This window comes from Papaver somniferum, chromosome 6 (assembly GCF_003573695.1).
Source record: "Papaver somniferum cultivar HN1 chromosome 6, ASM357369v1, whole genome shotgun sequence".
NCBI classification, from domain to species: Eukaryota; Viridiplantae; Streptophyta; class Magnoliopsida; order Ranunculales; family Papaveraceae; genus Papaver; species Papaver somniferum.
Window position 1 is genome coordinate 103,588,093 of NC_039363.1, and position 72,089 is coordinate 103,660,181.

Genomic DNA, 72,089 nt, shown 5'->3' on the forward strand with positions numbered 1-72,089 from the left:
ATGATGCTGAAGATCTTGGGTAATGGAATGTATGATAGCATTTAAGCCGTCAGAATTTTGTTTTGCAGCAAGGATTTCTTTTGGACTATATCTACCAATGTCCTTAGGTATAGATACATTTCCTTCTGTATCAACCGGAGGATCATAGACATTAACAACACGTACCCATGTTTGAAAATCATGAGCTTGAAGAAAAGCACGCATAGCGATTTTCTACCACAAGTAGTTTGAGCCATCGAAGACTGGTGGTAAGTTTATGGAGATAGAATTTATATCCATAGAGTCAGATCGCTACAAACACAAACTTACGAGGTCTTTAAAAGTGTTTGCCTGGTCTGATACCAATTGAAAAGGCGAAGGTCTAACAACCACACCCAATATTTCGCTTAGCAATATGTATGGACTAACTCCAATATAGTCTCAAGAGAATCAACTAGACAGTCAGACTTAATCTTACGAAAAGTATATCAAAGAGTTATATCTCAATCTCTCAATTGAATCCGCAATCAAACAAATGATAATTTGCAAGCCCGATTGAATATAAGAGAGATAACTTGAACGGTACCAAAGATCAATGTTCAAGGATCAATCAATTTCAATCAACAACCAAAGGTTGAATTTACCAATATATCGTTTCAACGTACAAACTTTGATATTTTAATTATATAACAAAATATAATGCAGAAAATAAATAACACAGATAACAGAAGTTTTGTTAACAAACCGAAAATGCAGAAAAACCCCGGACTGGGACCTAGTTCAGATTGAACACACACTATATTAAGTCGCTACAAACACTAGCCTACTACAAACTAACTTCGGTCTGGACTGTAGTTGAACCCAAATCAATCTCACATTGATCCAAGGTACATTTGCGCTCCTTACGTCTCTGATCCCAGCAGGATACTACACACTTGATTCCCTTAGTTGATTTCACCCACAACTAAGAGTTGCTACGACCCAAAGTCGAAGACTTTAATAAACAAATATGTCTCACACAAAAAAGTCTACAGAATAGATAAATCTTTTTCCCACAAAAATACCTACGAGTTTTGTTCCGTCTTTTGATAAATCAAAGTGAACGGGAACCAATTGATATACCGAACTTATCTTCCCGAAGAACAACCTAGAGATATCAATCACCTCGAAATAACCTTAATCGACTAGCAAACAAGATATTGTGGAATCACAAACGATGAGACGAAGGTGTTTGTGACTACTTTTCTTTCTTGCCTATCGGAGATATAAATCTCAATCCAATCTTACGATTTTACTCAATCACGATAGAAACAACAAGATCAAATCACGTAACTACAGAGAAAATAGTTGGGTCCGACTTCACAATCCCAATGAAGTCTTCAAGTCGTTAACCTACAGGGTATCGAGAGAAACCTAAGGTTAAAAGAGAATCGACTGTAGCTTACACAACTAGTATTACACAGGAGGTGTGGGTATTAGGTTTCCCAGTTGTCGGAGTTCTCCTTTATATAGTTTCCACATCAGGGTTTGCAATCTAAGTTACCTTGGTAACAAAGCATTCAATATTCATCGTTAGATGAAAACCTGATTAGATTCAAGCTAATATCTTTCAACCGTTGGATCGAACTTAGATTGTTATACACACATGAAATGTAACTTCATTTAAGTTTGAGTAACCGTACCTAAACGTGTACACTTAGTTGGTTCAACAATAGTTAACCAATAGTTAGCCATATGAGCACTTTCATATCAACCTTATTCATCTTAACCATAACTAGTTCAAATGACTCAAATGAACTAGTTAGAGAGTTTTTCAATTGCTTAGATCTCATAGAAGTATACAAGACACAATCAAAGGAAAATCGGTTTTGACTCACTCGAATCGATTCATGAACATTATAGCCACGGTTTGCAAAGATTGCATTCCTTAATATATATATAAATGTTTTAATTCATGGACAAACCGATTTTATGCGAATAGGTACACATACTTAAGTAACCGGATTGAGTTTGTTTTTCACTTCCAAACTCCAGCAGAAATTCACAGACGTGAACTTTCCGCCAGTACACGTACGGGTATGCATATTGTCCCGGATTTCCAACAACCGCCAGTACGCGTACGGGTACGCATACTTTGGGTTCCGGTTTTGGACTTTTACACAAATGTGAAAACACACTATGCTTATATCCAAAGATGGTTACATGTTCTAAACTCTCATTTTAATCATTGAAACTTTCTTAGAGGATGTTATATAGCTGTTATTCACAAACTATTTTTCAACAAAGTGATTTTCAAGTTATTGAAATAATCAACATGACTTTCGTCACGAGTAAAGATGAACTTGGCCAAAGCGAAAGCTTACCGAAACATATTTCGAGAAATAGATAAGCGAGATAAACCCAGCTCGAAATAGCAAATATGTATAATCGAAGTCTATATAGCAGTGCGACCTTTGTCTCAAGATAGGAGATAGAATAGATAAAATTTTGAGTGATAGATAAGTTCAAGTCTCCACATACGTTTTTGTCGATGAAGTTCCACCAGTTCCTTGAGTAGTTCTTCGTCTTTGCATGATGAACGCCGTGGACTATCCTAGTCCGAGACTTAGCTATAAGTAGACTACAAATCAAGACTTATAGTTTGGCAACTAAACTTGACAAACAAGCTTGAGATACCAACGCTTGCGATTTCGACCGAGCAGTGCTCTAACACAACTAAACCATCAACAAAACCAAACAAGCTGGTGTTGATCACAATCAAAGACATCTGATTTTTCCAAACAAGAAAATTAAAGCCATCAAGTTTAACAAAGGCAAAATTAGAGATATTCATAAAAGGAAGATGAAAAAAACGATAAACAAATTAATGATTATTTTTGTAAGGTTGTAATGGTGGTGATTGTTGAAAGATGAAAGGAGGATTTGGAGGTTGTGTGTTTGTCGTTCATTAAATTGTTGATGAAGTTGTTATTGATATTGTTGAGGATGTTGTTGATGAAGTTGTTCTTGAGTTTTCTTTGGGAACGAAGGTTGTGGATCTAATTGATTTTGTAACGGTGGTTGTTGTTGAAGTTATGGCGGTGGTGTTAATGGAGGAAAATTGTAAGCATTATTGAGTAGATCGTTATTGGTTATTGAATTATTAATATTGTTGTTGTGATTTGCTGATGAATTCATAGATTTTATGGTGGTTCTTGACATGTTTGATCAATAACAAGATTGTAAAATACGGGATCAAAAAGCAAAGTTGCAGATTTTAATGTCGGAAGTTGAAAATTCCTCATTTGGTATTTGATACCATGTAGAAACACTATGTTGTATTGAAACTAATCAAACATTTACATAGAGAGCATATTTGCTTATAAAGCATTATATCAAGATAAAAAAAAGGCGGTGACAGACTGTCTGATAATGACAATTAGAGAGGGACTGCTATACACATGCAATATATGAGACACACAGACTATAATTAAAACTACTAAGTACGCGCACGGAATTACTACATTTAAGCATATGAGAAGTGTGTTCTAACAATGGAGAATTAGTTTCTCTAATAGCATGAAGCATCAGTTGTTTTGACATGTATTATCAGTTCTACTTCTATATATTTCACTCCCCGACTTATTTATCCGCAACTTTATATGCAGGTTCAGGAAGAGAGTTTATATTTTTGTGTTACATCTAATATTATATGGCATATTTGATTTGGTTTTTAGTATTGCATAGTTGTGAAACACACTAGCATAACACATGCAGTGATTAAATTTGGTTTTCTTACAGTCACTCCATAATGATTCGATTTCCATCTTATACTGTTTAAAAGACTGCAATTACTTACGTTTATGTTTTTATCTTTGTAGATTGAAGTTTGTGAAAAAAACTTTTTTTCTTAATAAGAAAACAAGCATTCTACCGGAGAGGTAGAACCTCAATCGATACAAACAAACCATGCGGAGCTGTCTCCAACATCATGCAGCAGTCTTGGGTTGAAATCATGCTTAATCTCATTTACAGAGCTAATATAATGTAGTAGTTTTGTTAAGTTTGGAAATTTACAATTAAAATTGCCTAAATGACTAGTGCAAGAAAATAAGCTAGCTAATTTGGTCATTGTACTGTTCTTATCCTTGGTGATTTCGATCAGCTTTCCCAGGACAAAAGAAACTGCTTCAAAATTTCCATCATTCATTTGATGGCACCCCAGGTTGAATCTTCCTTGGACCTCAACTTTATACTCCTCTCCTATCACCTTCAAAGTTGCCTCATCTTCAGCGTGGAAGTCTATGTTAGCTCTCTGCAACTATTTTGCCCATCTCACAACTAGTTCAATTCCTCTTCTAGATATGTTGTCTTCTGAGCTGGAATCTTTGATTCGTCTTGCTCCCACAAAGATATTTGTATGAGACTTGGAAATGAAAGCATAGTTAGTATAAGGGTTAGGCTCATCTTGCCCTTCCCTGATGTGGGGAACTCATGGAACTTAAGTTGATGGTAGTACCAAACTTCACCATATGGGCATTTGTAATTCTGTTTACATTTTGCTGATCACAACTCTGGTAAAATGAGTTTTTCAGGATATGGTTTTGATTATGTTTTACTCTACTATAGGAGCATAAGTGCTGCCTAATTTTTGTAACAATATTTTTTTTCTTACGGAGGTTTGATTTTATGGAAAAATAGGTCACATCTAGCCTTTCTGATAAACCGACAAATGGTAACAAATATGACTACCCAGTTTTCAAACTGGTAGTGCTGCATGAACCATAAATTTATCCAATCATTAAAGTTGGCAGCATCACCAAAGCATTGGTGTTGGGGGCCAAAGAGATTTATCCAAACGTCAGAGACCAAAGGGCAAAACATTAAGCAATATGTCGAGTATTTTTTTAAAGTAGTGCTGCATGAACCAGAGATTTAGCCAATCATTAAAGTTGGCAGCATCACCAAAGCATTGGTGTTACGGGCCAAAGCGATTTATCCAAACTTCAGAGGCCAAAGGACAAAACAGTTAAAAGTCTCCAAGCTCGTCAGAACCTTAATTTCATTAATAAAAGCAGTAAGTATGGTTAAATAAATTAAAGTTTCATGAAAAAACTCTTGAAGGACTAGTGTTTCTTCTAAACCGGCCACATAGTTCAATGGGTCTCACACAACCAATATGGTACCACTAATTTGTACAACAAAGACGCTAAAAGTGGGATACATGTGGGAAAATGAGTTTATACCCTATATCTAAAAATCGGTCACACGAAAGTAGTTGTCACTCCCCAACCCAGCCCGTATCATGAATTTGTTTGTCTTTTCCTCTAAACGCGCCTGCTAGAGCAGAGATGTCAAAGAGAGAATTACTAATATGATTGTTTTCTTTTATGAAATACATTACCAAATTCTTTTATTTCTTTAAAACATTACCAATTTATTTTCTCTCTTTAAAATCAGTAAGAAACATAGTTCAATGGGTCACACTAACCAATATGGTGCCACTAATTTGTACAACGAAGACGCTAAAAGTGGGGTAAATGTGGGATAATGAGTCTAGAACCTATATCTAAAAACCAATCACATGAAAGTAGTTGTCATTCCCCAACCTATTCCGTATCACGATTTTTTTTGTCCTTTCCTCTAAACACGCCTGCTAGAGCAGAGATGTTAGAGAGAGAATTACTAATAGTATTTTTTTCTTTTATGAAATACATTACCAAATTCTTTTCTCTCTTTAAAATATTACCAATTTATTTTGTCTCTTTTAGAATCAGTAAGAAGATAGAAAAATAAAATAGTAATAGCAGGATTTCGAGAAAAAGAGAGGGTGAGAAAGCATATAGAGAAGAAACCGTGGCCGTTGCTGGTGTTCTGGAGTTAAGTTTAGTTAAACGTTGTGAAAAGTGTGATGGAGAGTGGAAATTCTTAGGGAAGGCATTCCTTCAACTTGATTTGTCTGCGAAAGTAAGTTTTTACTTTATTAGGTTTTAAGCTTCATTATGCTTCTTATTTCTAGTTTAAGTTTCTGTATAGAAGATCATGATGTTTGCTTCAAAAAAAATGATGTTTTTTTTTGGAAGAGAGACTGGGTTTAAGCTTCTGAGTTCTTCTATATAGAACAATGATTTTTGACTTATTCTTTTACAGAGAGAGCGGAGTAAGGGCGTGTTTGGTTTCACATGTTTCGAGAAAACATTTTTTTCCTTGTAAAAAATAAAATAATAAAAACGACAAATTAGCGTTTTCTAAGATTTTTATCTTTTTTCTGTTCTTCTTTCAAAGCGAAAGTGAATATCTTATATAGATTTTGTTTTTTTGTCTTTTGAAGCATCTTATATAGAGTTAATTCAAGAGAAAATTCTCTCTATTTTTTATTTATTTTTTTGTTCTTCAAACTACTCTGTGTTTTATTATGAAGTTGAGGTGTTTGTAGAAATTCTGAGCAGCACAATTTTTATTTATCCCTAGATGTTGAAAATATATAGAAATGCATAAATTTATATAAGGAGAGAAAATTAGCTTATATAAGAAAGAATAATACTAATTAATATCAGTTGACCCGCAGGCACATAATAACTCGTTAAGATATATTCTTTTTTTAATGCAAAGAGATGAAATCTGTTAATGAATCAAATTAAATTTATTTTGTTTATCCTGCTCAATTGGTTTTCCAATGAAGCTTGTAGGAACAAAGTTAAAATACTTTGAAACTTTAAATAATCCAGTATGCTTGGCCAAATTATCTATCGGCTTACTAAATTTCTTATAATAAATTAAAAAAAAAAACTAGTTTGGATACGGATTGGATATAGTCTTAATATCTGAAAATATTGGTTCTACTGATGATATCCTTTTATTTTGAAAGTTGATCATATTTTATTTACAACATGCATGAGTGACACGAATGTATGTATTTTATAGCAGAGGTATACAAGTAAAATACGCGCAAAAGATAATGTTAAAAGAAAAGAAAACATAAAAACATCAACACTCAAAAGTTCTTTAATGTTTGAGTTAATTAAACAAGTGGGAAACTTGCTGATTTGTGTTTGATATTGTTTGCTTGTTTTTATAGTTCATGCCTTTAGTTATCTCACAACGTACATATATTTTCATAAACACGAGCCCTCTATGTATTCCTTATTCTATCTTGCACACTATTTTCTGATTTTATATTGTTTTTCCTTATGATTGTCTATTTGAGGAAGTAGAGATAGTGCCACTAATTAAAGTACATGTGTAACCCAAAATGAAACTTCACAATATAAACAATTAGTATTGACGAAATATGATGTATTTGGTGCTTACGCTAAGAACTTTTCAAATATGTATTTACCACATTCTCAAGTATTAGTGTAGTTATTATTAAATAAGATTTTATCAACCAAATTACGTTTTATTTTTTCCCTGCCATTGATATTTTTTTCTTATTCAATATATCTTTATATTAATTAACATTACTCCATGGTATTTATTTTATACAATTGATTCAAAATAATAATATATACTAATACACATGCCGGGTGATTGAATTAATCATTTCTCAAAATTTATTGTCGAAAAATAGATACAAAATCATTACCTATCTTAAAAGTAAAATCTAATAAAACAATATTCTTTAAGATTTGAAAGTAGAAAAAACCGTAGATATATACACACAAACTTACGCACTTTTAAATCTTAAATGGTGAGTTATTCAAAATTGTGTTAAGTACTAATTTTAAATAAAAAAAAAAGTTGCTTGTAAAATTTAATCCCAGCTATTCCACATACATGTCTTGCAAACACCCTGACAAGGTAATATTTTTGGTATGAAGTTCGGCGATCAAACAAGTTGATATGGTGATCTTAACTGCCGATTATGGTCAGATAGTCGACCAAGTTAAGATTGTTGTTACCATTAAGGAAAACAGGAAAGGAATTTGTCTGAACTATACTCATGGTCACATCACAAAATACTGGAGATTGATATAGTTTTCCTGATATCAAATAATTTATAGATTTACTCCTTCGGAATTTGGAAGTGATGTGGATCTTCCTGAGCAGTAGATTCAACTAAGAATGCATACGCAAAAAAGGTTTGTGTTCGTCGAGTAATTTAAGCCGAAGGGATTCCCTACCTACACCTCATTTCCAATTGCTTCATTGGTTAGTTTTTCCCAAATTTCACATAGGCTGGAGCAATGACTTCTCCAAGAGAGAAAGTCATTATCTTGGGTGATAAAAATCAATGAAAATTATCCTTTTATGTTGATAGAATTCTATCTATGGTTTCCTAAAGAATGTTTCTCGGGAGTCAATTTGACAATATATATAATTAATAGTCCAAACTCCGACGAGTTGTTCAAACTTCTGTCTGTGTAGATGGTAGGCTCGGAAACCTACAATAAAATACTGCAAGTGCACAGTGTCTAACTAGCAGAACAATGGCAAGTACAGGTCGTTCCCACGAGGAGTGTGAAATACTACTACTAATTAATATCAAAACTAACTAATCGACAAACGATTTTCAGAAATTTGGAACAAAATGAAATAATAATAATTCTAACAGTAAACAAAATGAGAGCGGGTTATTAGGATTTTCGGTTTCCACCAATTAATTATGAAAATTATACTAGTCATTAAAAATATATTCCATGTATTTTCAAATATTGTTTCTCCGCTGTAATTTTCTTCGCTTCATGGGTAGTGATTCTAAATCATTACCTATCAATCCTAAAGCATATCACGTCAAAGAACTTAACCAAAGCACGCCATATCAATTGAAAAGCATAAATAATCAAGAAAATCACATGAATAATAAACTACCAAGTCATATGAAGAAAAACTACCAGTCATTCAAATCATTATTGAGCATACAAATTTAGAGTTTACACAGTTAAATTGGTTTATACCTAAACCCTAACATGACTCTAGCTAGACATGGCTTTATCAAAATCCATAAACATATTAAAATCAAACTCCAACTAATGAAAAATGAAGAATCGAAAACAAAACTTCAAAACCCTTCTCTACTTACGGCCCTGTGGCCGGGCTCTCCTCTCAAATAGTCGACCCCCTTCTTATAACCTTCCCTTTCTTTTATTTCATTAATCAAAGAATCAAAATAAATTATTCTATAAAAATATCTTGCATGCAAGTTGATGTCGTCATCGGTATCTTTCTCCAAATAGTATTGCCACCTCGTTCTTCCAATGAAATAATAATCTCTCCTTATTTCCAAAATCTCCCAAATGAAGAAAGAGTTACTTTATTTCCAAAATAATCTCACGTGTAAATATTCCTCAATTAATTCTTCACATGGCAAATAAATTATCTTTCCCGGTGGAATATATTTGTAATAAAGTAAGAAAGATAAAATACTCTCATTTTCAGTTTGCATGTGCCAACCCCACTTTGATTTCAATTCATTTTCTGTGTTTGAGCCTCGCCTATGAAACAATTTTATGCTGCTGATATATATGGAGATACCAGACCAACTACATTTTGTCATTTTTTTCATTGTGGTTGCTGATATATGGAAATACCAGACCAACCTCATTTTTTCATTGTGGTTGCTGATGTATGGAAATACCAGGCCAACCTCATTTCATCATTGTGGTTACTGATACATGGAAATATCAGGCCAACCCGGCTGCTGATACATGGAAATACCAGGCCAACATAATAAGTGCTGCTGATATATAGAAATACCAGGCCAGCATAATCGATCATTGTGGTTGCTGATACATGGAAATACCAGGCAAACCACATTTCATCATTGTGGTTGCTGATATATGGAAGTACCAGGCCAACCACATTTTTCCATTTTCGTTGCAAACACCATTAAGTATCAAATTTTGTTATTTATTCGCTGGATGATCGAATTCACTTGTACTTTCTACAAAAGTACTAAAATAGTATCAGTAACTAAAATATTGTATGATAGCTAATATAAATATGGGTATAAAATGTAGCATATACATGCTTATCAACACTCCCACACTTATATTTTGCTAGTCCTCGAGCAAAACAGAGATATTATGCAATTGATTTTTATTTTTTTTAATTCTAAGAAAAGTGAAAACCTGCAAAAATATGGATAATTACCCACTCCCCCACACTTAAACATTACATTTTTCTCAATGTAATTGAGTCATCCAACGTAGAAATTAAGATGGGAAATACAAAAATAAACAATAAAAATAAGATATAGAGTAGAGGGAACAAATCTGATGGGTTGACTCCCATGAAGCGAAATGTATTTGTTTCCCAACTTGCCAATAGAATGTAGTCTCAAACAAGGTGAGGTTGGTACCCCAAAGTAGACATCCAATCATATATATAGAGTCTAAAAAGTTGAGGATCATCCCAACTAATCCGGTCAGCTGAAGATATGTCCCTGTGAACACTATAAACCTCCAAAACGGTATGTAAATTCATTCTCAATCGAAAACTGTAAGTGATATTCAAATAATGCATAAATGGGATAAGTAAATCATTCCCATAAGCAACAAATTCAGATTGTTTGACAGTTTTTATTGGCGGAACACACTCTAAATCAGGTTCTAAATCAGCTGAAATAATTTCCGCGGAACAAGAGCTCAATGGAGTAATAATATCACGACTCATTGACCCATTATCATCTAAAACGGTTTCATTATTAATATCATCAAAACGAAAAAATTCAGAACTTAATGGCTTAAGGGTCAAGGTTGACTCGGACAAAACTAGAGGTTCTAATTTGGGGTTCCATTTATTAGTGTCTAGCGACGGTGCGGAGTCTAACAAGGCGTTGACTTCAAAAATAACACTATCATCATTAAAACCAAACCCAAAATGAGTTAAGCAAACCTCTAATGGATCGTCCAAGTGGCTCTTGCAAAAGCTTGCCGAGTACATACTTGTTTTTTGCCCGCAGCACTTCGGACTAAGATACCTAAAACAAAAATCAAACAAACTGCGTAAAAAGAAACTAAGGAAAATCTAAAAGAAAAATAAAAATAAATTATGTACAAAAACTAGAAATAAACTATATACAATGATATCAACTAGAGAGTATTTTGCAACCACTCCCAGGCAGCGGCGCCAAAAACTTGGTAGGCTCGGAAACCTACAATAAAATACTGCAAGTGCACAGTGTCTAACTAGCAGAACAATGGCAAGTACAGGTCGTTCCCACGAGGAGTGTGAAATACTACTACTAATTAATATCAAAATTAACTAATCGACAAGATGATGTTTGAACGATTTTCAGAAATTTGGAACAAAATGAAATAATAATAATTCTGACAGTAAACAAAATGAGAGCGGGTTATTAGGATTTTCGGTTTCCACCAATTAATTATGAAAATTCTACTAGTCATTAAAAATATATTCCATGCATTTTCAAATATTATTTCTCCGCTGTAATTTTCTTCGCTTCATGGGTAGTGATTCTAAAGCATTACCTATCAATCCTAAAGCATATCACGTCAAAGAACTTAACCAAAGCACGCCATATCAATTGAAAAGCATAAATAATCAAGAAAATCACATGAATAATAAACTACCAAGACATATGAAGAAAAACTACCAGTCATTCAAATCATTATTGAGCATACAAATGTAGAGTTTACATAATTAAATTGGTTTATACCTAAACCCTAACATGACTCTAGCTAGACATGGTTTTCTCAAAGGCCATAAACATATTAAAATCAAACTCCAACTAATGAAAAATAAAGAATCGAAAACAAAACTTCAAAACCCTTCTCTACTTACGGCCATGTGGCCGGGCTCTCCTCTCAAATAGTCGACCCCCTTCTTATAACCTCCCCTTTCTTTTATTTCATTAATCAAATAATCAAAATAAATTATTCTATAAAAATATCTTGCATGCAAGTTGATGTCGTCATCACTATCTTTCCCCAAATAGTATTGCCAACTCGTTCTTCCAATGAAATAATAATCTCTCCTTATTTCCAAAATCTCCCAAATGAAGAAAGAGTTACTCTATTTCCAAAATAATCTCACGTGTAAATATTCCTCAATTAATTCTTCACATGACAAATAAATTATCTTTCCCGGTGGAATATATTTGTAATAAAGTAAGAAAGATAAAATACTCCCATTTTCAGTTTGCATGTGCCAACCCCACTTTGATTTCAATTTATTTTCTGCGTTTATGCCTCGCCTATGAAACAATTTTATGCTGCTGATATATATGGAGATACCAGGCCAGCTACATTTTGTCATTTTTTTTATTGTGGTTGCTGATATATGGAAATACCAGGCCAACCTCATTTTTTTCATTGTGGTTGCTGATATATGGAAATACCAGGCCAACCTCATTTCATCATTGTGGTTGCTGATACATGGAAATACCAGACCAACCCGGATGCTGATACATGGAAATACCAGGCCAGCATAATAAGTGCTGCTGATATATGGAAATACTAGGACAATATAATTGATCATTGTGGTTGCTGATACATGGAAATACCAGGTCAACCACATTTCATCATTGTGGTTGCTGATATATGGAAGTACCAGGCCAACCACATTTTTCCATTTTCGTCGCAAACACCATTAAGTATCACATTTTGCTGTTTATTCGTTGGATGATCGAATTCACTTGTATTTTCTACAAAAGAACTAAAATAGTATTAGTAATTAAAATATTTTATGATAGCTAATATAAATATGGGTATAAAATGTAGCATATACATGCTTATCAGTAGATGTTATTCTATAAATCAGTTTTGCAGGCCAGAAACAATGTTTGATGATAATGATTATTCTTATAACTTGTTGTGGCAGACTATTTATGTATTTTTACTCTTTCAGTTGTTTCAACAAGGAAAAATACATTAACAACTAATACGATTAAAGCTGGGAATGATTTCAGAACCCTGAGAAAAATTTCATACATCAAATCACCAACTAACACTCTTCCATTCAATGGATTATTGTTTTATGAGAGAAGAAAACTGATAAAACCCTTGAAGAGGAATATGTACCAGATGAGAAAGTTCTGGAGAACATCCAAGGTCCGCAATTGTAGAGTGGTTTTTAAAGCTAATATTTCAAGTCCACTTAGATACCAATTTTGGCACTATCCAACTTCAATACATATTGTTAGAGCACTGTTCGGTCGAACTTTCCAAGTTTAGTTGATCAAAACTATATACTTGATTTCTAGTCTACTTATAGCTATGTCTCGGATTAGGATAAAAGTGTGTAGTTGAGATTTAGACTTCACGACGTTCACCAATTGAAGAGGAAGATCTACTGAAGAGCTTGGAGTAACTTCACCAACAAAAGGTATATGGACACTAAAACTTATCTATCACTCAGAAGTTTATTATATTCTATCTTCTAATGAGACTAAGTCGTATATATATATAGACTTTTACATTGTGCACAATTGAAATTTCGAGTCGAGTTTACCTCGTTTATGTATTTCTCAAAATACGTGTTAGAAGATTTTAGCTTTAGCTTAAAAATCATCATCTACTTGACGAGTTTAGTCGGAGACAATTTATTTGTTGGAAACTAAATATTAAGCCAAGATGATCATGTGAAAATTACCTTGAACATCTTACATGATTTGTTTTAGACAATCATTTGATGTTAACTTGGGAAGTTTCGTATTGATCGATTAATCACTTGAAAATTACTTGAAGCTAGTGGTATGTGTAAGATTACCATTCTTCTAAGGATGTTTCAATGATTAAATGAGAGTTTAGGACGACTACCAATGCCTGGATATAACACAGTATGTACACTTTGTATGTGCACTGTGAAGTTCTAGTTCAGGTCCGAAACTCTTGTTTGCGAACGGGTTTACCTGTGAAAAGGTCCGGAGCTGTTGTTCGCATACTCTATTTGCGAACGGCTAGACAAGGCTAAGTCTGGAATTGTTGTCCGCGTACTTTTTTTGCGAAACGACATGACTAGGCCAAAGTCTGAAACTGTGGTTCGCGTACTCTGTTTGCGAACACAGTGGTTAGGTTCTAAAATCGGTAAATATCAAATACATACTCATGAAATCCAGTTCGTTTGTGAATTAAAGTCCCTGGAGCTTTAATGAAATAAGGTATGCGAACTTGTTTTGAAAATCGTGGCATTATGTTCATGAATTGGTTCTTGTATAGTATTTTGTACAACTACAAACCAAACCGATTATGTTTCAAATGGTTCATATATATTTCTATCAGATGATGAACATTTGAATGACTATATTGAAACACATTTAGATTCATTTGATTATCTACCGTGATTTATTGATCATCATATTTGATCTAGAAGTGTTAAATGAATGTGGCTAAACTATAAGTGTTCATGTGGCTAACTTCGGTTAACTATTATTGAGCCAACAAGGTATACACATTTGGGTAAGGTTCATCCATATATAAATATAGGTATATTTCATTTGTGTGTATCAAGCTAATATCATCTAGCGCTGGAGATTGATTGCTTAGTTTCTAAGAAGACTTAGCTTGAATCTTAAATCATTTGTTCATCTAACGGTGAATATCAATTGCTTTGTTACTAAGATATCTTAGCTTTGATTGTAAGCAACCCTGATTTGAAAGACTATACAAGAGAAAACTTTAGCACCTGGGAAACCTAATCCCGACAGCCTCGTGTGTCCTAGTTGCAAACTAGATTCGATTCTTCTTTGACCTAGGTTTTCTAAAATCATTATTAGGTTAACGACTTGAAGACTTCGTAGTGAAGCCATATATCAACTATTTTCTTTGTAGTTGCGTATTCTGATCTTACCTTTTCTATCTTATTGAGTTTTATCTTCTCTAAGATTTACTCGATATTCGCCTCCGATAGGTAAGATATAAAAAGTAATCACAATAGTTCTTCGTCTCAGACTCTTGTGATTCCGCAATAACTTCTTCTGTTAATCAGTTAGGTCATTGTGAGGCAACTAATATTTCTAGGATGCTCTTCGGGAGTATAAGACCGGATTATTTGTTGAGTTTCATGTTCACGTTGATTTATCTAAAGACGGAAATAAAACCAGAATAAACATATTTGTGGGAGACATATTTGTTTATAAGTCTTAGACTTTGGGTCGGTTGTGACTGAGATCAGCTAAGGGAATCACGTGCGTAGAGTCTTGCTGTGATTCAAGAGGCGTAAGGAACACGACTTTACCTTAATCGGTGTGAGACTTGGTTAGGGCTCAACTATATTCCAGTCTGAAGTTAACTTGTAGTAGGCTAGAGTCTGTTGCGGCTTAATACAGTGTGGTGTTCAAATGTGGACTAGGTCCCGGGGTTTTTCTACATTTGCAGTTTTCTCGTTAACAAAATTTCTGGTGTCTGTGTTTTATTTTCCACATTATATTTGTTTATATAATTTAACTATCGCAGGTTGTGCGTAGTTCAATCATAGTTGATAAATCTGACCTTGTTCGTTGGATATAACTTGATTGGCTCTCGGACATTGGTCTTTGGTACCATTCGAGTTATTCTCATATCAATCAGTCTCATAGATTTCTATCTAGTTGATTTACTGATTGTATTGAGAAAGAAATAAAGCTCTTTGATATCTTTCTTGATTGATTCTTACTTTTAAGTTTGTGATCTTGGAATTATATTGGAGTTTAGTCCATGTAGATTGCATAACGAAATGGGTGTGGTTGTTATACCCCCGCGTTTTCACATATTATCAATTGCATACTCGGTTTATGTGGAAGAAGACCAATCTATTTTTTGAAATTGAACCTTTATTCAGAATAGAAGCTTCAGATATTTATCCCGATGTTAAGTAAATCATTGTGGATGAATATCTTGATCATTTTGTCTGAAAGAGTGCATTACCCGTATCTATGAACCATAATCATATTTGTGCATGGGATGTCTTGAAGGTGAACCAGATTTGCTTTATTTCTGAGTGTATATCAAGAAAATCTTTGTGGTACAGTCTGAAATTTTAAAGTTTATCAGAATAGTTTTTCTAAGAGAGTGCAGTACCTTCATCCCCGAATCATGTTTGTGCACATGATGCCGTCAGGGTGAACTATAGATTCGCTTTGTTTCTGGGTGTACACCAATAATTTTTTTTGTGGTATAGTCTGAATTTCCAATGCGTATTAGAAGCTTTTTAGTACAAGGTTACTGCAAATTGATCACATTTTTATTATTATTTATTTTATGATTGGTTGAGGTAATGAAATAATGTAACATGTGCTGTCAAGAACCAAACTAAACAACATATTCAGCAGAATTACATCAGATAAAACATTCACCTCTATGATAAGGTTTTCTAAGGACAAAACAATATATAAAAAAGAAATAAAAAAATCTGATACACATAACATACACGCCCTTTTATCATTCTTCATCCACCAATCGACTAGAACCTATCCTTTCGCAGAGGCTTTAACTTAAACTCCCACCTTTACAACAAAATATTCCTTGACTTACAATTTACTTGTCAACCATCATGTGTCTCGTATTATCAATATGGTGAAGTATATTCTTTACTTTCGAGTTTTAATTTTTGAAGACACCGCTGATATGTCTTACAAGCAAGTGATTATAGGAGGACTTGTGTTTCAAGCCTACACGAGCTTTTAGGTTTCAGTCTTCCTTTTTTTTTTACAGTTTTTCTTTTTATTTCGTACAATCTTTTCCTTTCGCATATTCCACCTTGGGTTCGAGCCCCTCCTTTTATGATCAAACTTAGATTTTCTCGTTTGTGGTGGCAAACATGGACCAAAGCTCCACCGGTCATTAGTAGGGATGTTCATAGTCGGTTTCGGCTTGGTTTCCAGTCAAACCAAAACCGAAATCATTACTATCGGTTTCCAAAAATCTTACCACCACCGAACCATTAACCATCGGATCCGTTCGGTCCCGTTCCAGCGGAAAACCAAAATCATGTCCAGCCCTAGTCATTAATAACTCTCTAGTAGCCGTGTCAAAAAAAAAAAAAAAAAAAACTCTCTGGTAGTGAAACAATCCAATGTAACGGTATGTGTAATCTGACCACCGAATATTACAGTATCTTATAACTTTGGCTTTACCGCTACTGTGCGAATGAAAATTTGTTTCGGAAATGCAGAACTAACTTCTTTCGGACACCAAAGAAAAAACGTTAACTCGGATATCTGAAGCATTTATAGGTCTATATCGGGTTAACTCGGCAAAGTCTTTACTCATAACAGTGAAGAAGAAGAATAAGCGAAAGGAACAAATCACAAATACCTTCAGGTGGAAGAAGAAGAAGAAGAAGAAGAAGAAGAAGAAGAAGATGGGAACCTTGGGGAAAGCCGTTTACACCGTCGGATTTTGGATCCGTGAAACTGGTCAAGCCATTGATCGTCTTGGTTCTCGCCTGCAAGGGAAATATCATTTCCATGAACAATGTATGCTTTACTCAATCCTTCACTTCTAACTCTTTCTCCTTTTGTTTCTTTTCAATATCCTAATGAACCCTAGTTTCCCTTCACAGTTCTGATTCTAATGATATTAACGGAATTATTATCTGATTATTTTGAATGTGATTTAAGCAAGCTCATTTTTTTTTGACATTTCCCCCTTAACTAGATGTCCATTTGGTTGTGAGGGTCGAACTAAAGTTAGGGTTTCCATGATTTTTTTTCTTTAGATTTTGCAATTTAGTTTTGATTAGGACTCGGAATTTGCATTTGTGCTTGAGCGATTTGTATGTTAAAATGACCTTTGACCTTGTTTCAATAATTTTTCTGAAGACACATAGTTGTTATTGGTACCATCACATATTTGGTAATGTTGAACTTGAGTCAAAATATTCAGTATTCAGAACTTGGATCAGAATAGCAGTTTCAGCCATTGAAGTAGTATTTGGTTAGTCAGTTGCAAAATTGGTAGTGTGATAACTGATTGTATCACTGATAAGACTTCGCGGTTATTTTTCAGCTCAGCATTTTTTTCTTTTCTTTTTCCCTTCTGATATTTAGGGATTGTGGTTTAGTTACTTTTCAAGGTATATGTCAAGCTTTTGTGCGTCATAGTTTGAACTTGAAGAACATCCTTAAACCAATAATCCGAGTGCCTCGTGCCTCGTGCATATCATATTGGGTCAGTAGGTCCGTGAACAGTGAGTGTTATTTTACGAGCACCTGGACAAGGACTTTAGGCAGCCATCAAGGTTCCATGGAATTGTCAATGTCTGGAATTGGCAACCAAATAATAATTCATGTTATTGATTCCCCAAGGTCCCAAAGGGCATAAGCCTCTGATTAAAGAAGGACATTTATTTTGAAATTTTCAGATTCCATGTTTCTGTTGATACACAGTCTTTTACTTTCACGACTTTTAACTATTTAGTGTGTCTTCTGCCATGTATGTTTGCAATGTCATTTTCATTTTGTGTTTTTATGTTGTAACGTTTCCTTTTTGAGTTCTCTAATCTTTACTTCATCAGTAGATTGAAAACTGTTGGTTGTTTGTCATGGCATTCTGTGTATGCAATGTAAACACGCGCGTTCGTTTTTCTTTCATCTAATGCTTTTGATACATATCGTCTAAATTCTTTATTATCATGTCATCCAGTATCGAGGCATAGAACACTCATGAACATATTTGACAAAGCTCCGAGCGTTCATAGAGATGCATTTGTTGCCCCCAGTGCATCTATCACTGGAGATGTCCATGTGGGGCGAGGATCCTCTATCTGGTATGGATGTGTTATACGAGGTAAGTTTGTCGTGAGTGGAAGTTAAGGATTTTTTCTTTAGATCGTTTATATCCACATTTACATCTTTAAGTTTAACATATTACTCTTTTTCCAAAGAGACTGTTTTACATTCTTCTCGACCCCTAGTCAATTAAGATGCTTAAAGTTTCTTTGTCTATTAAATGAATGGACATTAGGATTTAGGTGTTCAGAAGATTGTTTATTCCTTTATCAGTTTATCTCCAAGTTAAACATAGTTATAGAATAAATATCGTCAAGAACATTATCTGGTATGTTTAATGTGAGCTTATTAGTGGACACTTGGATTTATCGAACTACTGAAGTGGGGATATCCTCTGAATGCAGATTAGTGGATACTGCGCGATGCCAAACCTATATATAGATTCGTACAGATGGTTGACTATCCTCATACATGGCCTAATCCCATGGACAATGTTGTATCTTGTAGCTGTCCTTGTCCAACTTCACAGGGCCATGTTAAGGCTGATATTGGATAGACATTCTGGTTATGGCTGCATCTCTCAGAACCAAATACTTAGAGCATGAAACTCATTTACATCAAGCATAGAAGACTCTAAACCACTTAAACCACTTTGAACAATTTCTTCGCTAGCCTTAGCTTTAGCTAATCATTCTTATATTTTTTTTGGGGAAACGATCTTCCCTTGTTTCTCGTAGAGTTTCAGCTTAACTGTAACCAACCACTTGAACAATTTATTCGCTAGCCTTAACTTTAGCTAATCATCCTTATATTTTTTTAGGCAGAACGATCTTCCCTTGTTCCTCGTAGAGTTTCAGCTTAACCGCTGGTCGAGTTCATAAATGGCCTCTCTTGTCTGACATATTTTTGTATTTGGCAATGCTTACAAGTTGTTTATGGAAAACAATGATTTTCTATGTGCAGGTGATGCGAACAACATCAGTATTGGTTCTGGAACTAATATACAGGACAACTCTATTGTACATGTAGCAAAATCTAATCTACAAGGGAAAGTCTTACCAACTACCATTGGAGACAATGTTACTGTAGGTAAGAGGACGCTACCACTTCTGGTCATATTAGTGTTTATACATCCATCTCTCATTTTGAAGAGCTAGTTTGATTAAGCATGTATGATAATTAATTATGAATAAACTCGTGTTATAATTTAGAACTTCACACTGAGCAGGTCACAGTGCCATCTTACATGGTTGCACCGTGGAGGATGAGGCTGTTGTTGGTACAGGGGCAACTCTGCTTGATGGGGTAGTTGTCGAGAAACACGCAATGGTTGCTGCTGGGTCTCTAGTGAGACAGGATACTAGGATCCCATATGGAGAGGTTTGTCTGCAAACACAACAGCTTTTTAATATTTTTTGTGTTTAAAACTTTAAAACAACCAAAATGTCACTGTGGCTATACTTTTTTTTTCCCCAATACTCATTGACAAAATCTTCCATCTGCCCATCACATGTATGATGGTTGAACAGCATTCCCCTCAGGTCTCTCAGATTAGTGTGTTTCTCAATAAGTCTCGCCCCTAATCCGTATTCCCTTTACTGTATACCATATTCCATCCTATGGCTATCAAAACCTTACTTTCTTGTGGCATAAAGCACTTGTTGATTGAGCCATCATTGTAGTCAAAGTGTCAACCAGGCTAGAGATATCATGTATACCATGCTCAAAACTTGGCTAACCTTGTAAGCAATTTTCAGATTATTCTTCTCCGATCAACAGTTTCCAGACATTGTCTTTTGTTTTCCTTAACGAAACTGGGTTTACCAAGTTGACTAATGTATCCCAGTGCTCACTTACGTGACAGGTTTGGGGAGGTAATCCAGCGAAGTTCCTGAGGAAACTTACAGAAGAGGAAATATCTTTCAACTCTCAGTCAGCGATCAACTACACCAGCATAGCACAGGCCCATGCAGCTGAGAATGCAAAGTCTTTTGAAGAGACCGAATTCTTAAAGGCACTGAAACTGAAGTTTGCTCATCAAGACGAGGAGCATGATTCAACATCGGTTGCTCTTCATGACAATGCCCTGCCTGACCAATCACCAAAGGTTGCTGCTTAAGTTAAATGTTCTCTAATCTTTAAAGGTTTGTTATCAACACAATTTTATATATGTGAGGGTGTTATGGTGAATTGGGTTTCACTTCAAATAATTTTTGGTACTAAGCCGTGTTGCGGCAATACCAGGCCTCCCCAGGTCTATCAGGAGCACTGTTTTCAGGTTTCTTAGACAGAATTTATGCCACAGATTAGCAGATTTGGATGTTTTCCACCACTGTAAGATGTGATCTTGGTTTAAATTTACTATGAATGTACGTACTTTTGAGGTTCCAGATTGGACAGAATAAGTAATCTTTATGATTTTTTTTATCACAATTCCTGTCTCTACTTGGTGTCTCTTCACAATCAAACAACAAGCATTATGGTTATAAGACTGGTAAACTAGTATTACTAGTGGTGTGGACGTGGTTCCCACGATTAGACTTGTAAAGTCAAGCATGGAAACAAGAGACTTAGAATTAGTTGACTATGTATATAAAATACTATAATATGGTTCAGGACTTTTCAGGTCTTTGGAATTTTGCTACAGAAGTTAGTGATATATAGATGTATTACTTTTCCTTCCATTTTTTAACTTAATTTTGACCTAATCCAAATTTCTGTTGGTAACTATTAGACTGTGATGATTTCACTTGCAACCAAAGCTTTCTCCTTCTTTAATGGCCGCAATGATTTAGGACTTGAGAAGACATTATTATTGTCTGTAACATGCCCATGTGATGGCTTTGTAATTTTAATCCTAGTGTAGTTTTGTACACCTACATTGGAAAATGCTGCTTATTTCGAACATCTTGGACCCTCAGCAAGTCAGCAGTGACTAGAGGTAAGTAAGTGGACTCAGACAATTCGAGAACCAAAGTTAAAGGGAATGTCTTTAGTTTTAGTACATTAATTTATGTTTTAGTTCAGAACCTACATATTCCAAAGAAAGCCAAAGGAAAACATACGTCTAATGATTAAAGTAAATAAAAAGAAGTTGAAATTTACTGTTATCATCAAAATCATCATTTTCATGGGTCCAAAACTAATATTTCCAAGAGCAAAAATTCATAAAAGAGCTATTATAAACGAAATGCAAGACACTTGATTTGACTGAAAGTAAACGAAGTGACTTTAATGGCCATTGGTTTTGGAAGATTTTATCTAGAATCTTTTGCTAGATTTTGATGCCCACATGCATAATGTACATTTACTTTCGGCACAACCATGGTAGAGTTGACTACATCATTAAGGAAACTAATTGGGGAGGATTAGTAGTCTTTTTAATCAGAGAGGAGCAACAGGGAGAGAATTAAAGAGACATATTTCACTTTTGTACTTGTCATTCAAACTTCACAGACCAAACATGTAAAAAACAGCTACTGGTGCATGATGTACAGTACTACGGTGCATGCAGCAGCAACAAGGAGTACTATTTCCCCACGATGAGCACATGTTGAGCAAAAACTTCTGTTCTCTTGTTGCCAAGACTGGTAAAATGCGTCACCCATCTAAACCCTATAACCTTTCGAGACCCATAATAAGTTTTGGCTGAATAATTACGGACCAGTATCCTTGCGGCAGCTTGGAGGAAAAAAATGGAAACAATCAGATATTAACCGCGTTTTGCACGGTGGGATGCAATTGTGGTGCAAAGCTGTGAATGAGAGTTACCAAATTTTGGGAGTAATAGGTAGGGCTGCACATGGTTCGGTTTTTATCGGTTTTTGGCAAAACCTAAACCGAAACCAATGTACTCGGTTTTCCAATAATTAAAACGAATGAAACCGTATAGCCTATTCGGTTTATTTGGTTTCGGTTTCTACTCGGTTTTGTTAAAAACTAGACGGTTTTTGGTTAACCGAATGATTTGTAAACAATAATGTGTCAGTGCTTTAACTCGAATAATCCTCCTAAGAGTCCTAACCATTCATTAACTACAATTCATCAGTGTGAAAAGATTCATTCTGCTATGAGAAATTGAAAAATAATAGAGGTTCGCAGTATCGAGCTAAGAAAAACCCCAAACATATTTTAATTACATATTAATTGAAACAAAACTAGTGCAGTTGCTGGCTCCCAAGCTACCTCTCCTCCTTCCACGGGAACTCCTGCGAATGATAAACAAACAGAGATGAGCATACAAATGGTGGATTCACAAATCATTTTCAACATTCCCAAGCAATAACAACAATAACAAATAACAACATTCCCAAGCAAAATAAACAAGATCAGCAGCATATGGTCGACATATTTCCAATCATTTTCAGTCGATAAGCTAAGTCTTTCGCAGCAAGGACTGATCACTTCTCTGCACTCTTTTAATTGATCTACCAAACCCAAACCATACTCAGAGTACATAATACGGCCTACCCAGAATCAAAACTTCCAACCTAGTTGAACTACCAGGTGTAAGTCATTCTCATTGGCATAATGGGGATTTCGCAGGAAAACAATGTCAAGAGTCTACTACCTAGTCTAAGCTATGAATAAGCAATTAACAACTACTGATTAGTCAAACTGAGGTAACGAACAACTATAACCTGATGCTAACCAACATTTATAGGCAAGTATTTCTCAACTTAATATAAAAAATCAAAGACATATCTATTCACAATATATTAGGGCACTACGAAGTTCAGAGGATATAAAGTTTAAGGTTCATTAAAAGGAATATGCATATGGAAAACAAGTCAGTACACAAGCCCAACATAAAGTGGTGTTTTGGATGATCATACTGTTGTGTGTCATAGTGCTACTAGAAAAACTTACCGCTAACCCGTTAAATCATTTATAATCAACTTCACGATAACAAAGTTGAATCTTCTTCTTCATCATCATCTATGTCAATGCGGATGAACTTAGAAGTTGCAATAGAACCTAAAAATTCTGCAAGAAATTACATCAATAAGTGACAAACAATGAGTAGAGAAAATAACAAATCAGAATTTTACAAAAGTGAGTAGAGAAAATACCTGAAACATCTTCGGCATCATCAGTTCCTAAGGTGTTTGGATCAAGATCAACCGGTGTCCGTAACCAGCTTTGCGTGCAAGTCAACGCCTCAACTGTCTTAGGCAGCAGTGAACTTCGATATGAATCAATAACTCGCCTTCCAGTACTAAAGGCAGATTCCGAGGCAACATAAGAGACTGGTATGGCTAGTATATCTCTCGCCATGTGTGATAATACAGGATACCTTGTACTATTAGTCCTCCACCAACCTAAAATTTCAAACTAAACACAGATAGGGCTAATTCTCGGTTCACGTTTCTCCTCTAAATATAACTCCAACTCAGTTTTCCCCTCAACATTGTCATCCTCCTCATCTTTTCTTGCTCTCTCTGCTATTAGACTAGCATACGCGGAATCTTCATCATCAGTAACCCCAAAAGATTGAGTAACATTGTTACAATCACTTGTGGCACTAGACATGTTTTCATCATTTGCATAGAGACACTTGTACTCTTCGAAAATTTCTTGAAAATCAGTTCTCACATAAGTCGATAAGTGTTTACCTAATGACGGACCCGTGATATCTAAAGTATCAAGAATAAAATTTAAACCTTTCATTTTCTCACGTGGATCAAGCAAAACAGCAATGAACATGAGAGTGTTCATTTTCTCATATTCTCCCCAATACTTATTAAACTTGTCTAGCATTTTAGTGCCCATACCAGAGAGAAATGGATCTGAACTTTTTACCCATGTGTTCATTGTTCTATGAATGACACTTACGTTAAACAAGAACTCATGTGAAGTAACACGAGTACAGTAAGAAAACTTGACAGTCAAATCATAGAATACCTTTAAAATTTTTCCAAATAATCTTGCATTGGCCCAATCTTCCATATATGGAGCATGTATAGGAGGCGGAGCAGGGGCCTTCTTCTTGCCTTTGTTATGAGCAAGAGTACAAGCTTCTTCCATGTCAACATCATCACTAGCACCGGTAGAAGTAGAAAATACAGGAGGGATGGATCTTTCGTTGAAACAAAACTTCTTTTTGAAAGCCTTATCTTCCCGTGCTAGCCTTTCAAAAGCTTTCTGATATCTACAAGCAGCTTCCAACATCATGTAAGTGGAATTCCATCTTGTATCCACATCTAAAACTAAACCTTTTCTGCAATCTATCTTTTCTTGTTTAACACAATCCATAAACTTACTCAACCTAGCAGGAGAACTCATCACATGCTTCACCACTGCCCTTACTCTCTTAATAGCCATGTGATACTCTCCCAAGCCAGCATTCACAACAAGTGCAAGCACATGAGCAGCACATCTAACTTGCATAAACTTAGTATTCGGTACACCATTTGAACTAATGACTTGCTCCTTTAAATGACCATCCTCCCTTAGATAATCAATAGCTAAATCATTAGCACTAACATTGTCAAGCGTGATAGTAAAAACCCCAGGAAGTTCCCAATCTAACAAACATTCCTCTAACATCTTCCCAATTACCTCACCTGAATGACCTAAAATTTGGAAAAAAGTTGATTACCAGTTTGTGCAGCTTCCAATCTTTATCAATAAAATGCGCAGTTATAACCATGTAGCTTTTATTTTGGGCATTTGAGGTCCATGTGTCAGTGGTGAGACAAACTCTCACATTGTTTTCCTTGAAGTAGTTCTTCATCTTCTCCTTTTCAACTTCGTACAAATATAATACACCCCGCGAAATGGTCATACGAGAAGGGATCTTGAATCTGGATTCAAGTACCCTACAAAGTTCCTTGAACCCTTCTCCTTCAACCACTCTAAACGGCTGCTCATCTAAAATCACAAATAAAATCACTGCCTTTGTACATGCATCTTGATTAAAAGTTGCCGCAACCAATTTTCCTTCTTCTCCTAGCCTAGCCGGTTGAAAATCAAGAGTTTGCTGTCCTTTTTCCTCCTTGGGCTTCTTTTTACATATCTTCAAATGATTATTCATACCACCTGTCCCATACTTGGTACCCTGAGCTGCAATCTTTGTCTTACAGTGGCGACATTTTGCATATTTCGAAGGTGATGGTGGGACTTTGATGGACTGGGAGACTCAGTCGTGACTCGTGAGGAAGAACGAAAGAAGAAAAGAACGAAAGAAGAGAAGACTCAGTCGAGTGAAGTAAGTTATTAGGGTTAAATATCCCCATCCACGGCCTAAAATCATTTAATCCTATGGTCACTATTAATCGGTTAACCAATTGGTTTTTGGTTCGGTTTTGAGATAAAACCTAAACCGAAACCGATACCGATACTGTCGGTTATCTGAAACTGGCAACCATTAATAAACCATAGGAATATGATTATGATTCGGTTCGGTTAAAAATCTTCGATTTCGGTTTCGGTTTTCGGTTATGGTTGGATTTTGTGCAGCCCTAATAATAGGTACCTAAGCCAAAACATCCGTCAAACCATACGACGTTTCCGTAATCACTGTAGCAGCCCTGGGGGGTTGTGGTCTGATGAGAAACAAAAACGAAAGAAAGAGAAAAGGAGTATCAGGGTTAGAAACTGGTAGGACCAGCATATGAAAGCGCGCCGGTTTTGATCTTTTAAAACTCGGTGCTAAATTATTGCAGAGGAACCCAAGGAATATCAATTAACTTTTGTCTCTTTTTCTCCCCGATTAATCGCCGCGTTATTATTCTATTATATCCACAAATTCAACCATAAATTTCGCTAAGCTGCGGTTTGACCATGTCCCGTATAACCACGCGTCAAATTTTGTTTAAGACCCGAGATGAACCGTTGGATAGGAATATATTTACACATATGCCCTCGTGGCGGTATATTGAGTTTTGATGTTAGTGAGCACTGTATGTTATCCTCCTTTGATGGGGTTCACAGGAAAACCGGTTCTGTCCCAGTATGGTTCTTGGAATATATTAAATCTTATTAAAAACATTTTTTTTTCAAAAAATATTCCAAAGAAACATGATGTATGCCATTGGCAAAAGTAGTTTGTGTGTTAACGACGTTTTCATAATAAACCAAAAAACATGATGATCATATTTCTATCATTAGCAATGGTGGGATCTTATTCGGATAAATTCTACAAATTTAGTATTGGATTCATGCAGACTATTAGTTAAACTTATCAGTCTAATCCAACATATTTATGTAGCACAAACTGGTCCAGAGTCCAGACTGCCTTCCATAGTCAGCTACACGCTCACTGTTCAAATCAAAAGAAAACACAAAGGACAAATCAGGTGTTATCAACTTATCATGGAAGTGAACTCAATATCGAAAAAACTTTCGCAAGCCCAGGCAAAGTATATAAACAAAAAATATAACTCTGCGGCGGACCACATAGTAAAAGAAGCTTGAGTAAATCATCTTCGGCACAGGTTCTCTCATATTCAACACAAGGTTTTAAAATCTAGTATTATTTCCGATGTTTTTGATAAAGATGAGATCTTAAACATGTTGTACTATAATTCTTGATTAATATAAATCGTGTTTACATAAAGAAAAAAATGTTTATCATGGAAAGTTTGGAATTGATTCAAGCAATTTATAAAATAGGGTCTTGCTTTTTGAGTATAAAAAATTTGAATGGAGACAATTAAACATGCAAACAAACTATCAAAGGCGTGAAAGAAACAAGTAGAAAATAGAAAAAGATAGGGACAGTTTGATGTGGAGAGGTCCGAAACAAAAACCGAAAGTACTCCATCCGACTTATCTATCAAATAATTGAGCCTTGCTACGAAAAGACTATATAGCTAAAACCAGTGCTCAAGAGCAAACATAATTTGGCATTTTTATGATGCCTACTACTCATATTAACAATTCGCTGACTGAGAGGCACTAATATTTACAACTAAGAAGGGGTTGGGTTCCCTTTTTTTATGTTTAGTCAACATAATCACATAGATTTTCATAACCATTTTTGTAATAATATTAGGTACGTAGCTAACGCTAACTAGAGTGGTCCTCATATACCATCACCATTATTAACATCCCTTTTTGTGTTTAATCAACCAAACAGAGATTCAAAAGCTATCATTTGGTGCCTCTAAGAGCGTCCACAGTGGTGCGACTAAAACCAAAGATCAAATACCATAAAAATGATCAAAATTTTGGTTTAGTCGGCGATGTGACGCTAGGGTGAAAGATCAAATTTGGTCGAGCGTAAATTTAATCACCGCATGAAAACGGACGGACATTTAAATTACGTTTGATTACAGGGGCGGATATTTATATTACGTTTGGGACGGGCGGATGTTAAATTAACGCCTCACGACATGCGTAATTATAAATTACGTTCCATATGAGACGGGTTTTTAATCTCCGCCTGATTAACAGGCGTAAACTCAAAGCTACCCCCGATGGAACGTACGTCAAAATTCCGCCCGTAAGAGGCGTAAATATAAATTACGTTTAGATGTGAGTATAATAAATCTCCGCCTGTTGGTTTTGACGGGCGTATAATATGTTTCCGCCTGTCGGTTGGTGGACAGAACCAAATCCGCTTGCTATGGTTTTCTCGTAGAGTGTCCTATTAACAAGAAGCTGCAATATGAGATTTCTAGTAATACGTTAATGAATTATAAAGGTTCGGCAATGAGAGAGAAAGACTCAAGTTCAATCTCTAGGATGTGAGTTACACTAGTTTCCACATTGAGGGTGGATAACTCACTTGATATCGATCCCATGTTTGTTTGTAACCCAGTACTACACGTGACACATATAGCACAAGGGCACTGCGGGCAATGGCATCTAGCAGGAATGCTGATCTGCATAAATATCATCATATGTTTGTTTACGTTTGGGACGGGCGGAATTTTGTTCTACGCATGGAAGGGGCGTAAAATTATTTTACGCCTGAGTCAGGCGTGCTTTAAGACTCCGCCTATTGAGAAGCGGATTATAGGTTTACGCCCGGTGAAGCGTAAATTTTAGTTACGCCCGTCTCAAACGTAAACTTGTATTCCGCCCCAGCAACGAACGGATAAATAATTTACGCCCGTTAACAAACGTACTTCTTGTTTACGCCCAGAAACAAGCGGACTTTAAATTTCCGCCTGACTATATTAGGATTTGGTATTTGATCGCGATCAAATATGGTATGAGATTTGATCTTTGGATGGGATTTGATCTTTACTCCGTCCCACTGCGTTACGATTTCATCCCAAATTTTTGGTTATACTCGCCCATTGTGGATGCTCTAAGGCCCAAATTAGTCTTTATTTAGGAGTGTGCACTTTTCACTCAAACACAGCAAAATAGAAAAAATCCACGATTATAGAAACTCAAAAATTAAGCAAAATTTCCCATTTCACCTCTAAATTTGATTTAATACTTTTTCAAGTTTGAGTCCTATTTTTCATGAACAAATCCACCTAAATAGATTTTTTCTTTTTTTCCTTTTATATGTTTAATGAGATTTCTAAACTCATAAGCGAAAACTCGGATCCGCTAACTTCCTATTCGAGAATCAGGTTCCTGGACAACTAACCAGGCAAATCCCCGATGGTTAGCTAGCTAGAACCATTGCCATTTCTCATAAACAGATCCAAGTTAGCTAGACCAGTCTCACTTACCATCCAACATCCATCCCAAATTATGCACAACTTTTAAAATGGATTTTTACAGGAATTTGGAAAAATGACAGTGAATACCCACTTTCTACATTATTACCGGAATAACCGGTTAAATTGTATAAATCGGCGATTTAGTTAAATAAAGAAAAGAAAATGGTACAGCACTACAGCCAGTAATGTTCTCTACAGTAAAGTACAGATAGTCATAGTCATAGAGAGAGTCACCTCCTCCTTTCTCTCTCCCCTGAGTTTCCGTTTTCACATCGTTTCCCTTTTTCCTCCTTTCCCTTTCATCTTCTTCTTGATTCTGATTCTCAACTCAGATTTTTTTCTGAGTTGAGAGAAGAAAGAAATTTCAGAAACCCTAGAAAAAAGTGTGATTGGTCTCTGTCTGTCTAATGGCGGATTTTGCAGTGAAGAAAAGTTCAGCTAAGAAAGTATCTAATAAAGGGAATGGAAATGGATATACTGGCGGCGGCGGTGGTGGTAGTAAGACTGTGTATGATGATGTATTTGGAGGTCCACCGAAATTTGGAGTTCCGAGTATTGGTTCTTCTGGAATGATTGATGATTATAGTGAGATTTTTGGGAGTTTTAATTCATCTCGTGTTTCTTCTATACCTATTTTGGATCTTCCTGTTGTTGATGAAAAAGATGTTTCGATTGATGTAAGGAGTTCGAAATTTGATTATTCTGAAGTTTTTGGTGGTTTTAATGGGTTGGATTTTGCTGTCTCGTATGAAGAATTGTTGGCTGCGGAATCTAAAGGAGGTGGAGGCGAAAGTTCTTCTGATGACGCCTGGTAAACACTTTGCTTCAATTTCATTTTCTTTTTTTTTTTTTTTTTTTTTTTTTTTTTTTTTTTTTTTTTTTTTTTTTTTTTTTTTTTTTTTTTTTTTTTTTTTGTTGTTGCTTTTTTGTTAAGAGCAATATGTTAGTGTCGAACTGGGGAATATTTGTGGAAAATTGATTAAACAGCAAAAAAAATTAGATTTTGGCTCTTAATGAAGATGATTGGAGAAGGGTTTTGATTGTGATGAGCTGAAATGAAGAAAGGGAAGTTTAACAATTGACCAAGAAAAAATTGTACAGCATTCCTAGGTCATGGAGTTGGTAGGAAAGAATCATTTTGCAAGGCATTTGAGTCCATAGCTGGCGGAGTAATTCAATTTCTTGGTTCTTTAATGGGGGTTAAGACCTACTGTGAAATGGAGGGACAAGAATTTTGTGAGATAGGATATTTGAGACTAGAAAGAGTTTTTTTGAAGATTTTCTTCTTGCCCTTTTTGGTTGGGGGCTGGAAGTGTCACGTTGTCGAATTGGGTAACAAGCAGAGAAATTAGATACCAATGGTTTAGATAGTCGGTTCACAATATTATATATAATGAAGAATAGAATCTTATAGTTGTAAGAACCTGTTGCATACAATTTGTTGTAATTTTATTTACTTGTCTGATCCCTGATGTTATCCGGAAGAAACAAACATCTCTGAAATTGATAGGCTGAACATATAAAGTTAAGGACCTTACATGTTTGTTATCTAAATATGGTTTGGTGAATGTGCAGGACCTCGGCGGAAACAGGTTCTCCCTCAGAGGGGTCAAACGAAGATCCTGCTTGTTCAGAAACCAATCAAACCTTCTCAAATGAAGAGTCTTATGAGTCTGATGGTATAAAGCAGTTCAACGTGTCGTATCAAAAGTCTAATCAGATAAGCAGAGATGGCGAGATTACTGCAACCACCCACATAGCTCAACTTAATTCTGTTCCAGCATTTACATTTTTAGTGGATGAAAGCATTCCTTCTCAAAAAGCAGAGGACAACACGTTGGACCAGGTAACCAAATTCCATAGTCTTGATTTGGATTTTGGTGATCACGTAAATGAAGAAAAAGATCTCGAGGAAACCATATCAGACCAGTCCGTCTATCATGGCATTGCACAAATATCTGAATGTGATGCAAAACATCAAACAAACCATCTCAAGGAGACCATTTCCTACGAACCTTTCTTTCCGGCTGTCAGAGAGCTTTCTGAAAGTGATTCGGTACATCAAAGAAACCATCTCAAGGAAACTATCTCATTCCAACCTATCTCTCATGCTGTGAGGCAGATTTCTGAAGGTGATTCAATACATCCTAAAAACCATCTCAAGGATACTAGTTTAGGCCAGTCTGTTACTGTAACTCATATTCCCGAGAGAGCTCTGGAACCTCATGGAAAGCCTGGCGGAAACGGAACTCATCCCAGTAAGGGGTATCTAACAGTCTCAGAAATTAATCTTAAGACAAATCCCTGTCATGTAACTCATATTCCAGAGAGAGCTCTGGAACCTCCAGCAAAGCCTGGTGGAAATGGAACTCATCCCAGTAAGGGGTTTGTAACAGTCTCAGAAATTAATCTCAGGACAAATCCCTGTCATGTACCGCCTCCATCAAGACCACCACCAAAAGTATCTATCTGGCGAGGAGATTCCAAGATATATACAGCTTCACACCCAAGGGCTTCTGACAATTCTGTCCTTCAAAGGGCTGTTAGTGATAGTTCAGCACAATTCTTTGACGTGGAAGTAGATGCAAGTTCATCCGCTGAAGCCTCTGCAGCTGCAATGAAAGAAGCAATGGACTTTGCCCAAGCAAGACTTAAAAGTGCAAAAGAATTAATGGAAAGAAAGAAGGATGGCCTTCAAAATCGTAAGAAGTTGGGTTTGAAGGACGAGTCTAAATCTATGAAAAAAAGGGAGTTGGAAGCTGCACCTCAAGCTCAATGTTCGAATGAGAAGCCTAATGACATACCTGAGCATGCTGACAAGGAAATAAAAGGTATCAATGTGGAGGATAGGGCCTCGAGGGTAGTAGAGGTTGATGAAGATTCGGGGGTGACTGGAAAGAAAATTGTCAATGCATCTGAAGAGATGGCTGAACAAAATTATAGGGAGGAGACTGGATCAATGCGAGCATCTCATGGGGAAGAAGAAGATGGAGAATGGAAGGTAGAGGAGCAATATTATGAGTTAGTGCAAACAGTTATTCCGAGAGCAGTTACGGAGACCTCCAAACATGAAAGTGTAGAAGACATGAAATCCACTCCAAGAGAATCAGAAGTAGCTCATGATGAAAACACAAAACCAGCTCACGAGCTTAATATGCGAGGAGAGTACGATAAGGAATTGGATGTTGCTCAAGAGGTCTGCAATCATGAAAGAAATGACAATCATTGTAATGTGGAACTTGAGAAGGAAGACGATGAAAAGAAGCTAAAGGAACCTAGCGATGAATCTGTATCTAAACTTGAACAGACCCATGTACAGGAGGAGATTCAGCAGTTTCAGGAAGAGAAATGCAAACGCGAGGAATTCGAGGAGAGAGAAAAAATGGCACGTGAAAGGCAGGAACATGAGAAGAGACTTGAAGAGGCTCGTGAACAAGAAGAAAATGAGAGGAGGCATGTTGAAGAAATTGAGAGGAGGCAAATAGAAGAAAATGAGCGTGAAGAAAGCAAGAAGAGGCTTAAAGAGTCTCGAGAGAGAGAAGAAGAAGATGCAAAGCTTTTAAAGGAAGCCCAGGAGCTAGAAGAGAAGCGACGAGAGGAAGCTCATGAACATGAGAGAAGACTTAAAGAGGAACTTGAAAGGGAAGAAAATGAGAAGAAACTAAAAGCAGCTCATGAAAGGGAGGTAAACGAGAAGAGACTAAAAGAAACTCGTGAAAAGGAAGATAATGAAAGGAGAGAAAGAGAAGCTCTCGAGAAGGAGGAAAATGAAAGGAGATTAAGAGAAGCTCTCGAGAGGGAGGAAAATGAAAGCAGACTAAGAGAGAGTCTCGAGAGGGAGGAAAATGAAAGGAGACTAAGAGAAGCTCTCGAGAGGGAGGAAACTGAAAGGAGACTAAGAGAAGAGAAGGAGGAATTTGAAAAGAGGCAAACAGAGACTCGTGAGAGGAAAGAAAAAGAGGCTCGTGAGCAGGAAGAGAACGTGAGGAGACAACAAGAGCTCAAGAAGGAGGAGAATGAGAAGAATGCGAAAGCAGCTCAAGAGGCACTTGTGCATAGTCAGGGTGAGGAGAATCTGAAAGCGTCAGCTGGATGCCTAGAGAATGCTGATAGTGGGAATACAAAGAAGGCAGCCGAAGAAGCATGTAGGCAGGATGAAGATAAAGTTTTAGCTCAAATGTCGAGCGAACCTGATCTCGAGAAAATGAAGGAAGTTGATCATGGGACTAAGTTACAGGACGGTGAAAAGAATTTTGCAGAAGTTCAAGCCGTTGTTTTGCAAGAAAAAATTGAGAGGAGTAAGAAAATGTCCCAAGGTACTCTTGACAACAATAGTGCAGCCCAGAGAAAGAAGCAGTTGGTTGAAAATGGGAGGAAACTGGAAGCAGCTCATCCCACTAACGTTATGGATGCGAATGGTCTTAATGTAAGTAAAAATATCGAGAAAAAAGATAAGGCTGAATCACTTTCGCTGGAAGAGAGGGAGAAGGAGAAAAGGATGCAAAGAGAAAGGGACCGCGAGGTAGAGCGCTTGAGAAAGGTCGAAGAGGATAGAGAAAGGGAAAGGGAAAGAGAAAAAGATAGGATGGCAGTTGAAAGAGCAACTAGAGAAGCACGTGAAAGGGCACTTGCTGATGCCCGCGAACGAGCGGAAAGGGCAGCAGTTGAGAGAGCAACTGCTGAAGCTAGGCAAAGAGCTGTTGCTGAGGCCCGAGAAAGATTAGATAGGGCTTCTGCTGTGGCACGGGAGAAATCAGTAGCTGAGAAGTCTTTTACTGAAGGCAAAATAAGGGCAGAGCGTGATGCCAGACTTAAATTAGAGCGTGCTGCTGTGGAGAGAGCAACTGCAGAGGCTAGGGAGCGTGCTGCAGAAAAACTGAAGTCTGATAAGGCTGCTTTTGGTGCAAGAGATCGGACAGAAAGAACTTACTCCGAGAAGTATTCATCTACTTCCAGGGATAGTGGAATAAGGCACAGTTCATCTTTCTCTGTGAGTTACAATCATCTTAAACTGTATGGTATTACATCTACTATTCCTTCATGAATATTTCTTTGATGTCATTCATTCTTATGGTAACTAAATAATCAATTACAGGATTTACGGGATACTCAACACCAAAGCTCAGGCGCTTCCAATAGTTTCCAGAGATACTCTAACTCTTCCAACCATGGTGTGTGGTTCTATTAAGCTGCCTCAGATTTGGTTACATGATTCAGCATTTATTTTTATCGCGTTTCATTTATGTTTCGGCTACGGCTCCCAATATCTTTTGTCAATATCATTTTGCAGCATCCAACGTTGGTGAGCGATATCAAGGAGCTGAAACTGAATCAGCTCAGAGGTGTAAAGCTAGATTAGAGAGGCATCAACGAACAGTTGAGCGTGCAGTAAGTCTAATCTTTTCCTTTCAAGGTGGATGGGTTGGTTTTCCGAAGCCAAAATGTTCTCATGCTTTCTGTTCACTTTCCAGGCAAAGGCTTTAGCAGAAAAGAACATGCGGGATCTTCTTGCTCAGAGAGAGCAAGCAGAGAGAAATGTACATAGTCTTTTCACGCTCTTAAGAATTTCTGTAGACCATTGACTTTGAATAAGTATTCAAGATCTAACTTTGAATTTTGATTTTAGAGATTCTCAGATACTCTGGATGCAGAGGTCAGAAGGTGGTCGAATGGGAAAGAAGGAAACTTGCGAGCATTGCTGTCAACGTTGCAATATGTATGTGGTGTGGTTTTATATTGGTATTGAGTATTCTTATTCTGCTTACTTATTGCTCTTTTGGCAGATACTTGGTCCGGACAGTGGTTGGCATCCAGTCCCATTGACAGAAGTAATAACAGCTGTTGCCGTAAAGAAAGCCTACAGGAAAGCCACTCTTAGTGTCCATCCCGATAAATTGCAGCAACGAGGTGCTACCATTCAGCAGAAGTATATATGCGAGAAGGTTTTCGATCTTTTAAAGGTGCATTTTTTGGCCCTTTCATATAATCAATTGGAGAATGCATCATACAAATCTCATCTGGTTCCTGTCAATGGTTTGCTCAACTTTCTACTGGTCTTTAAAGCCCTATGCCCCTAGTACTTACAGCCTCAGTATACTTTTTGATCTATCTTGTTGCTTAGGGACCCCAACAGGCTCTTCTTGTTAGGGCCGCGACAATCCCCTCTTTACACATGAACAAACAATTTTAGGTGTTCAACACAATTAGCGTGTAAGCCTTACGGTAATATGTTAGTTCTCGCATGCCTTGACAAAGAAATTAAAAAGAAATCATTGGTCACACTTAGATTGGTATGTACACCTCCATAAATTAAAAAGAAAGTTCTCAAGGCTAGAGGGTCGATCAGAACTTTTAGGGATCTACTGACGAATTTTGATGAACTAATTTGCCAGTAAGTTCATCAGAATTTCATAAAAAGGAAAGAAATACCCCTCCATTATTAGCTTTATAGAAAAACAAAGCGCCAAAAAGAAGAAAGAAGGCTCCTCTTTTTTGTTTTCTGGCTGTGTTGCATCTTTTCTTGTCTGGATACATAATCATCTTGTTATCATGCACTACAAATTGTATTTCATCATCTTTACTTTTACTTTTTTCCCCCACCTTGTCAAAGTTTGTTTCCTTCGAAATGTTATTCAAATCCTAATTTGTTTTGTATTTTCTAATGCCACAGGAGGCTTGGAACAAATTCAACTCAGAGGAGCGCTAATAGTGAAGGCCTCGTAGGAAGTGCAATTAGTGTTGGCTTCTGCATTTCTTTTTTGCTGGTGCATGCCGATAGTTTTTGGGTTTGGGGGGTCACATTCTTGTAATTTTAAAATCTTAATTAGTAGTGAAGTAAATATTTATTTTGTTTAGAGCTTTTTGCAGGCATTCTTTCTTGTATATGGCCACAGCTCTAGTATAGTCAGTCACCTGTAGCTCTAGAAAACTGTCTAATCAGTTTATCTCGGAAATCTAATTATAATTTCTTCAATTAGTGTTCCTTCCAAATGGCAAATCTGAGATCTCAGAAGTTACTCTTTCAACTGTGCTGTAATTTTTGTTTGAACAGGGTAAGCCCATAAATCCGAATCATTTCGTCTGTCCATAAATGAAAAAGACACTAAGAACACCCACTGTACAATTCAGTTGTTTGTTCACTTCAAAATACATACATACTGCAACAACTCTTGCAATTTGAAGAATGGGTATTGCAGAAATTGTTCTGCCTTGCACAATTCTGTATAATTCGTCAGTTTTGAGTAGTTCCGGCACCAGAAAACCATTACCAACAAAAGTTCGTTCAAAGATTTCTGTGAAAAATGTAGAAACATCTAAGAACCCATTTACATGGAACTCTAATATCAGAACTCGAATTGAAAATAATCAACATGAAGAAGCTCTGAACCTGTACTTCTCTATGCTGAAAGAAAATATTCCTCCTGATGAATACACATTTCCTTTAGTTGTTAAAGCTTGTTCTCTTCTTAAGGTGATTAAAGAAGGGAAGCAAATTCATAGTCATGTTTTAAAGTATGGATTTCATGATGTCTTTGTTCAGAATGCTCTCCTCTCTATGTATGCTAAATGTGGGCGTATAGGGATTGCTCGAAAGGTGTTCAACGAAATGATTGATAGAAATATTGTTTCATGGAATTCAATTATTGCTGGATACGCAAAGTGTGCTCCGGGTTTGGAGTTAGAAGCTGTTGCGCTTTATATTCTTATGCTGAATAGAGGAGTTTGGCCAGATGCGTCTTCTTTTACTGTTCTGTTTAGTGCTTGCGGGTCGGCTTTAGCCGTTAAAGAAGCTGCCCAGATTCATTCTCATGTTATTAAGCTTGGGTTTGAGTGCAATACATTGATTAACAATGGTATGATTGATGCGTACGTGAAGTGTGGGTTAGTAGATGCTGCATTTGTGTTATACAATAAAACGAATGAACCGGAAGTGGTTTCTGGCAATGCTTTAATGACCGGTTTAATTAGGAAGGGTGACCTTGATTCTGCTAAAACATTGTTTAACAAAATGGATGTCAGGAATGTGGTCTCGTGGAATGTGATGATCTCTGGTTATGTGCTGAATGGGTTGTGTAACGAAGCATTGGATGCATTTCGCAGGATGAAGCTTGAGGGGATTAGTCCAAATTCCAGAACTATTGTCAGTTTACTTTCTGCTTGTTCACTAGCTGGATCACTAACTTTGGGACAATGGGTTCATTCGTACGGTGACAGTAGAGGTTTGGTTGGTTCTAATCAACTTGTTAAGTCAGCTTTGGTTAACATGTATTCAAAATGTGGGGATATTGAAAGTGCTCGACAGGTTTTTAAGAGCATGGTGAAGAAAGATGTTGTTGCTTGGGGTGTTATGATCGAGGGGCTTGCATTACATGGGCAAGGAGAAGAGGCTTTGGAACTATTTCATGAAATGCTTAAAGAAGGGGTTAAACCAGACGAGCTCACCTTCATTGGCTTGTTGAATGCTTGTAGACATGGAGGCTTGGTAGAAGAAGGTTTGAAACAATTCAGAAGAATGAGTGTGGAGTTCGGGATTGAGCCGCAATTGGAACATTATACATGTGTTGTGGATATCCTTGGTCGGTCTGGGCAGTTAAATGATGCACTGAATATTATAAAGGAGATGCACATAGCTCCAGACGCCGTTGTGTGTAGTGCATTGCTTGCAGCATGCAGAATGCACAATGACATGCTTCTAGCAGAATCTGTGGTGGACAAAATCATGGCGTTGGATCCAAAATGCTCCTCAAATTATGTTATCATGTCAAACATTTACGCTGATCGAAACAAATGGGAAGAAGTTACAAGAGTGAGAAGGAAGATGAAGAGTATGGATACCGAGAAAGAACCAGGTTGTAGTTTAATCGAGGTTGGGGGTGCAGTGAATGAATTCTTTGCAGGTGCTTCTTCTGATCACCCTCGTTGTAAAGAGGTACTTGAGAAGTTGGAGGAGTTAATGAAACGGATCAAAGATAATGGCTATGTTCCTGATACAGATCTTGTTTTGCGTAATATCCCGCATGAAGAGAAGGCGAGAGATCTTTATTTCCACAGCGAAAAGTTGGCTCTTGCCTTTGGGATCATGGAAACTCCTCCAAAAACCCAGATAAGAATAGTGAAGAACCTGAGGATATGCAAAGATTGTCATTCAGCAATGAAGTTGATTGCCAAGGTTGAAAGAAGAGAGATTATTATAAGAGACCGTAGTCGGTTTCATCATTTCAAGGACGGTCATTGTTCATGTCGTGACTTCTGGTAATTGAAGTGATCATCACGAGGTTTAGTTTATCGGCTCATTTTTTGGTTTTAAGCTGTTGGAACAACTACAGCTCTTCCATGTATAAGTTGTGCAACAGATGAACCCAATGTTAAAATCTTATTTATTCTGTTAATGACACTGGAGACTTGGAACAAATTCAGTCATAAGAGTTGTTAGTTGAAGAGAAGAAACCAGTTTGACACTGTTTGATCTGGAAATTATGTTCTCAACTCAAATACCTATGCGCAGCCTACAAGTCTTGTGATCAGATCACCTTAACACTCTGTCAGACTGCACCCCATCTGCAGATTCTGAAACTTATTCTGTGCTAATCCAGAACTCGAAAGCTGCTAAAACATTAATGGAAGGAATAGTTGGAATTGCTCAAGGAGAATTGAATCAGCCTGCATACAAGGTTTCCAGTATTCTTAAAAATTCTATAGCGATTTGAGAACAGTTTTAAAACGAAACACATCAAGGATATATACTTAGTACCGTAGCCAAAGTGCAGATCAGACTATAAGTAAATACAACAAAAACTTGTTATGGATCAACACTTGGAGTAAATGTTAGCAAAAGTTGGTATGAATTTGGTTTATGTCACAGCAAGGCAGAGATTGTGTTGTTCTTTTAGCTCCCAATTTGACCCTTATAGAACTGCAACACTTTAGGGTGTGTTTTGATTTTTGATGAACTGAAACCAGACATGTAAAGACCATCCAAACTCCTAACCCTGGAAAGTGCAACATAAACCATCCCACAACCAAAAGCTCTTGAGAGATCAGTTTGTAAACGGTCGAGAGTCATTCCTTGACACTTATGAATACTAACTGCCCACACCAATATCAACGGAATCTGTGCACGTTGCACTTGAACTTCATTTCCTTCCGTCACTTCCCAAGTATCAGGTTCAATCACCATTTCCAAGCCAGAGTCGAATCGAACCTTGGGCCGTATACGTTCCGCACACCTTTTTTTAAGCACTTTACTTGCATAGTCCCTATCAAATCCAATTACAGTTCCAACTGCACCATTCACCAGACCAGCCTCAACATCTTTGTTCTTGATCAACATTACCCTTGCACCTAAACAAATTTCCAACACATCTGGCGCAATCCCTTGTTGAAGCTGATTCCTCCAAGGATTAACCCCTCTATCCACAGCTCTATAGCTAACAATTTCCTGACCCAAATTCTTCAACCTCTCATTGTTCAATCTCTTAACATCTTCATTTCTCGGAAACAAACGAGGCACGTCCGAAGGGACATTCACCAATTCATTCAAACAACATTTATCTAAAAGTTTAAGCATGTTAGCATCTCTATAGCCTTTCCTAATCCGTTGCAACAACTCAATAAACTGTGAATCCGATTGTCGAAACACCCGGGTAAGTTCAATCTGCAAATCAAAACTCTCATTCCAACATTCAGCTTCAAATGCAAACTCTTTTACCTCACCATTACTGTACTTAATAATCGGAGGAAGCTGAAAGAAATCACCACTTACAATCAATTGAATTCCACCCCAAATTTCCCCCCTTCTTTTAGGTTTACACATCTGAGCAATGTACTCAATCTTATCAAAAAGTTCACCACTTATCATACTAATCTCATCAATAACTAAAGCTTTCACCTGTTTCCATCTTTGAGAAGCTAATTTATTTTTACAAACCCTACCAAGCAACTCATCTTCATCATCTTCTCCTAAACCGATACCAGCAAATGAATGAAGGGTTTGTCCATTTAAAGCACAAGCAGCAACACCAGTTGAAGCTGTAACAAAAACTTCATCAGGTTTATGGACTTCTTGTTTCAAAAGATTTACAATTTGTTTGAGCAAAAATGTCTTCCCTGTACCTCCAGATCCTGTAATGAATACTGATTTTCCTTTAGAAACTTCTTCCAGAACTTGTTTTTGTTGTTTTGTTAGCTTTGCAGTTTCCAATTGTTCTGATGAAGATTTACTACTGAAGTATCTAGGGCTAGAACTGCAATTTCTGTAATTGTGATTTTTCTTGATGACATGAGAATGAGATGTTGAGAGTTTATTGAAACCCAGAAATCTATTGAGAATGAGAAGTCTTGAAGGTAGAACTAATCTCAGAAATCTCATCATCATTCCTTCAATTCTAAAACCCTAAAAATTTGTCTTCCAAAATATGGTTTTGGATGGGGGGTTTATGACTTTAGATGTTGCAAAAAAGAGAACCAACATGTCAGTCCTCTATCGAGATGCAAAACCAATCGTACTATTGAAAACACTTTTGTTATAGGGAGGGAGTGGGGAAATCGGACTCGACTCAGCAAAAGGAACCGAGTCCAAGTTATCTACCGAAACGGACAAATTAACCCTCGACTACCCCAATTCGAGTCTACATGATTCCTTCTTTACTCGTCAATTTATGGAAGTCTTCTGAAAATTGTAACCAGTTCTTCTTCTGACCGTGAAGAACAAATCCTAAAAATATTTACGGAAGTCTTCTGAAAATTTTAACCAATTTATCTTTAGGTATTGTTCAAGACTTATCTTGCAATGTGATCGGCGAGACCCTTGATTCGAACCGTGAAGAACAAACATTAGAAATATTTACCAAAATCTTCAGTAATATTTCAAACAAATCGAGGTTGTTCAAGAGTTGTCTTGTCATCCAGCATAACCTGCAATTTTGTTATCATACCTCACAAGGATATACATTTAACAATTCCTTAAGGTATAGTAATATGCATGGAAGAATTTCATGAGAGCTTTTGAAGAATATTTATCAAGCAAAAACATTGTTCACGTAATTTAGGAGTGAAAGAGTTTCAACAATCTGTATGAACTCAGGGGATTACGTTTACTTTGGAAAAAGAGAATCCAAAAAATCCATGGAAGTAAACCTTTCTCATTCACTCTTATGAGCGTGAAAATTAAATGCCTCTTTTTCCCGAGTGAACGAGAACCAGTTGTAGGGTGCAACAAAGAAGAGTTATTGTTTCTTAGCTCTTGGCAAGGCTTATATAAATTTCTTTTTCGTTCTTCTTTGTTGTTGGACTTGTTTTTGGCTTTTGTTATAGATTCTTGTTGCGTTGTTACTGTTAGTGGCTTTTAGGTTTGCATAGTGAACTGAAACCAAGTGCATCGACCATATGCATGATTCAATACTTCTCTCAGAACACAGTTGTAACTAGGATCCTTTACGTACTGCCCATATGAATACATGGTCAATAAATGTGGTATCTATCAATTCGGTGAGTACTTTACTTAAGTATTACCCTTGTTTAGTGGATGCAGAGAAAAAAATTCTGTAATCCGGTGGAAGAGTTGAGCGTTTTAAGAGAGAATGATCATATGTTCGTTCTACAGGTGAGAGATGGATTATTTTGCTTCATTTCATCCACATGTATAAATTCGCTTGATGATTCAAAAAATGTAAACTGACAATGTAAACAATACCATGATATGCATCAAGCTAAAAGTTCACTCCAATAAAATGAAGTCTAGCTTCTCCAAACAAATAGAGTCTATTGATTGATACAAGTAATGTACCTTTTTGAAGCTTAATCATTGCTACTTTATATAAAATGACAAAATTTTGCGCTTTATCAACACCCATACACCAGGTTTGTATCCCTTGTCACAGACCCAAAACACCCTCCGGTTTTAGAAAATGTTCCTTAAACTCGGGATGGCCGGAGGACACTGAATATATGAGAATATGATAAGTTTCTTCATCACTAGATTGAGCAACAGATGGAACAACCTAACATCAAATATGGACATTATATTTCACTATCATTAATATGGCAGCGAATGTTCTATTTCACTATCATCAAGTGGTAGTGAAATGTTGCATTTCACCATCACCTGCGTAGTAGAGAAATCTGGTATTCATTTCTCGTACTGTGAACGTGAATACTCTATTTCTCTTCTCCTGGTACGAAAGAACCAAGGTTTTATAGACTGGATTTTTCTTTTCATAAACGTACATAGAATATAGAGAGAATCATGATTAATTATTCGGGTACCAGAGATTTTTCATTTCCAACAAACCCCGGTATATTTGAAGACATAGTATCACAAAATGTTTCATTCTCTTGGGTTGGAAGATGGTTCCCAACCTTCAAAATATAGATATCCATCCTCCATTATCGTCTTATACCTCCGTCCAAGATATACTTTTGGTGGTGAATTGTTCAAAATTTTGATGGTTGTATCGTGGGTTTAGGGTTTATGATTATCTTTTGTTAATGGGAAGAAGAAGTAAAGAAGAAAGGTTACTCTTTTGTTTTGAAACCTGTAGGAGTTGTGTACCGGGGTATTTTTATCCGACTCATAAGAAAGTACTAAACAGGTTTTACTAGGTGAGTCAAATATGAGCTCTCCACTCCCTTTGATCCAGAAACCTCCTTTGTATAACAAAAGTGATTGAAAACGTGGTTTTGTCTATTCATACGTCAGAGGTTTCAAGACTCAGCTCTGAAGGACCGGGTTCTCTTCCAGGTTCCCACTCAGAAACCTTATGCAACATGTTTGGCAACCAGAAATAGAAAATAGAAGTAGTTTTCAGAAATCAGAATGATGAATACCTTTATCGACCTATTTGTACAAGTTCTGTAGTTTAGGACTCGATGGGGGTTGGCAGAGGCTAGCGTTTCCAGGGTGGTGGTCAAAGTTGTGGTAAACCTTTTTTGTTTTTTTTTCATCGGGATTCATTATGATATGGTATTTCAAGTGGGGATTTAGACCCGAAAACAAATGGTTCAGTAACTTCTTAGCCGATGGATGTGTCCCCAAGTTCAAAATCAATGAATGATGGATTAACATCACAACCACTGAATATTTCTAATTCAAAATATTATCCTCCAACGGCTAATTTCACTACAAAACAGAAGGCCTCTTGGGACGGCCAAAAAACGTCCCAAGAGGACAAAAAACCGTCCCAAGAGGTATTAGGGATGGCTAATACTATTTGGCCATGTTTTCTTTTTAGGACGGACATATTTTATCCTTGATTTAAATATTTTATGACTATTAGGGACGGTCAGGCCATCACCGTCCCAAATATCCTTCTTTAGGGACGGTTTTTTCAAAACTGGCCGTCCCTAGAAGCCTTCTTTTTTGTAGTGTTTATTGGTAACTAAACCAAAATCTTCAATCAATCAAAATGACAAAATCGATGCTAAGACTTGGTAAATCAGATTGAAGACAATCATAATGATGGTTTGGAAAAATCTGATGTTGTTTCTGGAGATAAGGATTGGGTTGAGGAATAAGCTAGAGAGTGATACGTATGATCTCTGTACCTTGGTGACTATTATTATAAAGGCGGAATTCAGATTAATGATATACGAAAACTAGAAAATATAACACACTAGAAACCTGATTCGAAGAAAAATATCTTCTCTAGATTATGAACAAGAAAACTATTACAATTCTCTCTTTGTTACGCTGACAATCTCTTTAGGTAAATAACCTTAAACTATTTGCTAAGCTTGTTTTTGTAATAATTAATTGTCTCACAAACTTATCTCTAGGTGATTTGTCTCACAAACTTATCTCTAAGTGATTTGTCTCACAAACCTCCTTCTCTAGGTATGTTTAGTTATGAACTAAACATCCATATTTATAGGCTTGGTTTGGTTTCCCAAACCTCTTAGGAATCTATTTCTTTTATTAAGAATAATTCCTTATCAAGGAATATTACCTTGTCTAGGAAGTATTTCCTTTTCTAGCTATATTTCCTTAATTATCTAGGTTACTGCCTAAAATCAGTGTTTCTTTCGAAAGTATAATTCTACTCACAATCTAATTTGAGGATTACTAAGTTCCTAAAAGAAGAAAGATATACCTGTATCATGGGCCCTCTTTAAGAACTTGAACTTCTGTGAAAGTTAGAACTCAGGGTTAGGGAACTCGAGAGTTCCTTTCACCCTACTGGACCATCTTTCCTTTCTAGGAACTTGACTTTGATTTCCAATTAGAAAAGCGTCTTTATCTTCTTGTGTTGTCTTAGTCACTCTTCACTCCATAATGCAATCCTCTTTGATTGGTTCTTCTCTATCAAACCACAAGTCTTCCACATGTGGCAAGATCATCTTGTCATCTCCATCATCATCTAGTAATGGTGGTTCAAACATCTCCAACCTTCCTAGGTCATCTTCTTGTTGTTTGGTTAGGGTTTCCAAACAAACTCTACTCGGTTTCTCGTCAAGAGAACGGGTTACAAGGAGAATGAACTTCGTACTATCATTCACCAACCATTTATCCTGAGTAATCAAGATCTCTCCCTCAATAGGAGAGTCTATAGCTCGTATTACAAATGCTTCCCCATCTTTGGTAAAGGTACACTTATGCTCCATCCTGTGTAAAATCGCATCTCGATCCCATAAGTAAGGACAAGCAAGTACAACCTGACAAACATCTAATGGAACCACGTCGTATGTAACCTCATTAATGTATGACTCATCAAAACAAAATTTGAACGTACACTGCTCTACAACTTGTAGCCCACCTTCCTTTTGAATCCACCCTAAAGGATAGGGTTTCAGATGTTTGAAGGTCTTCAAACCCAACTTCTATACCAAAGAATGTGAAAGTAAATTCTTCTGACTTCCCGGGTCAATGACACCATCTATAAGTGTTGTTTTAACCTGCATCTTAACTGTGAAGAGTCGTTCTCTAGGATCATATTTTGTTAGTAATTCTATGCCTCCTGCCATTAGAAAGAGATTTTGATTAGGTTCCGTTAGTCCTTGGATTTCTTTCGGAGATTGTGCGACTAATGTTTCCATCATGGATTCTTTTTTCTTCAACCCTTTTGGTTTTATATTAGGATACTTCATCCAACACTTGTCAACAATGTCATGTTTGTTTGCAATGAGTGCAAATCAAACCTTCTTTGTCTTTAGACTTCCTATCCTCTTTGCTCCTTTCATCTCCTTTAACGACGAAAGTCACGAAACCTCCAGACTTCCCCTTGGTGTTTACCTCAACATCAAATTTCTTAAGCCTGCCTTCGATGGCATTAGCTTTTACGCTTGGTTCGAAAATAGTATCCACCAAAAACATCTTCAACTCCTTCCGTATATACTCATGTAACCCGGAAATATACTTCATATATATAGCATAATATTCCAAGTCTAAATCCAAAACCATAGTTATTCTTGCACGGTTTGGTTGTATGAATGATTCATGTTGTACCACTTGAACCATCTCTCTTTAAGGTAGCCAACCGGATAAAACTGTTTCCTTAAAACTGCCTTGAATATTTTCCACGAAAATACTCCATTACATAGGTTTTTTTCTTTGATAAGCTTTTCACTAGGTTAGAGCATAATTTTGTAGCTTCAATGCCGCGAAAGAAATCTTTTCCTTTGAACCATATTCAAAAAAAAAAAAATACGTCTCTAGACGTTCTATTGAATCATCCAATTTTTCTACATCGACACTCTCATCATAAATGGGAATATCAACACGAAAATCAATTTTCAGATTCTTAGCATGAAGTTTGGTTGATGTAGGACTTTTAAGAAACTCGTTTTTCTTATTTTCTTCGTCCTCTTCCTCTTCTTCTTCCTCATCATCTTCTTCCGAATCTTCAGGTAAAGGTGTAATCTTTTTATTTGTCTTCGGTTTGGGTGTATGAGAACGAATACATTCACTCAATTATTTAAGGGTGGTGTGAACCGACTTCATGCCTGTTTGTAGCGGAGCCACCTTTTCTTTCATAGTTTGTGGATCTCCATTCTTAGGATCATCATATGACTTCGTCATCCTTGATCCCCTTGTTCTCCTAACATCTTCTAGCTTCTCATGTACCTCACCAAGATTTTTGTAGAGAGATCTAGTGAAGACCATAAACCACTGGAATCTTCCCTAAAAGAAACGAACCTTGCTCTGATACCAACTTGATACGTATGATCTTTGTACCTTGGTAACTATTGTTATAGGTGCGGAATTCAGAATAATAATAGACGATAACTAGAAAACAAAACACACTAGAAACCTAATTCGAAGAAAAATACCTTCTCTAGGTTATGAACAAGAAAACTATTACAATTCTCTCTTTGTTACGCTCACAATCTTACTAGGTAAATAAACTTAAACTATTTGCTAGGCTTGGTTTGGTTTCACAAACCTCTTAGGAATCTATTTCCTTTATTAAGAATAATTCCATACCTAGGAATAATTCCTTATCAAGGAATATTACCTTTTCTAGGAAGTATTTCCTTTTTCAGGTATATTTCCTTATCTAGGTTACTGCTTAAAATCAGTATTCCTTTTTAAAGTACAATTCTGCCCTTAATCTAATTTGAGGATTACTAAATTCTTAAAAGAAGAAAGATACACCCCTATCATAGAGGTACTGTCAGTCCAGCTACTGATGGTAATTATGGTTTGGAAGGTACTGTTCAATCAATTTGTAAAGAGGTAGTTTCAAGGGAACCTGATGTGGTTTATGGATCATAAAATCTTGTCATGGAACATTAACAGTTTAGAGAGGATTTTAAGATTTTTGCAATACTTAATTCTATAAAAAAAGAATCGTGCTACAATTGCTTCAATTCAGGAAACAACCAAAAAAGAATCGATTGATGATGCTTTGGTTAGAAAATGTTGGAGTAATAATGGTTGTGACTACCTTTTCTTTTTCTTCGGAAGGTAGGTCTGTTGGAATTCTGGTGATGTGGAATAAAGCAGTTGTGGTTATGGAGGATAATCTCATTGGTGCCTTTTTGGTTTCTATAAAATTTAAAACATTTCCGAAAACTTTTGTTGGATTTTCAAGGCTTTTTTTGGGATACAGAAACCAATGATTATGAGCAGTTTTGGCAAGAATTAAGAGACATTCGATTACTCTTGTCAGATCCCTGGTTAATTGGTGGAGACTGGAACGTAGTCTTATATCAATTTGAGAAAAATAATGCTGGTGGTTGTGTGACTAACAGGAAAATTTTTAGAAAATTTGCTAATCATTTCAAGTTGATATTTCTATGTCTGGTGGTTGCTTCACATGAACGAATTCTCATAATCAACCCATTCTGGTGAGGCTAAATAGATTTATTTTCTCAGCAGATTGGGAGGATAAGTGCATTCTAAGTTTCAATATAGGTTAAAAAGACCAATATCTGACCACTCTAGATCAAAGGGGCAGTGGTTACAAGATGGTGAAAGGAATTCCAAAATTTTCCATAAAATGCTTCGTACAATTAAAAGGTCAATTCTATAAACTCTCTGGTGATAAATGGTGCAATAAGTTATTATAAGAAGGTCATAAATGAGGAGGCTAAGAAGTTTTATGAAAATATTTTCACTAAGAATGTACATATCAAGGTAGGTTGTATCGGTCGATATTATAGGTTTTTATCGTGTATCGGGAAAAAACTTTATGATATCTAAAATATCGACGATACAAGGATTAAACGAAAAAAACGCTCGTATCGTCCGGTACAAACCGGTATATCTGGTTCACTGGTACGCTGATAATATCGGTAAAGGTAATTTGGTAGAATAAATTATTTAGATCTGAAAATTTGTAAAAAGATTCCTTCCTCCTAATCATCTTCTTCTTTTCTACCCTTTAATTTGTACTGCGAAGCTTTTAATCTTGAGAATTAATGCATCATATGAAACTAAATTATTTTTATAAATATTTAATATTTTATTCTTAATGATGTATCACCGATAAAAACCGATATTATCTTTTGTATAGGTGTATCGGACCCGGCCGATACGATTCCGATACATGATATTAACTACTTTGGTATATACAAGACCTACTTTTGATGGCCTTGGAACGCCAAGTATCAGTGTTATTCAGAGCATTAGATTGGAGAAATCAACATGTTAGAGCATTTCTCAGTCGAACTCACAAGTGTTTCTATATCAAGCTTGTTGTCAAAACTATATCTTGATTTCAAGTCTACAATTTACGTTCTACCGTTTGAAGAGGAAGATCAACCGAAGATTCTGGAGAACTTCCTTAACAAAAGGTAAGTGAAGACTGAACCACCTATTTCTCAAGTTATATTCATCTTTCTATCCTGGAGACGTTTGTTGCATAACTAATTAGACTAGCTTACATAAACAAGAATTTCGAGTAGAGAACTAATTATTTAGTTTACGTCTTCTTAATTTCTCGAAATATAATGACTAACCTTAATGAACATTTGTTCATACTTGATCAAATTCGGTGGAGAACAATTTATTTTTCGTAACCATTTCTTGATTCAACTTTATCATTCAAAAATAGCCTGAAACAGTGATATGTGTCATTGATGTTAATTGGTGTGTTGGAACATGACGATTTGTTTGTGGATGTTAAGCAAATTGTTGTGTTCGAGAAAGAGCTTTTAGTAGCTACACGATAACACAACTCTCATTTGGATGATATTGCAAAACTTGTAAATTAATTTTGTTCTTGAGATTTTACCGACCTTCATTTTTGTACAAAATTCCTCCCTTTCAATATATCCTTTTTATTAATTTTTTTTATTGAAGCATAAATAAATAATCATATTATTGGGGCTTATATCCTTTGGTATTTGGGGGCTTTACATGATATCTAACATCCTTAGAGTGGATAAGGAGATCTAATTCATATGAAAAGTCAAATTTACCTTTTGATCATTATTATACCTAACATCAAAATTAAATCAAATTTCAAAACCAAAATTAATTCACTAACCCATTTTATTCTTCTTCTTTTCAAAATCAAACAACAAAACTTATGATATGATAAAAAAATTCAATTTTTTTTTATCATTTCTTCATCGATTTTCACAAATGTTGTACTAAGGTTTGGATTCAATCCATCATTAACTTGCACAAATTTTAATGTTTATAAAGGTTTTGAACAACAAATTTAAGATTTGGTGAATGAATCTGTCCAACTGAATGTGTTCAAACACCAGAATTTGTTAAGAATCGAAAAACCCACCATTTATTTAACATTAGATTGTTTTAACAAGTAAGATTGACGAATTTAAGGTTTAAGAAATCTGTTTCTGGGATTATTACGGCTAGGAGTTCTAGTCGACTAAGCCAAAAATGGGATGATACGGCTGGGACACGAAGAACTTCCAGCCGTGAAGTACCTTCAACAGTTGGGTCTTTCCTTGCCGTAAATTGTTCTGTATCTGCAAAAAAAACTTAAAAAATTTCTTGACTTCGGCTAGGAATTCCTCACCGTAACTTTAGAGTCCCAGCCGTTTTCAGGCCGTAACTTTCATTTACGACATGGTTGTACAATTATTTTAGCCGTAAATGCTGTTGCGGCTGGGTTGGGAAGCACATCCCAGCCGTTAACATAAAAATAGTTGTATTTTTTTGTATCGTTTCCTAACCGTGAGTGTCAGAATGAAAGTAAATTGTTTCTCTATTCTTATATAATTGTACAACTTTAGGGACTAAGGAAAGGGAAAAGGCATATATATTTCATAGCATTTCATTGAAACCGAAACGGAATACATATTTAATAGCACAAACTTTAAATAAAAGATCATTACATTATGGGTATTACTAATTTTGGTTGAAATCAACGTAAGTACTTTCTTCCAAGACACTATAGGAACCATGAAGGTCAAACTTCTTGCCGTGGAATCCTCACAATTGGTTTCGGCCATCTCCCACTGGAAAAAAAATCAACTAAAAATTCATGTTATGAAGAAAATACTTGATGAACGAATTATTGCATGGCAATGTCGACTTTTTTCAATTTTTAAGGTGGGCTACAACTCCCCCTTACCTCCATCACTTCCGACGGCAGTCCATTATGACGGTTAATGTTATGAGAAACAGATTGAATGTCCAACCGGAAAAGTCACTGGGTTAGACCAACTAGGTTTAACAAGTGGTCCAATTAGCAGGTTAATTACTTATATTTAGAATTGTTAACGAGTAAAAGTTTAAAAAAGAAACCAATAAACAACTAAAAAATTTGACTACATAATTATGTTTTTGATGTATCGTTTGATTTGTTTTTCCGTTGAACTATACTATTTTTGAAAATTTGCTATACGGTTGTTGTGGCTTTTTCCTTTTTTCCTCTCTTGTTACATAGAGCATTAACTGAAGAAAAAAAGTTGTGGCTTATTCTTGTTTTCCTCTCTTGTTACATAGTATAAAGAGCATCAACTGAAGAAAAAAAATTATAATCTATCTCGAGGATTTGGCATCTGTATTTCTATATCGTCAAGTTATTATTTGCTAAATAGTTTGATTATTTTGTTTATGAATTATAACCATTTAATGATCTTTCGTAAGTATTTTAATTATATAGTAATATTTATTGGATTTTCTTTCATAAATCTAAGTTATTCTTATTTTTAAAGAAAATTTTTAGACCTATGATAGTGGCGCAACTGGATTTAAGGCTTGGCATAGTCCAGCATTTGCAGGGTGTCACATACAACCTGACAGAGCTTTATAACTTCAGATTATCCACCAAAAAACAAAATAAAGAAAAGGAATTCATTCTAGTTTCAGATTTATATTTTAGAATTTGCAAATACATATGCTTTACCATTTTTCTAATGTTTAGAAGAAAAAAATTGGTTAAGTATATTTTCCCGATTTATTTTACATTTTCTTCACAAAGAAAAAGTTATTAATGACAAATTCTGATATATTTAGGGTATTGAAAATAAAAAAATTGTATTTTTTAATTGATCCGATATAAAAACAATAAAAGAGATATTATTTGTTGTAATCTTGGTCCTTAATGAAAAGTTGAAAACTACGAAGGTTGTACAATAAGTTATTCAATATATTTATCAGGTTTACTATGTACATTATTATTTCAACACAACCTATTTTATTTCCTGAAATAATAATAGATTGATCAAGTATGAATAGATTTGCATGCCTACTTGATTGAAATACCATTTCTACTCGAATAAAGTATTATTGAGAGAAAGATGAGCAAGATTTTCAAGAATTGTTTCCATAGAGCCGTACATCGGTGCTTTCATTGATCCCAAAGGATGACATCCATGGGATGGAAAAGTTATATTACGGTGAGTTTGTAAATTGGGAGCCTGTCACAGACACGTCAAGGAGAGTAAATTGAACACATGTCATCAATGATGCTTCTGAAGCTTAGGATTTTACGGTGGCCAAGTTGATAAAGGGAGGAGACTAGCTGGACTCTAACATTATGAATTACACTCTAGGTATTTTCAATAAAAGACAATAAGTTTGATTTATATTTGATAACATTATGTGAGTAAAATAAAAGTTCATATTCAATTTCTTGAGCATCTGCTTCCAAATGTTTTTTTTTACCAAATTAAAAATGTTCATATCAAAAACTAAATCGGATGTTAGCTTTGTTTAGAAATCTACGTATAGTTACTAATTATATTTAGTATGAATAAGTTTACAGTTGATTGTATCATCTGTGTTCCATGTGAAGTACCAGTGCATACGATTTTTTAAACACAAATTTTCGGCAACTTTTAAGTTCATAAATTGAAAGTTCCTACCATATATTTTTTGATAATCGCAATATGTAATTGTACTTTATGGAATAAATATGAACCATAACTTTTTTGATAATGTCAGTATATAATTTCACTTCATAAAACAAAAAGGAAAACTCAGTTTCTTTGTGAGATTTGTGATAATACAATATAAGCAAATCTTGTAAATGCATTATATTTAATTTATCAAAATTGGTCAGTAGTTTAATAAAAATACTTCATTGTTTGCCATTATTAATAATTATATCACAAAGTTACTTGGTTAAAAAAAAGAAAAGAAATAAGGCATAGAAAGAAAGAAACATCATGCACCCATATTATATCACCAAGTTACTTCATTTTGTATGTATCCCGTAGAATTACGACTAAATTGATATTGTTTATGGTTGTAATATCATCGTATGCAATTTTCATATAACTTGATACATGATGCAAAAACCAAAAAAATATAAATATGATAGTATTTGTTATATTTGATACTTATCTGCAAGTTAACATTAAACCAAAATATTAGGGAATATCTTGTACTTTTTACCTATAACAACAAAAGAGTATTCAGATTAATTACCCTTTGGTTTTATAAAAAGGTAAAACTTTTAAGATTAAATACACTAAAAATCATGAAACCCTTAAATTTATTTTGAGTACAATATATCACCTATGAAAGTGGAGAAACAAACATTTAAAAAGGAAAACATGTGTAAATACTAATTAGGAATAATGTGATGCGTATAAATGTCCATTTTTTATGTTAACTCGACTAGTTAATGCACATGCCATGATGAATCTTGATCCTGACAGGATTGGCAGCTTTCCATTCATCGTTGTTATCATCGGGGTACTTCTTTACTACACAATACTTCTTTATTATTTTATTACTCCCTCCGTACCACATATATAGGCGGGGGGACACGATTCTCTTGGATTAAGAAAAGAACATTGGATTCATAATTTTTCATGTTTGTTCATGTTTTACCCCTTGTCCTATTAATAACACAATTATCTATGCACCATAAACGTGGGTATATGTAGAAATATTCATCTAGGAAATAGTAGCCCGCCTATCTAACGGGACAAGCAAAAAGCAAAATTCCGCCTATATAATAGGTACGGAGGGAGTATTATGTAATTAAATTTATGAATTATTAGCTTAGAGAACAATTTTTAGTTTTGGATAATTCTAGCAACTTGATATAATACACCCGAAACGCTCAACCAGTAATATATCATAGTATAATGATATGACTCCGGATCTTTTGGGTGCATTATAAATTATTATGACATCTTGAGTAGTGATGACTTGATCATTATAGTATGATCAAAGTGTCAAGGAAAGATATAAAAGTTATAGTACAACTTTGGTATATTGGAATACGAGGTATAAGGTTTATCTTTTGAACTTCGTGTGTGCAACATAACACTATCCTTGTAATTCTTTACTAGATTGTATGTAGAACTTTGGGTTGATTCCATACTTAGAAAACTATGTTTAATTACATGAGTTTAAGGAAGTAGACTTGCGAAACTTTTTTTGTAGTTCAAAGGGATCAAAGGGTTTAATTGGTGGTCCGATTCCTATTGGGGATCTGTAGCATGAACGATCCCTACTTGGGGATCTATAGTAGGACCAATCCCAACCTTGGGGATCACTTGCAGAACTGATCCCTAATATAATTGTATTTCCGATTTCTGTATACACTTTAGGGTTTACATAGATATTGGAATATGAGTTGTTATTTAGGAAAGTTCTCAATGTCATCATTATGAGTATTTGAACGCATGCTAAAATCTTATGTATTTATTGTTCAAATATGTTCCTTGATACTCAAGATGAGCTCCGAACCGAAATATTTGAGAATCTTTTTTAGGTTTTCGAATTTAGATGTCTTTAATTTTCCAATAATTCAAGCATATCTCCGAAGAATATATTAGTAAAGTATACTTGTATGCTAGCTAATGTTGAGTTGACGAGTAAATGAATAACAATCACTAAGTGTATTAAACCACCGCAAAATGCAAATAACTTCATAACCAAATTATGCTATGAGTCAGTGTACTACGGTTCGTGAACCGAGTTCGCCAACCCTACTAGGACCGAACTCAGTTGACCTCGGTTCGTGGACCGGGTTCGCCAACTACTAGCCAATTAATCCAACTTATAAAAATCAGTTCACCACAGTTCGCCAACCTTCCTGTATTACTGTATCTCAAATATCTATGGTTTGCAAACTAAGTTCGCCAACTTACCCTGGGTAAAATTTTCAGTAAGTTCATGTTTCTCTCTTTTGATGTTTGAAACATCCCCAAGTGATATAATCATTTGCATAGGCAGTTTTCAATTTATCCATAAATTAATTCATAAAACTAATATTGTTAAGGACCTCTGAACATCTAATTGCTAAATTATATTTTGAGATTTTTCACAAGACAAGCTTGACTCGAAACATCTTCTTTTTGAATCCACTAAAAGTCATGTGACATAGTTTCAATAGATATAATGATGGTATAGTGAGTAAAATAGAATGGTTCATTCTTCGCATACCTGATACAAAATTTCTCCAAATGTCTTCGTCGATCTTTAGTCTTCAAGGGTGATCTCTGATACTCAACTACAATTCTAACCTATCTTAAACTTAACTTATTAGACTAGAAATCGAGATATAGTTTTGATCTCTTAACGTTGACAAAAATCTTGAGATAACAAAACTTGTGGGTTCAACCGAGCAATTCTCTGGCACTATCACACTTGAATAAAGAGATCATATCGCAAGTATATAGTTTCTTGTTAAATATGTTTAGTGAAAAAATTGGTAGATGCATGTGACAAGTTACATAAATGACCAGAGAAGAGTCTCACAAATATGCTGACACTTAGATCAAGGATGATGCAGGTTGCAGGTTTTGACATGATTGGAGGCTAGACAAGAAGTCCTTGTCTGACGAATACCCAATACGAGATATGTTTGCAAAAGAATGGAGAAGTTGGATAATTCATAAGAAATAATTGGTCTTTCTCCTTCAAAGGGGTGTTGGCCCCGCTGAGAATATGTTTACTTGAATTTGAAGCTTGATATGAGAAACGTCCATAGCTCTTCATGAGCATGAGGATGACATAGTATTTGGTGGTTTTACTTCTAAGAAGTTGTATGACAGAATGATGGAAGAAAATGAGGATTGTAACTTTGTGGGTTAGGTGATAGGAATGAGCTTCCTAAGATATCCTTTATAATGTGAGCAACTATTTATAATTCCATTCCGACAAGAAACATGTTACAACATTGGGGTATGACACTGCAATCTAATTTGTGCTCACTTATTCGTACGTTATGAATGGACTAAGTTTTTCAGAAATTCTTTCTTCAATGCATGACATATTAATTAGTTTTATTAGAAAGATTTTGTGTTCTTTCGAATGGACGGAGGGTCTCTAATTTTAGCATAGCTAGGATTAGTATTTGGAATGCATTACCGGACCATATGTTATCATCTGGGAGTTATAGAAAGATAAAAATACAAGTATCAATAATAATCATGCTAAGAAACGCAATGATTTGGTTGTGGATGTTAAGCAAAATTTATGCTTGTGTTATGTTCGTGAAAGTGTTTTTAGTAGATAACTTTTATAATGCTTGTAGTAATCATTACGACAACACAACTCTTTTTTCATTTGGATGATATTGCAAAACTTGTAAATTAATTTTGTTCTTGATATTTTACCGACCTTCATTTTTGTAAAGAATTCCTCCCTTTCAATATATCCTTTTTATTAATGTTGATCATTGAATTTTATAATGCTTTCAACATGGTGACCAAATCTCAGCTCATCAAGGAAGTTCGTCTTCATTGTCCAGGTGTTGATGGTGGTTTTCAGTTAAGGGTTAAAATTGTAAAACCTAGAATTTAATATGCCGTCACTCTGCAAAGAAACGAAGCCATGTAAAAGTGGTGAGTGATTTAATCTCTCCACTGGCGCATTTATTGAGCAACTCAATATATATTCTCATGAAATTTATCCAGACTGGTGCATGTAGCAACAATCCCAGACATTCTGTAAATTTCGGCACCTTGCCTGTGCTATTCAATTAATATAAGTTTCTTTGAATGCTTTCTGTGCTATGTTCCCCGCCGAACCCTTAATATTGATATGACATGACAATTTGTGTTCACTCGCAGTAGAGTAACACGAATTTCCAAGTATAAAGGTTAAGGTCCTTCCATAAAGTATTCAATCGGAAAGCATACTGCTCTCTGGCAATAAAGTTAAAGAACTCTGTGTCAACACACAAAATTCAATCAATTTTGTGAAAATTCACAAAATTCAAATATTAACCTAATTTACAAAATTAGGGTTTTGCTCCCTGCACCATATATTAGACCTAGTTGGTCGAAACCAAGCCTAGGAAATTAATCCGCCGTGGATTAGTAGGTGCATAGTCCCACATAAAATAAGAAAGCAGGGAATAAAGGAGCCGCAGAGAAGGAGCAACAATAAAAGAAGGTGTGACCACGACATAGGACGGTCGGCGCCACTTACAAGTGGCCACACCCCATGTTACCCAACCGACCCTTATAACCTGTCGACCAATCAGGTCGCTTTTGACCTGCCATACTCCCATGAGTTTTGGCTGGGCCCATACTTGTCGGCCCTATTCCCCATCGACCAATCAGGTCGCGTTAAATCTACCACGCGCACCAGAAGTGTGGCGACGCCCATGCTTGCCCGACCCTCTCTTTTATTGACCAATCAGGTTGCTCTAAACCTGCCACAACATTAAGAGAGGTGGTATTGCGTCAAGTGGCCGCCATGCCAAATTGGCTTCACAAAGCCGGCGCCCGCGCCAACATGCCAATGTCATGCAAAATGAGCATGCCAAACAAGCATTCCAAACGTGCCACTTTATAATAGTAGCACGCCAAACGCGCCAACGCGCCATGAATAGCGCACCTACGTGCCAACCCACCTTCTGTTCGTGGCCAACGCCATAACAGACTTCAACGTGGTTCCCCTAGCAAGTAGCACGACCTTGCTCTAGTGGCGATGGATGAAACCCTAATTTCCATTCGTGGTGTATATTATGCCACTTAGGGCCCTACAACATGCCACGAGTCGTGCGTACTTAGGAAACCCTAATAAAGGCGCCATACCATAGCCACTTGTGGCAATACTTGCTCATATGGCCATTTACACGTGATGGCCTGGCTATGGTTCCTTTGGCGTGGCTCTGGCATCACTTGCACAAAACGCCATTATGCCACAATCACATGCCGCATGCCGCATTTTCTAATTAGGGTTTCGGCATGCCAAACCCTAATTTAGGCAAAGTTGCTACGCCAACCAAGCCAAATAATGTTCCACAGAACATTGGGATTGATGTGGCTAATGAAACTGATGTTGCCACACCACATTTGAGTCTAACACCAATGTGCCAAAATCTGGCGGCCATGGCTACGCCAGGCGCCACTTGCACCATTGTGCTACTGGCATGCGCTGACCATGCCAACCATGCCACCGTTCCACTGGCATGCGCTAAAAGCGCCACTGCGCCATTAACATGTATCATTGGCGCCACTGTGCTATTGACAGGCGCCAACAGGCTATGGCCATAATAAATGGCCACCCTTTTTCATGAGATACAATCTTAGCCGTCCAAATTCGCCATGGAATTGACAGGCATGTGGCAAGTTTCTGGCGACCAGCCAAGACAAGCCTAATAGCATCACGTGTTGTTTTCCTGTGGTAAGTCTCTTGACTTTGACTTGACACATGTAGCAGACTGCTACACGTTTTCCACGAAAACACTCGAGGTCACAAACTGGGGGATACTCATCAGGGTATTGGTCTGGCGGTTTACAGCGTGTGGCGTGCAACACGCCCATTATAAGAAAGTGTCAGGAAACAGGGCAGTTAGTGGTGGCAAGAAGTAATTGGCGTAAACAAATCCGTTTCCTTCATCGTGGAAGCATGGTTTCTGGAGGTTACACATTACTCCACTGTTCCATCACTCAATCACTCCCACTTCCTACGAGACCAGGGTGCGTTCAATTATGACTTGTATAAATAGGTTTCACCTATTTCCACCAAACGAAAAGTTTTGGTCAGAACAACAACACAGTATCTAGAAATTACCAAAGAACTGATAGTTTACATTCCGCAAGCCAGTTCCATATTCTGATACAAGTCATAAAACATCCACACCTTCAGAATTAACCATTCTGGTTTCAACACCTTCTTCGCTTCCCTCCCTAAAACCCACCCTTCTTCTTCACTTTGTGACCGAAGCAAGCCTGGAACAACCATTTCCTGGTTTAGGCCAGGATTGTACAGATTGATCTCTCGAATCTAAAGTACTCCCGTGCAGTGTATTTGTTTAGGGTTTAGATTCATTTCTCATCCACACACCCAAATTTACCAAAACCAGCAGAAACAGTTTTCACCCATAAACGCCAGGTATTTCTCGCTGGCTAGAATTTTGCTACTTGCAACTTGATAAACTTTATTACGACCAATATATTTTGTCTTTTGCACTTAGAGTTCAACAAGGTGACCCTCTCGATCCCTTGTTGTTTGCATTGACGCTTCACCCCTGGTGAATATTATTGATTCTCGATGCAAACTCGATTTACATGCCTGGTACCTTGATGATGGTACAATTATTGGTGACACATTGAAGGTAGCCAAGGCCTTGAGCATAATAGAAACCTAAGGACCAAGTAGGGGTTTACATCTCAATATCAAGAAAACAAAAGTCTTTTAGCCTTCTATTGATCCCAGAAGCACAGCTGATGGTGTTTCCCCCCTTGATATTGGTATACCTGCTAATGGTGTTAAACTTTTGGGCGGACCTGTGAGTTTGGATTTGAACTTTATTAGTGATATGATGTTAAACATGGTGAACAAGAATGTTCAACTAATGAATGCAATCAAAAAACTCAAAGACCCTCAAAAAGCGAGATGCTATTACTTCGCAATTGCACTGGTATGTCTAGATTATATTTTGCAATGCGAACTACCAACCCCACAGCTCTGCAACCAGCCACTGATCTTTTCGATGACCATTTACTTAAGTACTTGAGACTACTAATCACTGGTGAAGGAGCGGGTTTTGGTCCTTTACAACAGAGATTAGCTACCTTTCCTATCAAATATAGTGGACTTGGCATTTATACCATGGCTGACATCAGTACCTACTGTTATCTCGCCTCTCAAAGTCAGACAACTTCGTGCAAAAGGAGATCCCTGGTAATTTATTCTCAACGAACACAGTTTATCCTTATCATTTGGCTCTTAAGAACTTTATCCAGGTATGTGGGTTACCTTATACTTACTATATCGATGACACTGCCCCCCTTTTAATGAACTCCATGGCAGTCACTTATTTTGATGCAGTTAAGAAGCAAATCCCAGACCAATTTTCTATGTCTGTGAGAGATTCCATTTTGTGGCAGTGTAACCGTGTCAAGCATGAACAAGATTATTTATTAGCTATACCTATTAGTCGTCTTAATCAGTGCCTCAGGCCTAGACAGTTTAGAGCCGTGCTTTGCTATCGCCTGGGAATCCCACAGTTTGTTGAGGGTGGTCTATGCACAAGTTGTAACAGATCCATGGACATCTTTGGGGACCACACTCTTCATTGTTCTAAAGATGTTGTACTTAAGTTTCAACATGATCTTCTTCATGATATTATTGCTGACATTTGTTACAAATTAAGTTGGTGTGCTGCATGCAAGGAAGTTTCTCTTGGTTTTCTGTCGGATGATGACAAAGACTTGAGGCCTGCTGATATTCTTGTTCTCAACTGGGAAAATGGACAAGATGTTTGTATGGATGTGACAAGTGTCTCACCCTTCACTGGTGAAGGTATTCGCTCTTTCGTCCTAGGAAAAGCTATTTCTAGTGCGGTTCAGGTAAACGTACTAAATACTTGGACAAGTGTGTTTCACATGGCTACGGTCTGGGTGTCCTAGCTTTTTCTTGTCGCTAGGCTACCAATCAAATGTTTTGTATGATTTCATTAAATTTTTAATCATTTATGAATTATAGTTAATAAAAAATAGAATAAAAAAATATTTTTTTTGAAGCATAAATAAATAATCTTATTATTGGGGATTAAATGATTTGGTATTTAGGGGCTTTACGTGATATCTAACATCCTTATGGTGGATAAGGGGATCTAATTCATATGAAAAGTCAAATTTACCTTTTGATCATTATTATACCTAACATCAAAATCAAATCAAATTTCAAAACCAAAATTAATTCACCAACCCATTTTCTGTTTTTTCTTCTCAAAATCAAACAATAAAACTTATGATATGATAAAAAAAATCTATTTTTTTTTAATCAAATCTTCATCGATTTTCACAAATGTTTAACCAAGGTTGATTCTCCATATGACAAGATCAGGACGAATTGGATTGAATCCATCATTGAATTGCACAAATTCTAATGTTTATAAAGGTTTTTGACCACAAATTTAAAATTTGGTGACTGAATCTGTCCAAGTGAATGTGTTCAAACACCAGAATTTGTTAAGAATCGAAAAATCCACCATTTATTTAACATTAGATTGTTTTAACAGGTAATATTGATGAATTTAGGGTTTAAGAAATCTTCTTATGGGCTTATTACGGCTAGGAGTTCTAGTCGACCAAGTCGAAAATGGGATGCTACGGCTGGGACACGAAGAACTCCCAGCCGTGAAGTACCTTCAACAGTTGGGTCTTTCCTAGCCGTAAATTGTTTTGTATCTGTAAAAAAACTTAAAAAATTTCTTGACTTCGGCTAGGAATTCCTCACCGTAACTTTAGGGTCCCAGCCGTGACAACCGTTTTCAGGCTGTAATTTCCATATACGGCCTGGTTGTACAATTATTTTAGTCGTAAATGTTATTAATGCTGGGATGGGAAGCACTTCCCAGCCATTAACATAAAAAACTGCTGTTTTTTTTAATCAATTCCTAACAGTGATGTCCGAATGAAAGTAAATTATTTCTCTATTCTTATATGATTATGCAACTTAAGGGACCAAGGAAAGGGAAAAGGCATACATATTTCATAGAATTTCATTGAAACTGACAGGGAATACATATTTCATAGCATAAAATTTGAATAAAAGATCATTACATTATGGGTATTAGTAATAGTGATCAAAATCAACATAAGTACTTTCTTCCAAGATACTATAGGAACTATCAAGGTCAAACTTCTTGCCGTGAACAACCTCATAATTGGCTTCGGCCATCTCTCACTGAAAAACAAATCAATTAAAATTTTATGTTATGAAAAAAAATACTTGATGGACGAATTATTGACAAACTTACTCTTTGAGAACGTGTCATATTGTTTGTGGGTGCAAATGGTTTCTGCTGATTTTGGTAAATTCGTGTGTGTGGATGAGAAACGATTCTAAACCCCAAATAATGTACTGCAGGGAGTACTTTTGATTCGAGAGATCAATCTGTACAAATCTGGCCTAAACTCAGAAACGGCCGTTCCAGACTTGCTGCGGTCACAAAGTGAAGGAGAAGGGTTGGTCTTTGGGAGAGAAGCGAAGAAAGTGTTGAGACCAGAATCGTCGTTATGGAAGTGTGGGTATTTTGTGACTTGTATCAGAAAATTGGACTGCCTAGCTGAATGAAAAGGTGTCAAATGATTTCTGGATGTTGTATTTGAAAGAGCGGGGGTCTAACAACACCACCCAATATTTCGCTTAACAATCTGTATGGACAAACTCGAATATACTTTTAAGAGAATCAACAAGACTCAATCAATTAAAAGTATATCAACGAGTTTATATCTCTCTCTTGATTTGATTTACTCAAGCAAGAACTGCGAGTTCTAACCAAATGCAAGGAATAACTTGGATGGTACCAAAGACCAATATCCAAGGATCAATCAATGACAATCAACAAACAAAGGTTGGATTACTCTAATTGATGATCTAATGCACAACCTGTATTATTTCAATTATAAAGATAAAACAATATAATGCGGAAACTGAAATAACACAGAAACCAGAAATTTTGTTAACGAGGAAACCGCAAATGCAGAAAAACTCCGGGACCTAGTCCAGATTGAACACACACTGTATTAAGACGCTACAGACACTAGCCTACTCCAAGCTAACTTCGGACTGGACTGTAGTTGAACCCCAATAAATCTCCCACTGATCCAAGGTACAGTTATGCTCCTACGCCTCTAATCCCAGCAGGATACTGTGCACTTGAGTCCCTTAGCTGATCTCACCCACAACTAAGAGTTGCTACGACCCAAAATCGCAGGCTTTGACAATAGACAAATCTATCTTACACAGACAAGTCTATCAAAGGATCAATCTGTCTCCCACAGATAAACCCTAAAGGTTCTGTTCCGTCTGTTAATAATAATCAAGGTGAACAGGAACCAATTGATAATTCGGTCTTATATTTCCGAAGAACAGCCTAGAGTTATCAATCACCTCACAACAATCTCAATCGTATGATAGCGAAACAATATGTTGCGGAATCACAAACAATGAGACGAAAATGTTTGTGATTACTTTTTATATCCTTCCTATAGAAGATATCAATCTCAAGCCAATCAATCTGATTGTACTCGTACGATAGAAGATGCAAGATCAGATCACACAACTACGATAAAAGTAGTATCGGTCTGGCTTCACAATCCCAATGAAGTCTTTCAGTCGTTAACCTGGTTTTAGAAGAATAAACCAAAGGTTAAAGGAGAATCGACTCTAGCACGCAAACTAGTATCACACGTAAGGTGTGGGGATTAGTTTTTCACAATACTAGATTCTTCTTTATATAGTTTTTCAAATCAGGGTTTGCAATCAATGTTAGCTTAGTAACAAAGCATTCAATATTCAATATTAGATGAAAACCTGATTTAGATTCAAGCTAATATTTCTCAACCGTTAGATCGAAAACTTAGCTTGTTACACACACTTGACAATGCACGCTTCTAGGTTTGTTAATCGTACCCAAACGTATGCACTTGTTGGTTCAACAATAGTTAACCAAAAGGTTAGCCATATGAGCATTTCATATCAGCCATGTTCTTCTTCACCATAACTAGTTCAAATGACTTCAAATGAACTAGTTAGAGAGTTGTTCAATTGCAAGAAAATCTTATGTACTACACAAGACACAATTGCAGCAAAGATGATTTGATTCACTTGAATCGGTTCATGAACTTTGATAGCCACGGTTTGCAAACTGCATTCCTTAGTCTTTTTAAGTTTAAGTTCAGAAATCATCTTCAGATATATAACCTTCTCAAGTTCGCAGACTAGGTTCGCGGACTTAAGTTACCGGGCAGAGTTTACAAACTCCAGCAAAAATTCTCGGGTATGAGAACTTCGCCGGTTCGCGGACTAGGTTCGCGGATTGAGTTCGCGGACTTAGCTTCACGCAAGTAGTTTGTCAACTCCAGCAGAAATTCTCGGGTTTGAGAACTTCGGCAGTTCGCGGACTTGTCTCACGCCATTCTTCCGGTTCTCTTGATCAACAAAGTTCGAAAACTTTGGTTCAAGGAATAGGACTTATACATAAATGTGTTTCCACAACAATGCTTATCTCCACCATTGGTTATGTAATCTAAACTCTCATTTCAATCATTGAAACATTCTTAGAGGATGTTATACAGTTGTTACACCATTTCTCGTCAAAGCAATTCTCAAGATGATTGAAACATATCATGAATTTTGTCACATGGTAAAGATAAACTTGATCGAAGCGAAAATCTTACCAACACATATTTCGAGATATAGATAGGCGAGGTATACTCGGCTCGAAATACCAAATGTGTATAATCAAAGTCTATATATATAACATACGACTTCTTGTCTCAAAGAGTAGGAGATAGAGTAGATATACTTTTGAGTGATAGATAAGTTCAAGTCTTCACATACCTTTTTGTCGAGAAGTTCCACCGGTTCCTTGAGTAGTTCTTCTACTTATATGATGAAGTCCTTGAGCTCAACTACACTTTCTATCCTAGTCCGAGACTTAGCTATAATAGACTAGAAATCAAGACTTATAGTTTCGATCACTAACATTGACAAACATGCTTGAGATAAAAACACAAGCGAGTTCGACCGAGCAATGCTCTAAGAATCTCCCCCTTTGTTTTTTACAGACAAAAATATCAATACATATGGAATACAAAAAAGATAAAGAAACTTTAGTAGGTCCTATTACACATGTCTAATCTTCAACATTCCTCGAAATCTTCGTCACTTCCAAGTACTCAAATGATCCCAAAGGTTGTAAGTTTAGCATCACCGTTGTTGAAGATCCATATCTATAACAATGAGAAAACATAGTTCTCGATCATTGTTATATAGTGTCATAGTATTATTACACAGCGTCAAAGTTCAATTGTATCACAACTTCAACAATAATCCTATGGTGATATGTATCACTCCCCCTTAGTCAATACTCCATCTCACATGGAAACCACTCCCCATTACATAATGATCCGAAAACCATATGTATTTGCAGTATGAACTACATATTAATTCTCCCCCTTTTTGTCAATAAAATTGGCAAAGGTACAAGAACGGCATCATAATAAATTTCCGAGAGAAACATTTCATGACAAAAGGAAAAAAAAATACATACCAACTAATTTAGATGCAATCATAAAGCCGAAGCTAAATGCATTCATAAAGGATTTTAAATATACAAGATAACCCCTATAAAATTCCATAGCCGCACGCCCCTCAAGATATGACCATTAAGCACAAGTTCAAAAGATTCTTCCCCATTAGATGTCATTCCCGAAATAACAACAAGAGCGACCTTAATTTCAAAATAAAAGAAGGATTTTATTGGACACCAAAAACCATGAGAACGATTTTCTATATCCAAAGAACTCAATCAAATTAATCACAAGTAAACCTATGATTAATTTAATTAGAATACACAATCAAATTAAACACAAGAGGTGATCAATTTAATTGATTATGCTCAACATAAGAGAACTTATGGAGACACGAAAATACTCAACTAGTTAATTACAAGAGAACCCATAATTAATCTAATTGGAATACATAACCAAACTAATCACAAAAGTAATCAATTTAATTGTCATTTGTTTTGCTCGACATAAGAAAACTTACGGAGCAAAAACTAAATAACCAAAAAAGATGATTAATTTAGTTCAATATGCTAGACGTAACATATCTCACGGAACACCAACTAAGCTAAAAGATCAACTTGGTTGTATAGTGCTCAACATAAGATATATTACGCAGCCTCACAGTAATACATAAAATATGGATCAGGGATGATCAATACTGCGGAATACAAAAGGATTCATTCTATCTTCCCATCCCTATTTACATAACGATATTAATAGACATAATCCTTGAAACCAAAAGATTTTAACCTATCTTCCATCAAAAATTGACAATATAGGATTAACTTTTGTATTTGTCAAAAATCCATTCATTCTTTTACCAGTATGTGAATACCGAACATGAACGACTTTACTTTTGATAAAGTATGGGACAAACATAGTTCACGGACGTAAACACCAATATCCCATAACAAATTGTAATATAACAAATCATAAAGATTAAATACTGCAAAAACATCATCCTCCAAATATTTTTAGAATTTAAACCAATAAACCTAAAAAAGAACAAGAAGATGAAAAATAATAGCTATGTGTAGTCACAATCATTGCCATCCACAACACTAGTTATTCTTCCAACTAAATCAAAAAGAAGACGTACTAGTCAACAATAAATAAAGCAAGCTAAAAACAGACTCCAGTGCTATCCCGAACACGAACTAAGATCATATGGACGATTCAGAATAATCACGAGACAAAGGGTCTTTTAGCTTGTGATCAACAACATTCATTGCAACATTAGATAGGTGATTCTCTTTGCGAAGATCATTTATGTACGACTTTATGAGACCAAGGTCAGCAGTAACTTTTTCCAACTCAGTTTTCAATGCATCAAGATTTTTCAGAGTAACAATGAGCTCTTGTTTTGCTTCCCCAAAGTACTTAAGAAAGTCATGAACAACTTCAGCAGAGATCATATCATCCTTTTCAGCATCCTCATGAACATAAGCAAAATAACATGAAGCATTAGGATGATCTTCATCTACAAGGGTTCTTTTATTCTTGGACTCAACATCACAACCTTTGTCAAAAAATCCTCTTGCAAAACAACCATAGCAAGATGAAGAAGAAGACATTCTTGACAACCCAGAAGCCAACCTAGAGTACGCGTACGTGACTTTCGTAATGCAATAGGTTGATATTTAAGGTTCTCTTAGGGAAGGAATCTAGGGTTTTTTTTAAAAAGTTGACTCGTCCCAGAACACGGATATCCGTTCGAGCACAACATGACCCAAAAAAAAAATAAAGCCAAAAGGGACTTTTGCAACAGAAGACTCAAAAAAAAATTCCATAACTCAGGAAAGCAATTTTGAGCATAGTTGTAGCAAGAAACCAGACTCAAACGAGGACTTCCTAAAGAAAAAGAGAAGAAAATTTAGACACAACAATACTTTTAGCACAACAAAAAGTTTAGCTATGGATGATAAGAAGATAACTCAACTCAATAGACGCAGATGCCAAAAGTACACCTGATTATTAACACATCTTACTCAACAGGGTTTTTATGAGTAAGCTCTTCAAACCTTGTGATTAATTAGCACAAGTATATCCACGAGCTCATCAAGAGATTTGTGTTTATGTTCAAGTATCTTTTTCCTCCTTAATATAGAGAGGGATCCCATTTTATGTGAGAAATTATCATAAAACTTACTGTCATCAAAATATGAGACATTGTTTGAGTTCTTACCAGAATATCTTGGTTTGAGGAGGAAGACAACCTGTTGACGAATTCTTTATACCCTTTAATTATCTCTTTCAGATTATTTCTCATTTCATCAATTTTTCTTCTTTCTTCTGAACTTCCTTTCTCATCAGAGGCAACGTTATTTCCAGAGACCATGACACGATCTTCCTTTAGACGATGTTTATTAAGACGTCTGTTTTCTTCTTGAGTGTTCGAGGAACTCATTGAACTGACTTTCCTGGTAACATACACAGGGTAGGTACGAAAACCAATTGGTTTAGTCATACGAATATCAGTTACACCTTTAAGAATTAAATCTAAGGTTTGTTGAAGTTGAAACAAGGAGTTTTTCTTCAACCTAGAGGTTCCCTTTCATTTAACATAACTCTTTGTCTCGCAGACAAGACATATTTTCTGATCATCAGAATGATTAGATAGTACAATCTTAATATCATCGTTAGAAGATTTCTTCCCTCCATTTGATGTGCAATATCCTTGAGTGATGGTGACTTCAGGCACATCCGTTTTACTAGAAGGGGCTTCCGTCTTTACTTCTGAGCATGAACCATCTTTAGTAGTGTTATAATTACTTTCCAGAGAAGCTCTCTTTTGAAGGGTAATCGGGATCAACCATGTCGATGTTAGTCTGTCTCGTCAGAATACAAGGTTTGTCTATATTCGAGATTGAATAAAATTTATCTTTAATAGAATTTGACGTGATAGAACTTTTATTTCTGGATACGCGTTTATCATAGATAGTACTCTTGTCCACAGATTCAGATCGCTACAAACACAGACTTGTAAAGTCTTGAATGTTTTTTCCTGCTCTGATACCAATTGAAAAAGCGGGGGTCTAGCAACACCATCCAATATTTCGCTTAGCAATCTGTATGGACAAAATCGAATATACTTTTAAGAGAATCAACAAGAATCAATCAATTAAAAGTATATCAACGAGTTTATATCTCTCTCTTGACTTGATTTACTCAAGAAAGAACTACGAGTTCTAACCAAATGCAAGGAATAACTTGGATGGTACCAAAGACCAATATCCAAGGATCAATCAATGACAATCAACAACCAAAGGTTGTATTACTCTAATTGATGATCTAACGCACAACCTGTATTATTTCAATTATAAAGATAAAACAATATAATGCGGAAATTCAAATAACACAGACACCATAAATTTTGTTAATGAGGAAACCGAAAATGTAGAAAAACCCCGGGACCTAGTCCAGATTGAACACACACTGTATGAAGACGCTACAGACACTAGCCTACTCCAAGATAACTTCGGACTGGACTGTACGTAGTTGAACCCATATCAATCTCCCACTGATCCAAGATACAGTTATGCTCCTACGCCTCTGATCCCAACAGGATACTGCGCACTTGATTCCCTTAGCTGATCTCACCCAAAACTAAGAGTTGCTACGACCCAAAATCGCAGGCTTTGACAATAAACAAATCTGTTTCACACAGACAAGTCTATCAAAGGATCAATTTGTCTCCCACAGATAAACCCTAAAGGTTTTGTTCCGTCTTTTGATAATAATCAAGGTGAACAGGAACCAATTGATAATCCGGTCTTATATTCCCGAAGAACAAACTAGAGTTATCAATCACCTCACAAAAATCTCAATCGTATGGTAGCGAAACAAGATGTTGCGGAATCAAAAACAATGAGATGAAGATGTTTGTGATTACTTTTTATATCTTGCCTATCGGAGATCTCAATATCAAGCCAATCAATCTGATTGTACTCGTACGATAGAAGATGCAAGATCATATCACAAAACTACGATAAAAGTAGTATTGGTCTGGCTTCACAATCCCAATGAAGTCTTTAAGTCTATAACCTGGATTTAGAAAAAGAAAACCAAAGGTTAAAGGAGAATCGACTCTAGCACGCAATCTAGTATCACACATAAGGTGTGGGGATTAGTTTTGCACAATACTAGATGTTTCCTTTATATAGTCTTTCAAATCAGGGTTTGCAATCAATGTTAGCTTAGTAACAAAGCATTCAATATTCACCGCTAGATGAAAACCTGATTTAGATTCAAGCTAATATTTCTCAACCGTTAGATCGAAAACTTAGCTTGTTATACACACTTGATAATGCACGCTTCTAGGTTTGTTAACCGTACCCAAACGTATGCACTTGTTGGTTCAACAATAGTTAACCAAAAGGTTAGCCACGTGAGCATTTCATATCAACCATGTTCTTCTTCACCATAACTAGTTCAAATGACTTCAAATGAACTAGTTAGAGAGTTGTTCAATTGCAAGAAAATCTTATGTACTACACAAGACACAATTGAAGCAACGATTATTTGATTCACTTGAATTGGTTCATGAAATTTTATATCCACGGTTTGCAAACTGCATTCCTTAGTCTTTTTAAGTTTAAGTTCAGAAATCTTCTTCAAATATATAACCTTCTCAAGTTCGCAGACTAGGTTCGCGGACTTAAGTTACCGGGCAGAGTTGACAAACTCCAGCAGAAATTCTCGGGTATGAGAACTTCGCCGGTTCGCAGACTTAACTTCACGCAAGTAATTTGTCAACTCCAGCAGAAATTCTCGGCTTTGGGAACTTTGGCAGTTCGCAGACTGAGTTCGTGGACTTGGCTCACGCCCTTCTTCCGGTTCTCTTGATCAACAAAATTGGCAAACTTTGGTTCTAGGAATAGGACTTATACATAAATGTGTTTCCACAACAATGCTTATGTCCACCATTGGTTATGTAATATAAACTCTCATTTCAATCATCAAAACATTCTTAGATGACGTTATATAGTTGCTACACCATTTCTCGTCAAAGCATTTTTCAAGATGATTGAAACATATCATGAATTTCGTCACATGGTAAAGATAAACTTGATCGAAGAGAAAAGCTTACCAACACATATTTCGAGATATAGATAGGCGAGGTATACTCGGCTCAAAATACAAAATGTGTATAATCAAAGTCTATATATACAACATACGACTTCTTGTCTCAAAGAGTAGGAGATAGAGTAGATAGACTTTTGAGTGATAGATAAGTTCAAGTCTTCACCTAACTTTCTGTCGAGAAGTTCCCCTGGTTCCTTGAGTAGTTCTTCTACTTGTATGATGAATTCCTTGAGCTCAACTACACTTTCTATCCTAGTCTGAGACTTATCTATAATAGACTAGAAATCAAGACTTATAGTTTTGATCACTAACATTGACAAACATGCTTGAGCTATTAACACATGCGAGTTCGACCGAGCAATTCTCTAACAGTATTGTTCTCCTGTCCAAAACTTGTCGTTTGGTGGAAATAGGTGAGACCTATTTATACAAGTCGCAAAAAAACGTACCCTGGTCTCGTAGGAAGTGGAAACGATTGAGTAGTGGAAGAAGGGAGTAACGGATAACGCCTGGAATTGATTTTTCCATAATGAAGGATAAGTTTCACCATTATTTCTTGCCATTACTAACCGGACCGCTTTATGACACTTTCTGGTAACGGGCCTATTGCATGCCGCACGTTGTAAACCATCAGACCAATACCCTGATGAGTATCCCCCAGTTTGTGACATGTTTTGATGTCTCGTGTGTTTTCATGGAAAACATGTAGCACTTTGCTACGTGTGGCAAGTTGAAATTGAGAGGCTTGCAGAAGGTAAATAGCATGTGATGCTATTAGGCTCGTCTTGGCTGGTCGCCTAAAACTTGCCACAAGATCGCCGGCTTGGTGGCGAACTTCGATGGCTGAGATCGCATCTTATGAATAAGGGTAGTCGTTGATTGTGGCTACCTTGTGTTGGCGCCTGAAGATGGCGCAGTGGCGTTTTTGGTGCATTCCAGTAGCAATGCGGCATGGCTGGCATGGCTCGTGCATGCCAGTGGCACGGTGGTGCAAGTGGCGCTTGGCCTAGCCATGGCCATTAATTTTAGGCGTAGCGTATATGACATGCCGTTTGGCATGTGCGTCTGGCATGTACGTTTTTGGAAAGTTAGGCATGCCGTTTGACATGTGCGCCTGGCATGCGCGTTTTGGCAAGTTAGGCATGCCGATTGGCATATGCGCCTGACATGCGCGTTTGGCGAGTTTGGCATGCTGCTTGGCATGTTTGGCATGCTGATTGGCATGTGCGCCTGACATGCGCGTTTGGTGGGTTTGGCATGCTGCTCGGCATGTTTGGCATGACGATTGGCATGTGCGCCTGACATGCGCGTTTGGCGAGTTTGGCATGCTTGGAATGCCGATTGGCATGTGCGCCTGGCATGCGCGTTTGGCGAGTTTGGCATGCTGCTTGGCATGTTTGGCATGCCGACTGGCATGTGCGCCTGGCATGCGCGTTTGGCGAGTTTGGCATGCTGCTTGGCATGTTTGGCATGCCAATTGACATGTGCGCCTGGCATGCGCGTTTGGCGAGTTTGGCATGCTGCTTGGCATGTTTGGCATGTCGATTGGCATGTGCGTCTGGCATGCGTGTTTGGCGCGGGTTTTGGGAAGCCAATTGGCTTTGCGACTATCTGGCGTGGTTTCCTCCTTTTCAACGCTGTGGAGAGTTTGAAGCAACCTGATTAGTTAATGTAAGAGGGTCGGCCAAGCATGGGCGTGGCTACACTTCTGTGTGAGTGTGGCGGATTTAAAGCGACCTGATTGGTCGATGGGAAGTGGGGCCGGCAATCCAGGGAGTGGCCACACTTCCAGTGTGTTGTGGCGGATTTAATCGCCTAATTTGGATAAGCATAGTTTTTCGACCAACGAGGTCTAGTGTACTGCTCGGGGCGCGAAACCCTAATTTTGAAAATTAGACGGGTTTATGAGTTTTTTTATGAGTTATCACAATAATTGGCTGGATTTTGTATGTTTCCCTAAAAATTCTTATCTACAGAATGCAGTGTGATTTCCGTCTGAGCATTTCGTGCGATGGCCTTAACTTTGGTACTTGGAGGTTCATGCTACTCCGCTGCGAGTGAACACAAATCCGTCATGCCATACCGATATTAAGGGTTCTGCCGGGGAACATAGCACATGAAAGTACTCAGTGAGTCTTGTATTAGCGAGGTGCCGAAATTTACAGAGTGTTTGGGATGGTTGCTACATTCGCCAGTCTGGATAAATTTCATGTAAATATATTGAATGGCTCAATAAATATGCTGGTGGAGAGGTTAGCACTCACGGCACCGTTTCCTTGCAGAGTGACGTCAGATGCAAGGTTTTACGATTTTAACCCTAATCTAAAAACCACCATCAACATTAAGTCCCCTGCTTAGCACGTAACAGTGGTTGTTTCGGGGTAAGCATGAGATGGTGAAAACTAAGAGTAAAATTGGAAGAGCAAGACGTGAAGATATTGCCAAGG

The 72,089-nt window shown here is 36.5% G+C and overlaps 4 protein-coding genes across 5 annotated transcripts; 3 read left to right on the forward strand and 1 right to left on the reverse strand.

The window, feature by feature from the left end:
* The first annotated feature begins 17,109 nt into the window (after nucleotides 1-17,109).
* Nucleotides 17,110-21,001, forward strand: LOC113288669 (gamma carbonic anhydrase 3, mitochondrial-like). Its single transcript, XM_026537783.1, has 5 exons — nucleotides 17,110-17,314; nucleotides 18,483-18,626; nucleotides 19,532-19,657; nucleotides 19,797-19,948; nucleotides 20,433-21,001. Exons 1-5 carry the CDS (start codon nucleotides 17,200-17,202, stop codon nucleotides 20,685-20,687), a joined length of 792 nt encoding a protein of 263 aa, XP_026393568.1. The 5' UTR covers nucleotides 17,110-17,199; the 3' UTR covers nucleotides 20,688-21,001.
* Nucleotides 21,002-29,402: 8,401 nt separating this feature from the next.
* LOC113288670 (auxilin-like protein 1) lies at nucleotides 29,403-36,181 on the forward strand. Of its 2 annotated transcripts, none has more exons than XR_003330683.1 (8): nucleotides 29,403-30,007; nucleotides 30,772-34,186; nucleotides 34,292-34,367; nucleotides 34,487-34,584; nucleotides 34,668-34,733; nucleotides 34,833-34,912; nucleotides 34,980-35,156; nucleotides 35,867-36,181. XR_003330683.1 is itself a non-coding variant. In XM_026537784.1 (8 exons), the coding sequence occupies exons 1-8, from the start codon at nucleotides 29,604-29,606 to the stop codon at nucleotides 35,900-35,902; spliced, it is 4,362 nt and encodes a 1,453-aa protein (XP_026393569.1). In that variant the 5' UTR covers nucleotides 29,404-29,603; the 3' UTR covers nucleotides 35,903-36,181. The 2 variants fall into 2 exon arrangements, 1 of the variants encoding a protein (XP_026393569.1); XM_026537784.1 differs by having other exon boundaries at nucleotides 29,404-30,007; nucleotides 34,823-34,912.
* Nucleotides 36,182-36,290: 109 nt separating this feature from the next.
* On the forward strand, nucleotides 36,291-40,573 carry LOC113288671 (pentatricopeptide repeat-containing protein At5g48910-like). Its single transcript, XM_026537786.1, has one exon. It carries the CDS (start codon nucleotides 36,380-36,382, stop codon nucleotides 38,450-38,452), a length of 2,073 nt encoding a protein of 690 aa, XP_026393571.1. The 5' UTR covers nucleotides 36,291-36,379; the 3' UTR covers nucleotides 38,453-40,573.
* Nucleotides 39,083-40,570, reverse strand: LOC113291230 (ATP-dependent DNA helicase PIF1-like). Its single transcript, XM_026540787.1, has one exon. It carries the CDS (start codon nucleotides 40,568-40,570, stop codon nucleotides 39,083-39,085), a length of 1,488 nt encoding a protein of 495 aa, XP_026396572.1.
* Nucleotides 40,574-72,089: the final 31,516 nt, after the last annotated feature.

Excerpts from the sequence above, each read along its gene's own strand:
- LOC113288669 (XM_026537783.1), top strand. The coding sequence starts at position 17,200 with ATGGGAACCTTGGGGAAAGCCGTTTACACCGTCGGATTTTGGATCCGT. Across the intron at positions 18,627-19,531 it reads GTATGGATGTGTTATACGAG|GTGATGCGAACAACATCAGT; the intron begins GTAAGTTTGTCG and ends TTCTATGTGCAG. Across the intron at positions 19,949-20,432 it reads CTAGGATCCCATATGGAGAG|GTTTGGGGAGGTAATCCAGC; the intron begins GTTTGTCTGCAA and ends CTTACGTGACAG.
- LOC113288670 (XM_026537784.1), top strand. The coding sequence starts at position 29,604 with ATGGCGGATTTTGCAGTGAAGAAAAGTTCAGCTAAGAAAGTATCTAAT. Across the intron at positions 30,008-30,771 it reads AGTTCTTCTGATGACGCCTG|GACCTCGGCGGAAACAGGTT; the intron begins GTAAACACTTTG and ends GTGAATGTGCAG. Across the intron at positions 34,187-34,291 it reads GGCACAGTTCATCTTTCTCT|GATTTACGGGATACTCAACA; the intron begins GTGAGTTACAAT and ends AATCAATTACAG.
- LOC113288671 (XM_026537786.1), top strand. The coding sequence starts at position 36,380 with ATGGGTATTGCAGAAATTGTTCTGCCTTGCACAATTCTGTATAATTCG.
- LOC113291230 (XM_026540787.1), bottom strand. The coding sequence starts at position 40,570 with ATGATGATGAGATTTCTGAGATTAGTTCTACCTTCAAGACTTCTCATT.